The sequence below is a fragment of the Chelon labrosus genome (genome assembly GCF_963514085.1).
Source record: "Chelon labrosus genome assembly, chromosome: 2".
Lineage (NCBI taxonomy): Eukaryota > Metazoa > Chordata > Actinopteri > Mugiliformes > Mugilidae > Chelon > Chelon labrosus.
In genome coordinates this window covers 18498959-18565469 of record NC_140338.1, presented here as the reverse complement: position 1 = coordinate 18565469, position 66511 = coordinate 18498959, and the positions used below count along the sequence as shown (strand labels likewise).

General features: G+C 42.5%; 3 protein-coding genes across 4 annotated transcripts; all 3 read right to left on the bottom strand.

Annotated features, from left to right (window-relative positions):
- Positions 1-28613: 28613 nt before the first annotated feature.
- On the bottom strand, positions 28614-30420 carry LOC311497903 (uncharacterized protein; the record flags this gene model as incomplete). Its single annotated transcript, XM_084558281.1, has 2 exons — positions 30205-30420; positions 28614-29938 (listed from the first exon to the last, which is right to left on the bottom strand). The coding sequence occupies exons 1-2, from the start codon at positions 30359-30361 to the stop codon at positions 28614-28616; spliced, it is 1482 nt and encodes a 493-aa protein (XP_084414407.1). The 5' UTR covers positions 30362-30420.
- A 10366-nt stretch (positions 30421-40786) lies between these two features.
- Positions 40787-48801, bottom strand: mogs (mannosyl-oligosaccharide glucosidase). 2 transcript variants are annotated; one of them, XM_084568709.1, is made up of 5 exons: positions 48558-48801; positions 46652-47015; positions 44994-45217; positions 44675-44868; positions 40787-43348 (listed from the first exon to the last, which is right to left on the bottom strand). In XM_084568709.1, exons 2-5 carry the CDS (start codon positions 46998-47000, stop codon positions 41578-41580), a joined length of 2538 nt encoding a protein of 845 aa, XP_084424835.1. In that variant the 5' UTR covers positions 47001-47015; positions 48558-48801; the 3' UTR covers positions 40787-41577. The 2 variants fall into 2 exon arrangements, with proteins under 2 accessions (XP_084424835.1, XP_084424836.1); XM_084568710.1 differs by lacking the exon at positions 48558-48801 and having other exon boundaries at positions 46652-47414.
- A 719-nt stretch (positions 48802-49520) lies between these two features.
- pdcd4a (programmed cell death 4a) lies at positions 49521-65679 on the bottom strand. The gene is made up of 11 exons (XM_084561155.1): positions 65246-65679; positions 59119-59421; positions 58793-58890; positions 55784-55897; positions 55430-55651; positions 54983-55080; positions 53976-54090; positions 52229-52336; positions 51493-51603; positions 51255-51394; positions 49521-50666 (listed from the first exon to the last, which is right to left on the bottom strand). Exons 1-11 carry the CDS (start codon positions 65289-65291, stop codon positions 50615-50617), a joined length of 1407 nt encoding a protein of 468 aa, XP_084417281.1. The 5' UTR covers positions 65292-65679; the 3' UTR covers positions 49521-50614.
- Positions 65680-66511: the final 832 nt, after the last annotated feature.

Here is a 66511-nt window from a genome sequence, read left to right as displayed (position 1 = left end):
AATGGGGTCCTAACAATGATCCCACAGAGCAGCCACCTGGTGAAACTGAAAAATATCACACTATGGAGCATATCCACTATGTTTAGTTGTCCCGCATTGATATTTGTAAAGGGCCAACAAAAATACACACAGTACTAGTAATGAGTCAAACTGCAGATGATACACCATCAGAAATGTCATCCCGAAAGGCTGTTTTATTTTTATTTTCTCGTTGGTAATCCTACTCTTTTGACGGCTATTTGCTGGGAAACAGTGACAATCTCATTTCCGTTGTCTGTCAAACCCGTTACAAGCTTTCAGGTGGTCAAACGAATCATAGAAATGTGTCCAGTGAAAGCACATATAGACGTAAAGGAAGCAGACTGAACGCTCCACTTTGACCGTGGTTCTCTTCAACAAGGTCATGAGTGAAAGTGATGGTATCGGGGCTAAATGGCTCTTTATCTTTAGCTGTTTACATCAGGGCACTAACCTGAAGTCAGAGGGGCATTTAAACATAAAGTCAGGAGTCAAAGATGAATAATCTCAAACAGAAAGAGATAATAAAAAGAGAAAGATAATGACAACATGAATGGAAGGATACTGTATTGCAAAAGGTTTTCACGTTGTTAAGAAGTAGATAGTAAAGATGTGACGACCTCGAAACAACAAGACAGCAGCGTCAGTATTTCTACTACTACAGTGAGTTTTTAGCTGCTGATCAGAAGATGGGAGCTCTACAAAGACTCTCTGGAGCCGATGCTAACAGTAGCATGACAGTGCCGCTTTATTATTGTAACTATGACAACACAGTTTGTTTGTTTCAGCACAAATCCATCCCTAACCGGGTAGTTTCTGTGCCTACGCCTCACCAAACAGATGTGGAAAAAAAATTATGTCGTGACATTTCACGGGTTGTAGGACAAGCACTAATAAGGTCGGTTATGTTTGTACTTTTAATTGGAAGATATAGGAGACTCCTTTAAAGCACCTAAGCATATAGGCACTCTGACTTGTCTCGCTGCGTCTAGCACAGCACCATTTTGTCTACTAAATAGCAGACGACAGAGGCCGAGATCAATAACATCTGGCTTTGCATGTCCACAAAACTAAATATTTTAATATCTGGTTAGTTGTTAGTTGGCTTTTTAAGTCTCTTTCATGCAGTGTTTCATTCTACAGGCTCCAATGTGGCATTTAGTGACTCGTGGTTCATAAAGTTATTGAATTTAAGCATGTTTTTCATTCACATTATAAGCTCTAGAGGCATATTGATTTAAAAAGACCATATAAGTCAATAACATAATAGACAAAATGATCTGCTCAGACAAAACTGTAAAGTTTCTCTTTGATGTTTTGCTTCTGTTTCCCAAAGTATTGATGATCACATGTCGTTACGTCACTGTCACAAAGTTCAGACCCAAGGAAATTAATGGCGTCAGCTGCTTCATTCATGTTTCACAATAAGTGCCTTATCCACAGCTGTGCAGCTATCATCAGCTGACTGATAACATGGAGCAGATGTACAATGCAATGGTTTTCACTGTTATATACACCTCCTCATTATGTACTTTTTTTTTGTATTGATGATTGGTCCAAGATTTGAGGCCTATTCGTGTGTTTATGTGCTGTATATCCACTGTCTGTAACTGTCCATTAAGGTCTCTATGAGTTGTTTTAAGCGTCTGTTTGAATATACTGCAGCCTCTGCTTCTGCCACTGCAACAGAACTGTTAAACTCTGCACCATGTGCATAAAACATCAGCTGGCCCTCAGCCTACATTAATGATGTGAACGTTTAAGGTTCAACAGCATTAACACCGAATGATCAAATTGGTCTGAACGTCTGTACATATAAAGACAGACTCACGCAATCTTTGTTCAGCACACTGTCTCCAGCATCGAGCTCTAACTGCGCGTCAGGTGAGATTTATTTCTGTGCTCCCGTGCGCTCTGATAAAGATTTGTTTTGCCTGGAGGTGTGAGGAGGAAAGTGACTCGAGGTGCATCACAGTCACCGCACCAGTCCCCTGCAAAGCTTCACCCAGAGATGCTGCGGCACTGAACTCGAACTGGCAGGCAGCAGTTCACTACAGTATCTAGGACTGGAGGTGCCGAGCCTTTACAAGAGGTGTGACACGAGCATCATCCCACGCTTCGACAACGGAGCTGTTATCCCAGGCTGGTATTTCTCATGTCAGAAATGTTCCCCAGCCCACTCCTACATTATTATTTTCACAGTGAATATTACCTGAATATACAAGTAAATCAGTGTGATCCACATTGATCATCCCCAGTCTGTTCCGAATGCAGTCATTAGCATCAATGCTACAGAAGATCTATAGCACTTTCCCTGGACAGGTTACCTTACAGTATATGGACTCCTTCATAAACTGACTGAGGGGTTTAGTGAAAGCTCCTGATGCCTTCTAGGCCACATGACCATGTCGAAGTGTGTTACACCTGAATAAGCAATGGGACTCCAGTGACAGGACCATCTCACAGCTGTGGGCCCACTCACCTGATAGCCAAGGGCAAACCTAACAACTAATGGTGAAAAACGGTTATTGCACAAGGAGACGCTCTTTTGAAGATCAGAACAAACGTTTCACCTCGTGCGACAGAATTAGTAAGGAATCTGTTTCCTTTCCAACGTCTGTTTGAAGAAAAGTGGCATCCATACAACAACAACATCTACGTAGAATCAAAATTAGTTGAAAGATAACACGTCGACCTGTCTTTAAAAAATAAGAGGGAACCAGTGGATAAGCTCTGAGCTGACTGACACAGCTTTGTTTCAGACTGACATGCTGCTGTAGAGCAGTGCTAGCCACGGCGCTGCCAGCTTTTTGTTAAAGCTGAGACAATCTATTGTGATGCACTTCCTAATTTCATTTTAGAGAATTATCACCTGAACCTACAGCTCCCATCACATTTACAGAGCTTTAAAGTAAGCAGACTGTTCTGGTTCAGCTCAGTCACTCCTAATAGTGTTAACAGATAAGTGTCTTCAGCAAACATGCTTCAAATTGAAAGATATTGCACACAACTCGCTTAGCCACCGGAGAAGCTGCTCTAGATACTGCATTTAAGTTCCCCAGACGGACAAAAAAAAACCTTACTCCAAACAAGGTGTAATCATTTGACAAAGAGTTCACCGCAGCAACCACATGGACAAATGGTTTGTGGCTCTAAAGAAATTTGATGGTTTCTGGGTGAAATCGAACTGTAACCGCATCAGCTACACAAGAAAACAAGAATGAATGCAGTTGTGCAAAAGTCTGGACAGCTGATATAACCACATATCAACATGATCCGTGTCTGTTGGAGCAGGTGTACAAGTGCTGACTGACGTAAGATGTAGACTACTTCCTGTTTCATTAAAGGACAACACGGCCGTTGATAACTTGTTGCACATTATTTTTTTAAGTCACATTAGTAGAAAGAAGTCAATAAAATAGAATGAAACCAAAAAAAGAAAAGTTTATCCAAATTTTTCCAATGATAATAAATTCAAAATACTGGGAACTGTGGTCCAGACAAAAAAAAAAAAAAACAAACAACTACAAAACAAGAGTAGGCGTCCAGACATTTTTTATTTTATTTTGATTTTTTTTTAATAGTATTTTATGCCATTTTATTCACTAGTCACTAGAAGGAAAAATAATAGTCAGATGTGTTAGCCCTTGCAGTTCTCGTGTGACGGAATTATACCTAATGGTTTCAGTGTGTTAATCACTGGCTAAATAAATCAAATATAAACACTCAACTTTACCCAAATAAGCTCAATTTACACCAAAATAATTGAGGCCTTAAAGAAGTCTTAAATCTTGAAGATTTTCATTTAAAAAGATGTAAATCACTGTCACTGTCCATAGACAGCGGCCGGCGACAAGTACGTCAGTGAGCCCAGATTGAATGACCTGGAGGCTAGCTGTCATCATGCCGCCTCGGGGTACCAGAAAAAGAAAGAGCAGAAAGAAAAGGAAAAAAAGGTAGAATGAGGGGAAGCAACTGTTAACTGCTTTCTTTACGAAAGGTGAACCGAGTTTACTTGTTGTCTAACTGCATCCAATTAACGTTAACGTTGTAATAGTCCAGAGTCAGTAAATCACATCCTTACATCTCGTGTAAGGCTTTAGCAAGGCTTTATTTCTTTTTCTGCAAGCTGAAGAACAATTTTATTGAAAAATTTGATAGTTTATTTGATTTGATTCTCTGTGTACAGTTGTTGGCTCCTGTTCAAGAATAAATGTTTTTAAATCAAAATGTGTCATGGATCAAAACGTTAGTACACAAACCAGATGTAGCCTAATGTTTATTGGTGTTTGAGCACAAGTAGTCCAAATGCATCAATTCAGGTTGTGAATGAAAGAGCCAATCAGTATAATCTGATCTGATTTTAGCTTAAAACCCGATTTATGCTTGTTTATTTATAAATAAATGCCCCCAATTTTTATTTTTTTTTACTCGCGCGCTTCATGCACTGGCATGGATAGGGGCCCACTGACATTAAGAGTGTACAGGGCCTAGAATTTGGTGCTACGACCCTGGCGACTAAGCCTATGGGCCACTGATACTTCTATGTTTGTATTAAGCATCTGTTTATTGTACATGCACACATATTTGTATGAACTGGGTGCCTGTGATGACATGCCTGGAAAAAACAAAAATGTCCTCAGACAAAAGTCAGTGGGTTCAGAAACTGCTGCCAACACAAACTGGACGGTTCCTACTGCTGCAGCTTCCAACGAAAAGCTTCTAACGGGCAAGAGGTGAGTTAACTTTTATTATGAAGCAGTCACAGGAAGTAGAATGAGACTAGAAGGTTGGAAGTGTGAGTATACTACTTGGTACTATCACTTATCAAAAATGAAACCATAAAACAAGACGTGGGGACAAAGATTGTTTTGAGGAAGCAGTAGTGAGCTGTTAGGTTAAGAGCTGTAGACCTCCAGCTTCTCAGTGAGGTAAACAACTCTTTACAATGTGCCCTGCTGTTCACAGACTCGTGCCATGTGCAGCATACAATCTCATCAAGGTCGCTCACAGAATGATTGTTAAAGGACAACTATTAAACTTTATAGCATTATAGTAGCGGTAGTAAACCAGCTTTGGTTGTTACCACCAGTAGCTGCAGGTGATGCCAAATCAAATAGGGCCGAAATGTTAACTTAGAATCTAAAATTAGATTTGGAAACACGCGGTCACGACATGGATTAAATCTCACCTTTAGGATCCGTGACTCTGAACGACCGCCGAGTTTGGCAAATTGGGCCTTGAGCTCAGGACGGGGGAATAGGAAATGAGATGGAAATACTTTCACAAATGTAAGCTGGAGGACAAACTCAATTTCCGGGCTGTCTACTATTGATTCAGACCGCCGTGTGCTGAAACAATTACGTTCAAGTGTACATAGATCAGCAATGCATGCCAGTCAGTGTGTTGTTAAACACCGGTCCCTGCTGTGATCATATATACTATATATGAGGACAAGCTCGGTGTGTAGGTTTCCTGCTGACTGGGAATATGCGAGAACTGCAGATCTCTTTCTGTTCAGCTTGTTTTTTTCCACAGAACATGGAGAGAAATTAAATAGAAACAGAAAAATTTAATTGGTCTTCCGGTTTCCTCAACACGTAATAAGATCTATCGATATGTCAGAGTGTTTAACATTTAAGCAGCATTAATCTAAGTCTCTGCAACCTATGCAGATAAGGATGCTTCCACATTTGTCACCTCCAATGAGGAGTGTGGATAACATAATGAACGTTCTCACTATCTCCTCTAAAGAACACGAGTAAACTTCTCACTGTATATATATATATTTATACACTAAGGTCTCTGTGCTAGCTAACAGTGGACAAAGCTTGTATAGAGGACGTCTGTGGGAAATGATGCAGAAAATGGCCTCTATGATTTGTGGCCGCATTTTGACTGTCTCTGAGGTCCTTTTATGCTCATTAATCCTGAGCCTGTGGTAGCATAACATTGAAGCAGCTACTAGAGGAGTGAAAAATTCACTGAAGATTGAATATTCCCTGTTTCAACAGGGCCGGCGTAAGATTTGATAACGTGCACACACCATCTCGTGGTTTAAAAACGCAGGAAAGTAACTGAAACCACATCCGTATCAGTGTCACACATGCGGTCTTTGGCGCTCACGAGTTGTGTGAGAAAACTTGAAACGCTCTGCAGGCCAAAATCTTGAGCCTGATTCTTGACCTCTGAGTGATGGTTGGACGAACGCCACTTTACACGCAGGTGCAACAACAGAACAGCCGGGAGATGACGGCTCTGCACAAACACGATATTGTTATAAATGAAGTAAAACCTGAGTCATAAATGAGCTAAACAGAATGAATACAGACACCAGTGAAATAGCATGCAGAGCTGTGCAAGCTAGTCTGGAACATTTTGCTAACAAACGCCATGAAAACACATAAAGCCCCAACGCACGTCTCAAAACTTTCTTCCAAAGCCCGTCTATGCCGCTACACTAAACCTAAACTGTCAGTGTCCCTTACTGAAGACACAGTGTCCAAAATATTTAAAGGATATCAAAAAATCCTCTAAATACACTGATCAGGTATATGAGCTTTGGGTCCTATGGGTTGAGGGGAGGGGCCTCTGTGGATCAGGCTTGTTCCAGTGCATCCCACAAATGCTTGACCAGTTTGGGATCTGGTGAATTTGGAGGCCAGGTCAACACCTTGTGTAAACCGTTTTTGTGTGTATGCCTGTGTCACTGTCATTGCTATGGGGTGGGGGTGCCTGGTCTGGTCTAGGTGGGTGCTACATGTCTAAGTAACATCCACATGAATGCCAGGTCCAAAAGTTTCCCAGTGGAACATTGTATTATAACAAGATGATCAATGTCATTCATTTCTCCTGTCAGTGGTTTTAATGTTGTGGCTGATCGGGGTATGTGTCAAACATCAGAGTCATTTAAATACCTGTGGGATATCTCAGTGTGAACGACGGACGACAGCTGTGTGCATGAAGTGACTCTCAGCATATTATACTCTGGTTATATCTTACCAGTCTGATCTATGAACCCCACATCCAGAGAGGAAACTGTCAGCCAGCCCTCAGATAGATAGATAGATAGATAGATATAGATAGAATGCATGACTGTCATTGTCCAAACTATCCAAGTTGAGTACTCAGGATTAAAAAGAAGTTTTTCTATAAAAGTTTGCTACAGTTGCTGATGGAAACATGATCTGAGCTGTGATTGCAGGTGAATAGGCATCAATACCTTCCTTGTTGTCTAGTTTTACCTCTTCTAGGACTTGGGGGATCCATTTATTCACGTCTTGTCTTTTAGGGGTAGGTGAAGACACCTTTAACACCACCACAGAGCACAAGTTAATGTACTAATACAACAACATGAACATCAACTGTTTGGATAGATAGATAGATAGATAGATAGATAGATAGATAGATAGATAGATAGGTGACATGGGCTCTGTACACTGACACATATGAATGCATGTTGTACACTGCTGCAGTGCACACACAAACCACCACTCTCTCTTGAGTAAAACAGTCTAAAAAGTCTGATCTTGTTTGTTCTCTGCTTTAATCTTGCAGCTACCCCCCTCCTATTTTCAGCGTGACTGCTCCAACATTCGTCACATCTGATTTCTACAAACACAGCAGCACAGAGGCTAAGGCCCACTGACTCGGAGATTTCTCATGCACCGTAGTCTTATGACAGTTTCCCAAACTCCAGCAGCCTGGCTGTTTGTCACTTCAGCAGTGTGCTGCTGCCTCCAGAGCCGAGGAGGAGACCCGGAGAGTTTTTAGGGGTCCCGTAGGAGTATTATTATTAGAGCGGGAATATTACAGAGTCATGATTTTCTTTGACAATCTCCCCTTAAATCCAAGTGTGCTCAGAGGAGCATTACAAATCCATTCTGTTTGGTGTGTGACTGCAAGAAGATGGATCTAGTTTCTGATACAACTGCCTCTATGCAACGTTCACACAGCATAACGACCAAGCTGTGTGTGCGCACACGCAGTTAATAGACCACTTGTATTACACATGTTAATATTTCTAAATACAGCAAGATCAGGTCCAGTTTGCACACATTCAGGCCACACAGGCCGGCACAAGTCCCCTATATTGCTATGAAAAGCTGACAATCGCTAAGGAAAACATGGAACGATCGGGGGAAAAAAATAAAAATCATTGATCCTCATATCTGCACCGCACATGGATCAATGCAGGCAGCGTTATCATGTGGGTGTGGACGAGCGGCATCACTCGACTGTCATCTTAAAGCCAAGAACGCCACCGTGGTGCCTTAAGAGCACGAACAACTACAGGCCTGGACTCAGGTTAATTCACAGCCACGCCGAAAGGCAGCAGCTGTGCGCTCTCGGAGGACAGGGCGACAAACTGGCATGTACCCCGATTTTCTCCTGTGTGTTTTTTTTTTATTTTTTATTTTTTTTCCACCGGCGGCACGCTGTGGCTCACTGCTGGACCGGACCGGACTCCCGACGTTGCACAAAAATCGTTGCACGGGAAACGGCAGCGGCAGCAGCGGCAGCGGCGGAGGAGGCGTCAATGGAGCGACAGTTGACAACATGCACAGCAAACACACATGCACACCGAATGTGATCGGGAGAGGGGGGTTAAAAAAAGAGGAAAGAAAGAAATGTGCGTCTCACTCACCTCGCAATCTTCTCCTCATTTTTTCGGCTCCAATCAAGGCACCGCTCCAGCCTCCAGTGACGTCACGCAGCCCCGTCTCTGCAGCAGAGAGAGAGGAGGCCTGCAGAGGAGAGAGAGAGAGAGAGAGAGAGAGAGAGAGAGAGAGAGAGAGAGAGAGAGAGATGCAAACACATGAATCATAAAAAACAACACCTCCTCAGTCTTCTGATCAGAGAGAGCCTAGTGTCCCTGCGCCTACTTAGACTGTAGGGTTTGCAGATGCAGACTGAGCCACGCACAGGAGGGGACAGAAGACATGCTCGAGAGGACATGCAGACACCCCCATTCATCCAGCTCTGCATTACGAGCTGTTTAGACAGTTTGGTCCAGCTGCCTGTGTTTGCTCTGTAATAAAATCAGTTTGCATCAAGTACAAAGGGAGACTGGGTAACATCCATCACGTCCCGCACGTGTTACAGTGGAGTATCGGTGTCAGTCATCCAATCAATACGTCTCTCTGTCAGTCTTACGTGTCTTCAGTCATAATATTGCAGACAAGCAGAGTCGTACAGTTCAGACACTTCCTCCGTACGGCTAGTTGTGTAACGATAAAAGCTACAGTGTTATAGTAGCACAAAATAAAGAAGAATAAAGTCTTCAAATCAGCTTCACGCCTCAGTAACATATGAGGGTATTAAACTGGGCAGTGGTTTGACTCAGGGACACAACTTCTGATGTGTTAGTTCGATGATGACACAGTTCATGCATGTTCCTGATCTGTGGTTCAGGCACCACCAGCAGAGTTCATCACTTACAGTTTTCTATTTTTACCTAAATATTATGCAGACCTCTCCAATGCTTATGATACTTCTTGTATTTGTACATTGTGCCAGCCAAATCACCTATAATAAGATTGAATTTACAGGTGTAAAATGAACCCATCCAGACTGAACAGCAGTTTTATTGTGAAACCTTTTGGTATTTGGACCCTGTGTCACGCACAGTCCACGATTTTCATGGGCTCAAACGTAACTGAACCGTTCGTTGGACACATGTTGTGGGTTTACAGCGACAGTTTCCAAAGGCAAATGCCACACTAATCATGTCCAGATTGTTTACATGGTTTATCAGTGAAACAGCTTTCTGGTAAACTATCCGATAACTTTTGGTCTCTTGAAATAAAGGGGGCTACAGTTCTGTTAAGCACAAATTAATTAAATAACTATCACCTAAATATGTTTTTGTAAACATCTAAAATAATGTCTAGATATACGGTATGCACCTATGGACCTAATCTTCTTTGTCTTTCAAAAGCTAAACAGCATCAATTCAACCAGAGCACCTGTACAGATATAATATAAATAAAAGAGCACAATTACGTTAATAATGCTCTGGTTTTGCTGAACTAAAACAATGTATTTATGCGATCGTATTTACGTGATATTAGAGGAAGAGGAAGATGCCACTGATGTCAAGACCTGTCTACCACAGCAGAGAGGACCCAAGGTGCAGATTGTGCAAAGATGCCCCCGAGACAGTCCAGCACATGGTAACAAGGTGCAAGATGCAGACTGAAACAGTGTCCACTGAAAGGGATTATCCAGGTCGGTGGAATAGTGCACAGGAACATCCATGCAGAGTAGGGCCTGGATGTCCCCAAGTGGCACACCACCTAAAGACAACAGCAGGACTAAGATCCTGTGGGACATGGAGCAGAAGAAGGCAGCTGACAGTGATCGATGTGACAACCCCTGCTGACTGCAACATCAAGAAAAAGGAGCATGGTTGTAATGTGATTACTTATGTGAGTAGTCACGTTTTGACAATTGGATTACCTGAAAATTTGTTTGTTCCTTTGCACAATGAAAGTACACTGCCTGGCCAAAAAAAATAAAAAGTTGCCGCCTGGATTTAACTAAGCAAATAGGTACGAGCCTCCTATTGGATAATTACTGCATGGGTGATTATGTTTCAGCTGGCAACAAGTTATTTAACCCCAACTGATGCAATGAGTAGCTTCTCATTTCTTAAACAACCATGCTGAAAGACACATCCTGTGGTCGTGGAAAAGATGTTAGTCTGTTTGAGAAGGGTCAAATCATTGGCATGCATGGAAGGACAGTGGAGAACCATCGTCTTCGAGGAAGAAATGTGGTCAGAAACAAATCCTGATTGATCGTGATCGGTGATCACTTAAACGTTTGGTGGAATCAAATCAAAGAAAATGCTATGTTTAATAGTGACAGTAAGAGCATTACCACATGTACAATGTGAAGGGAACTCAAAGGATTGGGACTGAACAGCTGTGTAGCCTTAAGAAAACCACTAATCAGTGAAGCTAACTGGAAAAAAAAGGCTTCAATTTGCTAGGGAGCATAAAGATTGGACTCTGGAGCAATGGAAGAAGGTCATGTGGTCTGATGAGTCCAGATTTACCCTGTTCCAGAGTGATGGGGGCATCAGGGTAAGAAGAGAGGCAGATGAAGTGATGCACCCATCATGCCTAGTGTCTACTGTACAAGCCTGTGGGGGCAGTGCTATGATCTGGGGTTGCTGCAGTTGCTCAGGTCTAGGTTCAGCAACATTATGTGCCCAAAGAATGAGGTCAGCTGACTACCTGAATATACTGAATGACCAGGTTATTCCATCAATGGATTTTTTTCTTCCCTGATGGCACGGGCATATTCCAAGATGACAATGCCAGGATTCATGGGGCTCAAATTGTGAAAGAGTGGTTCAGGGAGCATGAGACATCATTTTCACACATGGATTGGCCACCACAGAGTCCAGACCTTAACCCAAAGAGAAAAGAGATTGGTGGAAAATTAATGCAACACTGGATGGAAATAAATCGTGTGACACTGCAGAAGCTTATCAAAACAATGCCACAGCAAATGCGTGCTGTAATCAAAGCTAAAGTCGGTCCAACGACCTTTTTTTTTTTTGGTTGCTACTATTTTTTGTCCAGGCTGTGTATAATATCAACTATGACATTAAAGACATGTCTCATTCCTTAGCAGAAAATGTCAGTTTAATAAGATTACCACAAATTTATTGACATGTACAAAACCTGCAGGCAAGGCATAGGAGCATTTGTTGGTTGTCAGTGAAAAACAAAATGAAGCTGCCATCTATAAGTGTGTCATGTGCTCTGTACGTGAAGGAATAACTTGGAGGCAGAACCTCTGACCTCAATTTTCTTTTGCCATGTAGCTCCATTAATGATTTCCTAGTAATGTAAAGTGCATGTCATTGGATTCTGGGAAGTGATCATATGTTCGTCATGTTACAGGGAATATGCAGTGTTTATTAATATTCAGAAGTTATTGACAATTTCAGTAAAATGGGTTTTTAAAGACAAAACTTGATATACTTTCAAAGCAAATGATTAAATGTTACTATTGTAGGCCAAAATTATAAATCAAAATCAATGATTGTGTTGTAATGGATTAACTGTTGTCATAGTGGTGTTAAATCAGCATGCACTGAATAGGATTGGGTGTTATATAAGATTAAATTAAAGGTAATCACATACTTACGGTAATCTTACGATCTGATTTCTTCTTACAATTAATTGCAATATGTTTTTATCTACAGTGTGTACTTCAGCATGTTGTTTGTGAATCCTTGATAACTCTGGCTCTTTGTACGCAGGGTGTTCATGTGTGTTATGGTTAAGGTCATAACTCGTGCTGCTAATCATACAGTAGTTTGCCATGTGGTGACAGATATGAGAAGAAAATAGAAAAAAAAAAGAAAAGCCTACAGAAGTAGAAATGAGCTCCCAGTGATTCGTTCGCCAGCTGATGTTTCGGTCCCATGCGTCATGGCCCGGGGTGGTTTTCTGTACCAGAGACTTAAAAATAGCTGCTTATTTACAGAAACTTGCATTTGCCTTTATCTCCCACATTAAATCATGTATTACTTTAAAAAACAAAAAACAAAACCAAATTTTTGATTTTAACTACACGGATCTCCTGCATGTAACAACACAAAGAACTAAACATGCAACTGGCCTCAGTGACATCTGAGCCGTCACTGGACAGATTTACTGTAAGTCTGCGTAACCAATAATATTATTCTGTGGTGAATGATTCATCTTTGGCTGTGAAATCTTAAATGTCAATGGTTTGCACTTATTAAACCTGTGGCGTTCCCCAAGGATTGATTTTAGAGCCACTAAATTTTTCATCTGTTTGCACTGTGGTGATAAAACTTATTTCAGATTCCTGGATGACAACTTTTTTTATAGCTCAACCAAGATGAAACCTGTATTTTAGTCAAAGGTCTGGAGGCTTTGAGAGGAAAACCGGTCGCAAAATGAAATTCTTTTGGACGAACCAACTGACAAAACAGAAAGTTGGGTTTGTATGCCTTTCATCACATTAAAAACATTCCTCTCTGAGTTACACAGAAAGACTGGGAGGCCTTTACATCAAACAAGCTTGACCACGGGAATGCTCTACTATCTGGTGCACTCACAACATTTACAAATCATTCACAGATGATTCAGAAATCTGAAGCCAAAGAGCGGACTAGGACAAGAAGGAGAGAACACGTTTCACCTGTTTTGAAATCCTTACATTGGTTGCCTGTCAGTTTCAATTTTGACCTAAAGTACCGTAAGTTTTTGTACTAGTTTTAAAGCACTGTGTGGTTGCACAGGATCCACAAGTCTATGAACCAGTACAGTCATTTTGATCCGAGGCCTTGAATCTGTCAGTGGTTCCAAAGGTCAGGGCCTTAGGTTCAGCTGCAGCTAAAGACTTTATAATTTTTTTCATTATTACCATTATAATTATAGCTCTTGACTTGGTTTTATTTGACTTATCATTAGTTTATCAGTCATCTGTGAAGAACCTTTCACTGCACTAACCTGCATGAAATTGCACTGAAGTGATGCATTTAAGTAAAGGACGTCATTAAAGCTTTAGTGAATTAATATACTTTGGCGTGGAAGCTGTTGAAAGCCTCTTTAGGTGTTAAAAAAATGCTCGGTTTGACAAGACGAAAGCTGCAGACCTCAGAGTGAATATTCTGCATCCTGTTTGATTTTGTTGCAGCTTAAAAATAAATACAGGCACAACCAGAAAGTGTGTGTTTGCCCTGAGAAACAGAGAGGGAGAGAGAGAGAGAGACTCATGACTGCCAGAACTTGTATTTAAGAGCTTAAGCACCACTTCCTGGTGAAATAAGAGAAGTACATCAAGTATGGGCTGCCATTTAAAATAGTACTCTTAAAACAGTACAGTTTGTGCTTTTTCTTTTCATGTGCATGTGTCCAAATTAGAATATAACAAGTTGATTTTATTCATTATCCTGTTTACACCAGATTTATGTTCCTGGTGATCAGTAGACAGTCTGTCAAAACAATATTTATTTTGCCGTGTGCCCCTCCATTATTCAAAAGTCAGGTTTAGTTTGGTCTATGTGTTGTAACTATTCCCTTTTAAACACACAGCTGCTCGTTTAAGAGCATTGTTCAGTTTCCTTTTTTTGATTTTGCCTACGTAAACACGGACATTAATTGTCAAAGGAGACAATCTCTAAGCCGCCATCGATTGTGTCAAAGATCAGAGGAAGCAAAACCCTCTTTGCGTCCTTATACAGCAGCACATGATATAAAAACAGATATTAGCCCTTTCCACTACAATTTCAGGATGCCAAATTACCTGATCAAAATCCGTTAAATGAACATAATGTTTCTTGAACGCAATCCTCCGTCCTTATTACACTGATGTCTGTCATGCATACTCCTTGGATTAATGTTGAAGGTAAAACTAAGCCTCAAACCCTTGACGTCTCTCTGTGTTTCTGCTGAATTCATTTAGTCCACTCAACTTTAGATTATTCTGAGGGGAACATTAAGGTGTCAAAAGAGCCATAATTCAGCTGTCAAATTATTCATGCCAAATGTTAACATTTTTGTCACTAATTTCCTCTGTAAAAACTTGTGGGTGATCAGAGTGTTCAGCGCGTTCTTCTGCACCTGATGAGAATTCATTTTAAAGCTATAACCTAATGAAGTTATAACATAAGATTTTAAATGATTTGGCTCTGACGTTATTCTCTATAAACAGAATTATGCAACACACATGTTGACATGATGTCTCGTTCATTTCATTTTATATGTCCTGATCCTGAATTCGCTGTGAGAAATGATAGTGACCCTCAAACTTAAAGTGACAAAACACACAAAACTGTCTTCAGGGACAAAAAGAACGAGCAGCAGATGGCGAAGCCCCCACAGAGCTCAGATCCCAACACCACGGAGTCGGTCTGGGATCACATGAAGACGCAGAAGAACCGCGGCGAGTTCTTCAAGACGTTTGGAACGACCCTTAGAACGTAGCTTGAAAAGCTGTGTGCCAGTGTGGCGAGGAGAACTGAATCTGATCAAAATTATAACTGTAGTTAAACCGAATATTGATTTGAGTGGGGTTTGCATAATTCTGTAAACAAATGCATGCTAATTGCTGGGTACAAAACCAAACTGCTCACAGCATCGTACACAGAGCATAACACCACCTCTGAGCTGCTCTGTGATCACTGTATAGCCATGACTTGCTCTATTAAGTAACAAGGATCAATTGGTCTGATGAGGCAGAATTAATACAGATTAATTGATTATTATGGTTTCTGATGGTAAAATAATATTCCATTTTATTGTCAATTTGAAGTGATCACATCTACTTTAATGGCACTGTGCTCTAAATGAGAATATGCAGCAGTGTATGTGCAGACTTTAATATAGTCTGTCCGAATTTAAATGAACCATAAGTTAAAATGTCAGATGTGTGTTTGAATATTATTTGCTGCACTGTCTGCTGTCCCCTTTCCTGCATTTCACGGTAACAGCTGACACATTCAGGCTGTTTCTAAACCATGTATAGACCTTTTTTTTTTCCTAATTAAAAAAAAAAAAGAAAGAAAGAAAAAAGTAAAAACCCAAACCTGTTACATCAATCTCTACCCTTCTACGCCCTCTACATGCCGCACTCATCCAGTCATGACAGGGAAAGACTGACACACAAAAGCCTAAAAACTCTCTCCCTCGGGAGATTTTGATAGGATGAATGTGATGCCGGGCCGTTTTCTCGCTCTCACGTCAAAAACCGTGGCAAATTTAGACCGAACACCTTTATCCATCCCCCCTTATTCATATTTATGAGAAGTGACTGACAAACTCATTGTCGGGTAATTACAGTGTGGTGAACCTTCATTGTCTTTAGATTGGTGGAGACTGAGACATGCTGTGCTTTGGCTTGCTGCACTAATGCAAACCTCTTCCATGTAGATATTATTAGTCACTGTTTGCTTAGCAACCACAACACATGTCTGACATTTTTGTACAATGAAAACGTTTTGCCTGGAGTTTATTTTATTTTGGCTGTGAAGATGCAAAAAAAAAAAAAGAAAAGAAAGGGGGGATAACAGAGAAGAAGGCAGGCTCTGTTGTTACTATTATTATTGTTGTTGTTGTTTTTGTTGTTATGAAGTAAGATTAAGATTAAGTATGTTAAAGTTATTCATGTTTTTAACTAATGCAGAGATCAAATGTGACATAAATATAAGACGTCTAGACTCAGCTGACTTATCTGGTAATATATATATATATTTTTATATATGTTATTTTTATATATTGCTTAAATTAAATTAGACTCTCTCTATCTGACCCTAAGACTGACTGATTGACTGATTTCTGCATGTTCCTTTAGATTAAATGTGTCCCACTTAAACCCATCAACAGGACAACACTGTCTCTTCAGCATGAGGGATAGGACGCAGTTTAATCTTCCAACAGCAGGGGGCACCAGCAATATGCAAGGATTAACTGATCAAGAGCAGGAAGGGAAATATTATTTTAGTCCTCTGGACAAGAGCACATCAAATATTTAAAATGTCTGAAACTGAACTGAGTGCTGATACCGTGTCTTGATTGCGATTAATCACCTGTTATCAGACGTTTCTATTTCCAAACGCTTTAAAAATATAATAATATTGAATTTTGGAAAGATATGAATACTTTGAGTGTGAGTAAAAGCCTCGACTGCCACATCAATCCTCTTGACGTGCTGAGGAGATGTTTTACAAATTAGCACACTCGCTGATCAGAGACCAAACATAGTGCAAACTGACAGCGAGTCGGGCCTCCTCAAAGCGTGAGAAATCCATGCCACATCAACAAGTCAAAATGGGCTTTTTCTGTCTCTTAACAGTCAGGGTAACACAAGGGAACGACGCACAGGCTTGCAGGAGCTCGGCCAGTATCGGTATATCACCTCAAGTGGCAGTTATACTCATAAAAGGGATAAAATGTGATGAAACTGCAGGCAAACAGCTTGAAAATCATTATTATTACGTCCTCTGCACAACAATGCATCTCCAATGCAAGTGCACAGTTTATTAGGGAGCTATGAAAATGAAGAAACAGCTAAATGCAAAAAAACCTGGAAATTAATAGAGTAATTTGGGCAAACAGTGCCACAACATCGGCTCCGATATTGCTACAGTTCATTAATGAGAAATTATAATCTCAGTTTCCACTAAGACAAGTGGGTTTTGATTTTTCGCAGTGGCTGTTTGGTGCAAGAGACATTAAATAATAACTGGGGGGGAAAAAAGGTGCTGAACACATTTCACTTATTTTTTATAATACACTGTTAATTACAAGAGTGGAAAGAGATGTTTTGGCTCGGCTGTCACATTAAAATGCAAGATAAGTTTGCACCGTGGAGATCTGTGACTTGCATGCACTTAGAGCACATAATAACACACGGAAGTACAGTAAATGCTCCTGCAGGATGACGCTGGGAAAATGCTGCATTTGTTTCGGCAGGGAATGTGGCTGAACGAGTCAAACTGCCACAATAAAGTCATTTGAATCGGTGAATCGAGCGTGAAGCCCGTATCTGTGCAAGAAGGAGTGTATCCGTGATAGTGTGTGAGTCTTGAGGAGGCAGAGTCCAGGCATGGGGCTTTTGTGTCGCAGGCTGCTGAGTCTACACCTGTATAGCCACAGCTGAAATGATTTCTGAATGGAAAGTAGTGCTGCGGAGTGCAAACACATTAACATCCCGATACAGTAATACACGGGTCTTATGGCAAAAATCCATGTATTACAATGACAATGATTATCCAGATCCCTGCATTCTTAGCTTGAGCCACGGATGTTGCCATAGTAACACGAGTATTTCTTATCAAGTACAGCCCTTGTGATTTTTTTTTTTTTTTTTTTTTTTCACTGCAACTTATTTAGGCTGTTCACTGTAGGTATGACAACAGGCTATTGAGTTGTTGCATTCATTTCCATGTTAATAGAGTTAACAGCCATTGTGTGTTAGCTTAACCTTTGATCTCGCCTTGTCAAATTGTTGTCAGCTAATATTAAATTAGACCGGTAATAGGGGCTTTTTATGTAAATGATGTGAAATGCTTTAAAACTATAAATAGGCATAATTCAGCCGAGAGCTGATACGATGGGTCTCTGTGGTATCACAACATTTTCGCTGCACTTTAATGATCAGATTTTGAAAAGCCATTTATGATGCAGGATATTCAGAGGTGCTCAGGTCGAACGTTGAACCGTGCTCAGCGTGGCCATGGCGTGTTTTGGACGCAGCACTGTGACCGATCGCCACGCGCAAAGCAGATTTCAGCAGTTTTATTCCCTAAGAAGCTAAAATGACTCGTTATGGCGTTAAACGTCCTGATTTCACATAATTTCCTTTGTAAATGAGAGAGATTTAAAGCCCAAATTCACCCGTCTGGAGACACACTGTGCTTTAATCTCAGCGGCATTTTGCTTGCATAGTATAAGCACAAAGTGCAGATTTTATTTGAACTTGGAAGTCACTTTGTAGCTCCAACTCGTCACACACTTGCGCTTCCTCCCTCGTTGAAAATAATGAGGCTGTTTGATGTGAGACCACTATGCGCCGTAATGAGAGGAGTAGACTGTTCAGGACACATGAAAGCTCTTCAGTCCATTTGGACCATGAGCGGCCATTATGGGTTGGGACCGAGACACCGTGGAGGTCTGCTGACTTTTATGAAGGGGTGCAGGATTTAATGATCGAGGCAACAGCTAAATCTGTCACCCTTTTAACATCTCGTGCAAGAAAATATCTCGGAGGTGTCAAACACAGGGGGACCTGCAGGATTCGAGGGCACGGTGAATGGGCCATATGAGCAGAGACGTGGTCACATTAAATAAAAAAAAATAAAAAAATAAAAAAACGACTGTGTGCTGCTCAGCTACTGTAGGAGATCACAAATGAAGAGAATCTGCTACATAAATTAAAGTCCTTGATTGTGGCAGCACTGCGACTGTTTAAGTGATTGTTCAACTTCAATCATACTTCTGTATTCGTTTGTAATGATAATTTCTTTGAGGGTTATTCTTTGTTTAAAAAAAACTCATTTTCACGACCTGCAAAGTGATGAGTCCATAAATTATCTTCTTTCTCGTCCAGAGGCAGGAAGCAGCACATCTACCTCTAATCATATCAATCTCTTCCTCCTTTACAAGACGCCACCGTCAGTAGGGCCAGAAGAGACACGAACACAGTGAGTGGATGAGTAGGAGGAAGGAGAGGCCGATGGTGATGGAAGGATCAGCATCTCTTCATTTATCCGCAGGACGACAGAGGAAGAGCCCCAGCTGAGTCGGGTTAATGTTTCTCCAGCCTAAGTTCTGGTGGACACTGGGATTTGTCACGTCAGTAGCGAGCTGCAGTGTCAAGAATATAGTTAATGGTTAGACACAGCATCCTGCCACCTCCTAACAAAGGAAGGCCTGCCTCAGCCTCAGAGTACTTTGGAGGACCGGGGACCCTGTCACTATCTGTCTCCCCAAAGATGGCAGTTCCTGATCCGTTAATGGTTAACAGACGTGTGGACGCATCAATCTTGAGGAGTGACAAGGAGTGTAAAAGCACAAATACACAGACGGTGGGAGCCCAATGCTGATGCTGTAAACATATCTTGTTAACAGGAAGCAGACCCTATGCCGCAACAGCATTGAGTGACAGGATCACGGATGACTAACAAACAACAACAGCGCTCACTCCCTTTTTTCCCTTCTTCTGTTTTCTAAGCATTTGTGCTGTTAATTCTGCAAAAGCGTAAATTGGAGTTATTCTCTGCGTCGAGAGTTTTCATTGTCAAAAAAAAAAAAAGGGTTAAACAAAAAATATTTAAATAAAAAAAGCTAAACGTACTTTTTTAACATACATTACGACGGTGATGAATTGCCCGGTTTCTCTGTTTCCAGTCTTACCTAGCCTCATAGTCTCCAAAGTAACAAATTCAGCTACAAAAACTACTAAATCCCATTATTAATTCACACAGTGATTGCTTACAGCTCAAGACAAAGGTATTTGGGGACCTACAGAGAAGGAAAGTGTTTTGATTTTTAAATGCGTACCGCTGATCTGACTCATACATATGAAAGCCCCCATTTAAAGCACCAAGAATCACAGGAGAGGGACAAAACAAGCCTCTTTAGGCTTCCAGCACCCTACAGGTTTGAGATCAGAGACAGCTCCTGTCTGATATATGCCCGCTTGTATTTTTTCTTTTTTTTTCTTTTTTAACATACTGTATCGTATACGCCCCTGTGTGACCCCAGCATGGCTCCTATACACTCAGACGGGGAGAGACATCTTTCTCTGTGTGCTCCCCCCTGGTGAAAGTGACAGTCAATCACTGGCTAAAAGCCAGCGGGGATGGGGGGGGCAGAGGTGACCATTATGCACTGCTGGGGTGGTGAGGGGGTGCTGTGAGAAATAAGAAGGGGAGGGGGGGGGGGGCTGTGGGATGATGCAGCTCTGCTATGCGGCCGAGCAAAAGGGCAGCGCGGTGGCCTCCGCCTGAGGCTGCAGAGTGAGTACACTTAGATTTTACTACATTTGGGTAGAAAATGTTAAATCTTTTACTCCACTACGTTTGGTTTATAGCTGTAATTACTACTCATGCTGCAAATTCCCATTTTGGCCTTTGTCTTTTAATCGTCTATAACTTTTACATGTGGCTGAGTTTTACTTACCTGCTTGAAGGAAATTATACTTTTATACAGCAAAAAAAATACATGACTCAAGACTGATTTTGCAGTTAAACAGATTAGGGTTACAGAAGTTGAATGTCAGCCCCAAGGTGAGAGTAGTAAGATTCAAAATCTAGGTGGGAAATAAATACAATTTCACGGACAGGTATATAAGAGAGAGTAACTAGTGCATTCTGATATAACAGTAATAATTTTAAGTCCATGTTGAAAGGTGGTAATACACCTGTGTGATCATTTTGTTGGGGTGCAGTTTGTGGTGCCGTTGAACTCTACTGAATTAAACACAAAGGTGTATTTATAGTGGCCCACTGACTAAAATGAAGTCCTTAAAATGATAGAAACAACGCGGCACAACTCAGCACACACAACAAACCACAGCCTCCAAAATGAGAGCACGGCTAGATCTGCAGCTCTCTCAGTTATTTTAAACAAATGATGATACCTCCCCAGTGAAATGGCAAGTGAGCGCGCAACGGATCGGAGAACATAAACGGAAGGAAAGGAAAAGCTCAACCTAATTCTGAAAAAAATAAATAAATAAATAAATAAAAAAACTTAAACACCTACAACTGGTCCATGATTTAAGCCACTCACGTAGCCGCACCAGAAAGTAATGACCCTCTCTGTTATTCTTTGCTAATGGCTCCAATCCACAACTGTCAGAATTCGGGCGGATATTAAAACAACAATTTTAAAGCAAGCAGCCATTGCTGAAGTAGCTACGTTTTGCATACATTTCACGGAGCTGCGAAGAGGCGTGCTTGATTTCTCCGGTTAATTTAGATGCAGAATACATACTCTAGCCGGCGTTGCGGCTGGTGTGCACATGCAAATCGTCGCCCTGCTTGACGTGAGGGTGCAGTGTATGAGCGCGTTCAGCCCACTCATTTTTTTTTTTTTTTTTTTACGCTACTAGTCTTTATGTCCCAGCCCGGCCTCCTCTCCCAGTCTCTGATTCCATCTTGGCAGTGACAGACACGTATGCACACACACACACACACACACACACACACAGATACACTGCACATGCACGCTCTCAGTAGGCCTCACTTCTTTCTTTTGCTGGAAACACACATGCGCACAGTTTCCCCAGACTTCGACACGTTCTCTCCGCTTCTCTATGGGTGAGCCATCATTATCTAGAAAGAGTGCCAGTGTTTGGCCACAGTATGCCTCCTTCCCCAGCGTTGAACTGAACAGCTGAGACATAGGCTGCTGGTAGTGACACGGCTGTCAGAGACATGCCTCATTACTGCTGTTGCAAATGTCAAAGCACTAAAGTAATCACTCACAGCTCCACCGGACACATGGTCATATAGTAATTTATTTTACGGTGACAGGGGTTAACAGCTGTGTGTGTATATGATGATGTTATATAGATAAGTGGATTTTACACGTTTCTTGTTTGAGACGGTTTGCCAGATGGCTGCATGCTAATGTGACAGCAGATTTCTAGATATTTGCAACAAGTAATAGCGTGGAAGATTTTTTTTTAGGCGAGCACAAACTTCCTTCAGAGTTATTACTGTCAATCCTGGATGCTTTCAGCTATATATGCACTTTAAGTTGATGTCCTCCACATATGTCTAAGTATGTGTGCTGGGCAGTTCATATTCCCAGCTTTGTTGGGGTGTCCCTAAGGCAAAAGTTATTTTTTTTCTTCTTCTTCTTCTTCTCCTTTTTTTTTTTGGTGCTCATCATTTCTGACACGCAGCATATCATGACTGATTTAAGTGGTAATGGCGCTAGAGGAGGCTGTCTCTGCCACCAGCTGATCAGGTTAATGGTTAACATTTCATCCTGTTGTCACTACAAGTCCCTGTCACAGCCGTCCACAACGGGCCGGACCACAGCCGGTGGGGCATTGTTTTACGGGAGGAGTGGGGAAAGGCTAATCAGGTCCGCGTTGTCGTAAGGACATGATGGAAAACATCCGACGGCATTTCCTGCTTTCTGTTAAAGTACTCTAAATGTTCAATTAGTTTTGTGCTAATTTGTCTTGAACCTGACCGAAAACGTTAAAATTCCTCAACTGACATGCCGCTGCAGTGATGCGAATAAAAGCATATTTGACGGATGCGTGATGCGTCTCTTTTCTTGTAAAGATTTTCTCTATTAAAACCCAACTTAAAGTCAATCATCTATAATAATATCCTATGAATGAGACGGCCACTCAAGGTCGTTTAAAAACAAAAGGTCATTTAAACAAAAATTCCTGAACCAAGCTTTGGTTGAGGTGGATGTTCGGTTTGTGGATTTATCTCTTAATGAAAAGTCCAGGGAATAACATTTGTTTCCAAATAGCTTGAAACAAAAACCCAAGATGCCGCTCACCGTTCTTCTTCTTCGTCATATGGGCCTGATCCATCTTAACGTATGTCAGACAGTTTAGCCTAATCACTCCACTCAACTGACAACAGGTCAACTAGTATGATTGTTTTTTTGTGAGGGATCTGAGCAGGTGTGGTGTTCTTGTTAAAGCCTGTGTAGATACTTTTTCTTCCTGCAGGTCTTTGGCAGTCGCACTGCGCTTTTTCCTACCTGTTGTTTTCAAGTGTTTCATTCTCCCCCCAGAAAAGTTTACTGCTGTACCATAAATTACAATACTTTCATATGATGATGCTGTCTGCTGGAACTCAAACTTTCTTAATCTATGCCAAAATTCATGAATCATTAACCGTACATAACGATAACTATTATTTTTGCATCTGCTATTAATAAAAGTAATATCACAGATTCCATTATCTATTTATTTATGTCATTTAATTAACACGTAAGTAATTGCAAATGCGACCTGTCCAGGGTGTACCCCGCCTCTCGCCCGATGACAGCTGGGATAGGCTCCAGCAGACCCCGCGACCCTTCACAGGAACAAGTGGTTACAGAAGATGAAGATAATTACAAATGCTAGATTATCAGAAAACTGTAGGTGTGGAGCACCAGGTTTTCTCGTCCTTCCTCCTTTTTTGCTCTACTTTTGGTCTCCACCACCTCTTGACGGAGCTGTTAAATCGTCTACTTATTATTACTCACTAGCTGCGTCTCGCTGTCTGCTAGCTGACGATGCTAGCGATACGAGAGCCAGTTGAGTGAATATAGCATTGGCCTGCAAACAAAATCTGCGAGCTGAAAGACGCCAGGACGGTTCTCTTTTGGCGCCTCACTCCAAGTACTACCCCTTCACACTGCACGCATCCGTCGCTAGTGCAGAAAAATATTGACATATCAACGCCATTTTTAAATAAATGTTGTAAACATGTTGCAAAGAAGACCTTATGTTCACATGCTGATCCGGAGCAGAAAGCATCCTAACACACAAGGAAATGAACATATAGGGATTTGTATGCACTGAATTCAACTACAGTGGCAACTGCTGTGCTGCAATGCAGCAGCGGTATTGTAAGGCCTCAATCCCGGAACGTTCCAAGGGCAGCTGTAAATTTTCCTGAATAATGGAATTTCTATGAAGTCATTCATCTGGCTGACGTATGTTCACCGGTTTCCATTCAATCCCTACCTTTGACAGAAATATGTTGTGCACAGGATGAAAGTGGCGGACTGGACTCCATGATCCCAGAGATGACTTGTAATCTCTAAAGGAGCGAGTTATTTTCTCAGTCTTGTGCTCTGGCTGGCCAGCAACGCAAGCGAGGAATTTTAGAAAGTTAGAGCGAAGGAAAGAATTAGGCACTTTAAAATGTTTGCATAACGAGCACCTTCTCACCGCAACGGTTCTCTTCTTTTTAATCACCCGCACTCTCCAGACCACCTACACCCTTCTTCACGATCAGATACAGGACCGACGGGCTGATGCATGATCCGAGGAATTAATCTGCTAAGCCTGATTGCCATTACCGCTATGCGATTATGCACCTTGATTACCGAGTCCACCCCAAGGACCATGACGTGCCCTGGTTCACATTTTAAAGGTGCGCATAAAATTATGTGGTGATTACCCCACAATAGATCAATCCACAAGCGAATGAGACTGTGTGGCCATATGGACCGTCTCAAGTGGGACTGTGATTATTAATAGGTACTTGAGGTGACCTGATACCTGAAGCTTAAACCACTGAAACTGCCTCTGATCCTTCATATAAGCAAATAAATTCATTTTTATACATTCTGAAAGCCATTATTGGATTATTGTTGTAGAGGTGGAATTGTTTGGAGCATGGATAAAAGGGATGTTGGGCTCTTCAGAGATGACTGGAGCCCCACTTGTCTCTCTTAAGACAGACTTCAGGCATTAAATGGCAGCACATTTACGGAGGGGCTTGACACCACGGAGGGCGGTATAGCTTTGGTTATTATCGCGTATCTTACAGAACTACTGGACGTCAGACATGTTCGTGAGCCAAAAGAACATTTTAACAAATTAAAATTTAAGAACAAAGATAATGCTTAAACTCAACCATCTGCGTGCCAGTGAGAAGAAAGAGAAATCTTGTGCTGACGAGAAATGAAACATTTACGTCCAGACCATTCTGCGGTGACACTCATCCTCAACATCTGGGCCCATTTAATCCCTCACTGTCACGTTAAAGATTTTACATTTTTTTATTATTATTTTATCCCGAGCCAAAGTACTCATTTGCCACAGCAGATAAATAGTCCCATTGACTTATCCAGAAGCAATCCTACATCAAGCGATTAATTGGATGAGACAATAAAGAAAGTGAAATCACATCGCGGCTTTCTCTCTGCTTACATATGGAATATGTTAGTCACACAGACACACTACTTTGGATTAAACCAATAGTGCAACAGCTCTAATGTTAACGTGTTTTACATTAGTAATCCTCTGGCAAGGACTTAATGGACTGGATGTGCTACCATTCACAGTGGTCCACATTCTTAGAAAGCATGGTTCTCAGTGGTGGCCATGTGCCCTCCGTGCACAATTACTTAATGGCTCCAGCAATTATGCATGTCTGCAGGAGTAAAAAAAAAAAAAAAAAAAAAAACTAAAACTGGAAAAAACGTAAATGTCAATCGGTAGAAATCTTTTGTCTTTATCAAAGCATGAGACGGGAAGGCTTTGGATGCTATAAATGCATCCAATAAAGGCAATGTGGCTGAGACCGAACTCACATGCTGTAGATACATCAAGGACCATTTACAGTATGCAAATGTGAATGTGAGCTCACGAATGAACAATTGCAGAAATTCCATCACTGGCCAGAGTTCAATAACTCTTCAGTCTTCAAGTGTCTGGATAATGGTCACTGTGACTGCACATCGCTGCAATTCAAAACCTCAACTATCCATCACCGGACAATGTTTGCTGCTAAAACAACACGGATAAAGGGAGTGCGTGCTGATGCCGGTTGGGCCCTGTGCTATTGTAAGAGATGATGAGTGATAGACAGGAGAGGACGGGAACGCACTATTCACAGTGCTCCATGTGGCAGCTTGCATTTTCACGCTGGTGCAGTATGTTTGTCAGCTACAGACAACGCAGGCACTTACGCACTGCCGTGGGCAAGCAGGAGTAGTGTTCTGCCAGCCGACTGCGTCATGGGCACATGCATGTCCTACGTACCACCGCGGAGTCCCTCTTGTACATGCCTGCATGGTCTGCGGTGACAAATGTTACGATCTTGGCATCACAGAGAGATGCAAGGAGCACAAAGCATCTTGACATCCCACTTCAAGTGTAAAACTAATGCTCAATTTGTTTCACCACTTCACATGATAAAGCAGCGCCATTTAGTTCTGTTCTTTATGTGGTGGTGCACCAGTTTTGCTGCTTTGAAAAAAAAATGCTCTCACCAACACAAAAAGAAACAATGGCTTGTACTACAGATTTTTTTTTTTTTTAGTCTTGTAGAGAGGTTTGGAGCCACAGGGATCAGTAAATGCGTTTACAAGAATACACAGTTAGTTTTGACAAGAGGGGACCTCAGTTCCAATAGTCTCTGAAAGCAAAAAAAAAAATACATGATAATAGACCATAATCGTGTTCAGCAATTGAGGGGAGATTAATATCCTTTTATAGCAGAAAATGGTTGACTGGGCGAACAAAGGAATGAATGAAACCAGGAGCTTCAGATCATCTCATTGACATGGCATGAAAATGTCCTGTTTAACAAGATCACCATGGCACTCTCGCACTCGTCTCCGCATTTACATCACGCGAACATCTTTAAAGTCGAAGGGGACTCAGACTGTTCCCTCTGATGTGTTCGAGTCTTGTGAGTCACAGGGCAGAACTGTGATGTCTAATGTTAGGGCCGCGCCGCGGTGCCACAGGTGGCCTGCTACAATGCATATTTTGGGAAGAGACACACTCATCCGAACGCTCCGATGGGGGGTCTCAACGCATTTGACACAGCTTGGGCAGAGAGCGAGATGGGGGGGGGGGGGTGAAAAAGAAATCTGATCCAAACCAAACCACACACGAGAGAGAAACGTGCTGCTTGCAGAAAATGTTTATTTTGTTCATAAACTTTTCATAAAAATAACAACATCAATATTAATTTAAAGTATTGTAGAAACTGTGTATGTACAAAATCTTTACTTGAACAGTTAATATAACTTAAGGCGAGTTAGATTACTTTTTGCAGTACCCTGTTGGTGGCAGTCACCAAACTCTCAACATTGTGTGTATGTTCTTGTTGTTTTTTGTTTTATTTTCATTTTAGTTTTTTTTTTTTTTTTTTTTTTTGCTAAAGTGAACATTTCGGCATATAGTCTCCCCAGCAAAAGATACTAGGAGTCAAAAACCTTTCATCACCAAGGTAAAGTCTACGGAAACTCGCAGCAATGTGTGCTACCTGATTACTTAAAAGCAATGTTTATATGATTTGCTAGTCATCTCTAGCTCGATTGAACATACTTCTACTAAACATACCGTAAAATCATTTCTGCCGAAAAGCCATACCACAACTAGTGTACACTCCCTTTTTTTAAATCAAAGTCAACAGTTCAATGAAATCATCATACCGACAATGGGATGAAGTGCGAAAATGACTCTGATATCAAATTGTAACATTTAAAATATTGTGTTACTAAACAATAGCCCTCGAAAAACCAAGACATTATTTATGATTTAGAATACATTTCACCTTAAAAAGGACGCTCAAATATGATAATTGTAAAATATACAGTTAGCTATAAAAATACAAAGAAGTACAGTAATACAAATATATTTATTTCCCATTTATGATATATCTTTCACAACTGTAATAATCCAAACAATTGTAACACAACACAAAGACCAATGACAAAAAACACTGACAGCAAAATGATAAGAAGTTAAACAAACACTAAATTTGATCAAAGATGGACAGCTTTATGGTCAAAGCCATAAATTTGTTAGCCTACATTCATGTCAATAACCTCCACTGTGTTCGTGAAGGAGTACCTTGACAGTGGTTGATATTCCGGATAAAGGAAAATAAACAGATAAACATGCATTTTAAGAAATATAGTCCAAACCATTGCTCTAAGAATGCTAAAAGCAGAAAATAAGAATCTTAAATGGAGATACTGATCATCTTATAAGTGCAATCCGTCCATGCTCTGAGGCGAATGGAGGCTGGAGCTGTCCAGATGAAGAGGTGCTGAACAGCAGTCATGCAATGCAGAGCAGAGAGGTTTGGCTCCAGTAACAGCAACAAGTCACTGTTGATCTGTTCACCGACTTTTAGAACTAATGCATCTCTGCATATAGTCAGCAGCAGCATCAGCAGCAGCATCAGCAGCAGGCAGTAAGGCCGTAGCAGTCCTCTTCCCACCTCCCTCCTCATTAAAAACGCGAATATTCGAACAAAACCTCTCAAGTTAGGCATTGACTTGCCAGTCAAACCCACTCAGACATCAACTTGTAGTCAGCTGGCTCATCTTCCAAGACGGAAAGATCCTACTGTTGTATGTGTGCACGCACGGCCCTCGTCTTCAAATGCCCTCGGGAAGAGTGAATGGCCATGCGCCCGTGCTCACCTGTGGCTTAATTTCCATTTTCTCCTTCTGTTTCAGGTGTACGCGTCCGTGCCGCTTTCTCTCGTCGCTGCGGGCGAACCGTTTGCCGCACACGTCGCAGGAGAACGGCTTCTCCCCGGTGTGAGTCCTGGTGTGGGTGGTGAGGTGGTCGCTACGGCTGAAACTGCGCAAACATATGCGGCACTGGAAAGGTTTGTGGCCCGTGTGGATGCGGATGTGCCGGTTGAGCTCGTCCGAGCGAGAGAAGCGCCGGTCGCAGCTCTCCATGGGGCAGGTGAAGGGTTTCTCTTTGGCTGTGCCGTGGGAGGCGGCGGGGCTCTTCCTGGCCCTGGTGGGCTTCGTCGGACGGGCGGTGTAACTTTGGGCAAAAGAATCTGGCAACAAGGAAGAATACAGGATGGAGTCTATGGTGCTCGGTAAAGCTGTTGAGGTGTATAAGGAGTCGCACTGATTAGACGGCTGAGGAGGCTCGGGGAAGGGTTTCAGGTTATTGGAGAGGCCCATCGGCGGTGGTGGGAGGTAATTATTGTACAGGGGGCTGGAGTAGCTCTGGGAACAGGTGTCAGAGAAGCACGGCTCCTGTTTGATACCGCCCTCCACTTTAAACTCAATCTCTGGGTTGGGACAAATTGGGGGGAACGTGTCTAAAAGTTCCTTTACATCCATTTGCTGGTCGGGGGGGAAATCACTTGACATCGGGAACGTCTCAGTCTGGAAACTCGACTCCAAACAGTCAGACTTATTAAATGTTCCCCACTCGTAGCAGCTGCTTTCGAATTCATTTTTGACCACAACGGGGAAAGAGGCGGCCTCTGACTTTGGTTCAGCCTTCTTCTGGTTTGGAGCTCGGGAGGAGCCGAAGCTGAGCTGGGAAGTGGACGGGTCTTGGGCCTGGCTGCCGGCCTGATCATCAGAATACCTTTGGCACGACTCATCTGGAGAATACACGGGAGGAGTGGGTCCGGAGCAGGTGTAGGGTTGCCTCTTGACGTCTCCAAAATTACCACTGCTGCTGTCCAGGGGCGCAGGGGATGGATAAGTTCCCCGACTGCCGCCGCTCTGTTGCACTTCAGAAAGTGGCAGTGTGGATATGCCCACGATCTCGGTGATCATATTGAGAAGTGTTTCGGTGCTGCACGGCGCTCCCTGAGATGCCTCAACATAGAAACTGCCGGAGTAGGCGAGCGAGGAGGGGGTGTAGGTGTCTTTTGGGCACTCGCAGGGGTTAAAAGCAAATTCCGAGTTGGAAGCTTCGGTTTTGAGGGTGGCTGGGGTTCCTTCTGTTGAATCAGAAAGGGGGAAAACTTTTGTCATCGCCAGTATTTTATATCCGCGGAACACCAGTGCAATTTAAACGATGAAGAGAATCTGCGTTACATAAACATTCATGCGTATTTTGGCACAGAGGTGGCTTGACAAGAAGCCTTGATTTAAATTACTCAACGAAATAAGAGTGGCACCTCTTTCCTGTAATATTCCTTTTCGACGTATAATTATTAATTGCCATGCATGTAGGTTTACCGACTGTGCAAACATGCGAACTCACCGTGGCCAAACTGGGCAGGTACCCCCCGCTCTGCATCGACATACACCTCCTGGTTATCTTTCCGCACGCTGTTTTCCATCCCCAAGGAAGAACTGTTGCAATTGTCAAATTGAGGGTAAAAGGAATCTTTCGAATTCAAATCCATATTGTTCAACATAATGATGCACTTAGAAGTCCGTCTCTCCCAGGGAAAAAGGTGGAAGGGGAAAGCAAATTATGGAGATGACTGTTTTCTTTCAACGCCCCCTTAGATGGCTTTAAACAAATGATCCAAAGTGGTGTGTGTCAAAAGGAGTAAAAAAAAAAAGGCAATTAAAGGTATTCCTTTTCGTCTCTGCTCCTCGGTAGGTATTTGCTTGCTGTGGATTTCAAATCAGCGACTTCCCCTCTCTCTCCTTATATACACTTTGGCAGCTCCCTCGGCCCTCCTCCCCATTCATCAGCTCCAGTGAGAGGATTCCCCGCTGCGTGTAAACTTCATGCCCATATATGGGCAGAGGATGTGACGGAGTCCCCACCCCCCCCCCTTCAAATCCTCCCTCCTCCCATCCTGGAGAGATGGAGTCTGACGTTGCAACAAGTGGCGAGCGGTACAATAATGGTATTTCTTTTTATCTCAGCTAAGACATAATGAAAGGGAACCTCATCTAAAAAAAAAAAAAAAAAACGAGGCTTTTCTTTTAGGGCATCCCCAGCCCGTCCACGTCTCAAATGATCACCCCCACCCCCCTGCCCACCCCCAGACGGGGTAGGTACACTACCTCGACCATCCGCCTATTACTTTTAGATTTACCTCCTCAAAAGAGAGGACAATGGACGTCGCATGACTGATCACTCACTCCAGTGTGTAGTGCTAAGAAGCATGCAGCCACCAGTTGTGTGTGTGGATGTGAAAGTATATGGGGGACTGTAAAGCTGACAGAGGGTATACATGAGTCTGACTCAGCATACAGCCTCGGGCCATCCCACACACACACACACACCCACACACACACACACAAAAAAAGGTTTCTCCTAGTTTTGTTCCACCAATTGGGCTTTAGGAATCTAAAATGCATTATTGTGTGCCATGAAAACAAATCAAATCTTCTTTAAAGAGACACAACAGACCTAGATATTTACAGGAAATGTAAACACAACATGCCCTACAATGATAAAGTATAGAAATGAGCAGGAATATTAGGATACTACAAACATGCCTGTGTATAGGCTTGGTATGGAATCATTACATAGTCTTAGTAGGAGTTTGAGGTTATAATAGTTTGTGCTCCTTCGAGGCCTGTGTTCATTCAGGGCTTCATACCACTTGTCCAATGTCCACTTCAGGTTCAAAATCAATAAACTGAATCCGCACATGACACCAAATAAAGAACTGTAGTAAAGATTTCAAAGAAAACCCATTTAAAGAAATGGAAAGGATACAAGATGTCATAAATTGTGGGAAATAACGCTATAAATACAAAAATATATACAAAATCACTGAAACAAATAAGTTTAATATAGTACGAGGCAAATAGTTTGTGTTCGTTTAAGGCCTGTGTTAACGTCCATTTGAAATTCCTTTACATCAGGAATTAGATTGATTTAGATATAGTTTAGTTGCAGCTACGTACGAAGGATATGTAATAGCTAAATGAAGCCAGTGTGATGTAAGTCAAAAGTTACTCTCATAAGCCGCAGTTTGCCTTTTCTTTTTTCCTCAATATAAATGAACACGAATAAATATGTGATTTCAAAGACAAACATAAGAATGATCCGCAGTCCAGTCTAGTTAATGTCTCCCGCTGATGCTTCCCCCTTCCATCACATCTGAGCCAGACTGCATGCTCTAGATATTTTCAGATGTCACACTGGACCCCTCATCCAGACAGTCCACTGCTCACATTTATTTTCACAAATTCACTTCCTCTGGAGGTGCCGCTGGAAATTGTGGTCGCTCACACTATCAGGGAGAATAACTGCAAAGCCCAGTCTGAACGAACCCTTGGCCTTTAAAAGCATTGAAGGGAGTCGATAACACCCCTGAGGTGTTCAGTGGTTGAACCCAACTGTTCACATGACATTTCAACCCCCAAAGCATTTTTTTTTTTTCTGTTTCGCATCTGTTGCCGGGTGCACTCCGTGGTCACACTTCCTATTACAAAAAGTCGATACTCTTTCATAGGACGTTGCAGTCTGCAGCAGACCTCTGGCACCGAATGGAGGTTCAGGACCACGGATAGCGACGGTGCAGCATTCAGCCGTGTAATCACACATGAACCAGCAGGACACAAACCCTGTGCTTTTTACTTTACTCTGAATGCTTCCTGTCGCCCTGTATTCATGTGAACTGCTTTTCTTTTTTTTTTTTGCATGAAATCAATCCAATCACACCCCAGAAGACCATATGAAATTATATTTACCGCAAACATTATGATTTTGCCCATAATCCTGTGGAGTTTTTCTTTCTTCAGAATAGAAGTGGTAAACAAAATCACAATGTTTCTGTTTATATAACGCGGGAGGGGGGCCCTGTTGTTTGAGCATTATTCTTCATTAGCAATATGCTGAAGCTCCACACAATCTTAATATTTATAGGAAGATATGAGTCTTTTAGCTGATGCTATTTCTATTGTTGTAAAGATACAAGCTTCAAGCTGTTGATCATTGTGTGGCAGTTCATATTTTAAAAAAAAAATACTTTTTATATTGTGGATTTACACAAAAACATAAGCATTTTATAAAATATTCTTGATATATTTCAAAACCCAGGGATCTATAAAAATATGTTAAAATGAGTATATCATATATATCTAATATCATGATCAAATAATATAGTACTGGAAAATCAACATTTACTTTTGAAACATTTCATAGTACATCTGTATTTTTGCTTTAATTTGGAAAGTTCTTATGGTATGATACTTTTACTTTTATCTCAGTAAATTACCTGAATACTACTACTACTGCTGGTGGTGAGCAACCTGTTGAATACCTTCACAGAGGTCACCAAATGAATTTAAGGGTCACTGGATAATTGTTCACAAAATCCTATTTATATTTCATTTTCTAATGGCAACATTTGTGTAATCTATCTATTTATAACTGATGTGATACTCGTCACCTGTGGTCCATGCCACACTTAAAAGTGTTTTGAATTTATTTTTTGTCCAACTCACATACTGTACCATGAGATAAATATTAGACACCGTTGTATTTAAAATGCATAGCAGCTAATAACTCACAGTTAAAACAGATAATTGCATCAATACTGGTAGAAGACTGTCAATAAAAATAAAAAATTATAGAAAACATGAGTATTATTTATTGGATCAAATAGTGTGTGTGTACGTAATGAAGTGGACAGACTATATTGGTTATTTTTCGATTTTAGTAAAGGGAATATCCTGCCCAAACGATACCAGAAACATAATCATTAAGCAACCATGGGCTCTCTAAAACAATATATTCCCCTAATCTTACATTTTTCATTCAATCCTGCATACTTTTACCTCTTTAGGCCTAAAAATGATTCAGATGAAACAATCTAAAAGGGAGAAATCACTCTTCAAATGGGCGTCTCACAACAGAAACAGTGGGTCACAAGTGCTCATGCAAACATATAAGTGAACCAAAACCAGAAAGTCACTTCTTTGACAACATTTCACAACTAACCAGGGTATTCCTTCGCATTTTAATGAAAAGGCTCCTGTGAGCTCAGATCTCAGACTACTTGAATATTATCTGAGTATGTTTTGTTATAGACGTGGTAGGAAAGATTGTAGGATATGCGGACTAACAGATACAGTGTCCACTGCACCATGAATGCTAAAAGACTGTCAGACATAATAAACAGGCTGCTCACACTAGACTACTCAAATTTTATGCTATCTCCATCAATACTGAGTGGTGGAAAATGTATCAAAGGATCTCTAAGTCGCAACCCTGTCATCTTTTTAAGGCAGGGTATGATAATGGCGTATAAGCTCTTTCATTGCAGCGGTGACATTCTCCGGAACAAATCGTTTTCACCTCAGCTATGCACTCTAATTCTAGGCCCAGAGATGTTTAGCTTTGAGGAACTGCCTCCAAGTAATCCAGAGTCTATTAAAACCAATCTGATCACACAGAGTTCAGATCACGGGATGCTGTTATGATAACTGCAGTGTGGCTAACCTCTCTCCTTCAGAAAATGCCACAGCACCGGGACTAAGTAATGGATTTACGTAATGTTAGCACTTACTGACATTATAGCACTGGGGTAACTCCATATGAAAGTTAAATGAAAGCCTTTGTTTCATTCCCTCACATCTGAGCACTGCAAGACAAGATGCACCTGTTTCTGAGGGAACAGCCTGGCAGGGTGTTAAAGAATGTAGAGCAACACAAAGTTGCTTGGTTTTAACAAGACATTGATTTAAAAAGAGGTTCAAAGTGTTGGCTATGGAAAGGAAAGTGTTTCACTTTAATATAATCCTACCTACCTATCCACCTACCTATCAATCTCTCTATATATATCTCAGATACACAAATGTTATCTATTACAGTGACAGTCTTCAGCCATGCTAAAAACAGTATGAGGCTTTTAGCTAAATGCTAATGTTAGCATGCTAACCCACTCACAATGTCAACGCTGATAAGTGATGTTCACTTCTTCACGTCTAATTTAGCATGTTAGCATGTCTACGTTAGATTTAGCTAAGAAACAATTAATACATTTTCTGCCGTTGTCACTGTACCAGTAAAGTGGCCACATAGTAATAACAGCATCCTTTCACCTATGAATATACGTATAAAAGATGGCAAAAATATCTGACAGGATCAGTCATGGGATAACCAAAGTCAGTAGGATTCATCCTCTGAGGACCATGAATGTGAAGTCTGGTTTAATCTAATTAAATATTAGTTAAATATTTCATTCTAGGCCAAAGAGGTACATAATCTGACCCACTGATTATCTTGACTGTTCCTAGGGTCATGTTCCTAACATGTCTGGCAAATATCTTGACCAGGCCTAGACTAACTTGCATTTAAACGGTGTGTGTGTGTACGTGATGCCTGTACTTTCAGAACTAAAGTGATCTTTTCACCACAGAGAAAGGTAAACCCTTTTCTTTTTTACTGTATATGTAACCTCCCGGTCGTGTTATTTTCAGGTTCAGTCCTGGACAGGGAGTGGGAGGTTCTCCTGCAGGTGGGTGCCTGTTAGAGTTGAAGAGGCAGTAAGGAGTGACTGCCCTCTGAGATCACCGCCTGCTAGATGAGGGACAGTAATGTGTGGCGTATATTTCCTTCTTTTCACTTCAAAACGCATTCATTAGTTCAAAGAAATAGCTGCTACACAGTGATGTGCTGATAATACCCAGCTAGACTAAACCGGTAACTGCACCTTGATGAAATAGAATAATAAACAACATATAAAAATAAACGCAGATACATTATAGGATGAAACGTACATTCTGATTTTGCAAAACTGTGCGGCGGCCCAGCTACTCACACAAACTGCACATAAAGCAGATCCTGTTCCACCCCTAAATTTCTGTCTGTGTTCATTTAACATTTTAATCTGCGTGACCTAGGCGACCAGAGGCAGAACCACTGTTATAATTGTCCACTCTTATTGATATATTTTATTGCTTTTGTTCTGAGGAGCACATCATAATTGTGGTTAAAGCCAAAACAAATAAGTAGATGGCTTTCACTTGTTATTGAAAATCAGTAGCCAGCTTCTTTCCATCCATGGATTTGCAATGGGAATTCTAAATTTAGCAGACTGTGCAGCTCCACAGCTCTTCCCAGACGTTAACAATTTGAAAGCCTGGCTAACTTCTAGACCATGAGAATTTAAGTGTCGGCTGTTTCTAGCGTCACTTCGCACCTTGCGACTCGTCAGGATAAGACATCCACTTTGTCCTTGTAGATGCTTCTTCAAAATGAATTTGATGCACTGTGGCTCCCGAAAAAAAAATCACAATGCTTTGGCATTCTGTCAGGCAACTATACGGCCCACACTGTTTGAGAGTAAATAATAGAAGAACCTGAACCATACCAGGAAATCCACTGAGATGCAGAGGCTGTCGTTGCTGTTTGAAATAAAAAAGCACTTCAAACCCACCATGATCTGAGGAGGTTATGCAGGAAAATGTACCAGCTCTACAAGACCAATGCATGAAAGAGGGGGGATTTAAAAAAAAAAAGAAAAAAAAGAAGGTAGGTTATAGTATTGCCTGCATCCATGTTGTAATTAAATGCATATATATACAGTTCGTACATACATTTACATTTAGCCTCTAGTGCTGTGTTGTACTTTGGACTAATGTCTTCTTAAGTTTGTGCATGCACAGTACATTTTTTTTTGTGCAATCCTACGAAAGCCAGGCTTGAAGAGAGCCAAAGAAATCCATCTGCCTCCCCCAAATCACATTCTGACATGTCTCACGGTCAAATCTCCCCCCCAAGGCGTCAGATCAGGGAACATCTTCAATCTGAACCTGAATACAATAGGGCCCCGTAAGACACCGCAAAAATGGATTGGGAGTGCTAAAACCACAGAAACCTCTGCCGGAAACACGACTTTCTATAAATATGAGATACTCGCCTCAGCTGCCAAATTCGTTATTTTCTCTCCCTCTCTCCCTCCCTCCCTCCCGCTCTCTCTTTCTCTCTCTTTTTCTCTCTCTCTCTATGTTGCGCTCTGCATAGTTATATATACTACATCATCATTCAAACACTGGGCAATTCAAAGAAAAATAGCACAAATATGAAAAATAAAAGCAGCGGAAGCGTGGTTCATCTTTTGAAGGAACATCTCTCTCCTGCCCTTCCTCTGAGAGTGGGAGTGGGTTAGGGAAGCCCGGTACCAGGCCCCGATGCTGCCGCTGCTGCTGCTGCTGCTGCTGCTGCTGCTGCTGCTGTTGGTGTGGCAGGTTTCCCGTGCGATCCAAAAATACTTTCACACTCGCCCACTTTGGTCCCCAGCCGCCTGTACTCTTTGGTTCTACAACGGGGATGGGTGAGACTCATGCTCAGCTCTCCATATCGTGATTGCGGAATGTCCCGGTGTTTCTTTAACCGTGCCCCCAGACTCCTCCACACACACACACACACACACACACACACACACACACACACACACACACACACACCGCACTCGCATGGCTCCCACCTTGCCCTCCTCTCTGTTGGATCCAGGCTCGCAGCACTCTGACAGTCCACTTCTTGGGCCTGATCCAGCTACTGCACCTGCTGTTACCTAACCGCTCACAAATGAAATCCACACAGAAAAATAACACTAACATATGACATTATTCTGGTTTGAACTACAGCATCCTCGCAGTTCATTACAAACCGGAGAATTCCTTCACTCGCAGATAACCGATAAGAGCTGATAACGAGTCAAAATGCACATATCTACGTTATTTATTTTAACAGATGCATCAACAACACCCCTTAGAATGAAGCTCAATAACATCCACTACACAAAATCATTATCATCCAACATGGGACTAATTGCATGTACTCTTGACCAACAGAAGTTAATAGGTCCACATATTCTAGTCTCTGACTCATCTGCACCCACACTGATTTCTATTTTGTTGCTCTTTCTCTTTTCCAGTGACACCGCAGCGTGTATGAAAAGATGCGAACGTTAATAATTAGAAAGCATTGTTTTCTCCGCGGCTTTACTGATGCACGTCCAGTCATTACGGGGACATGCGATGCAAACAGATTCAAACAAATAGCTAACAGCAGACATGTGAGGAAACAGATGAAGAATGTTAAGAGCTTGCAGCTAACAAAAGTAACTATGGAAACGGCCAGCTCTACATTGCACTAGCTTCCACAGCTCTCTCCAGAAATAAAAACTGTTGGGCTAAGAGCGAATCAGGTAAAGACAAAAGATCCCGGGTGAACCTATTTATAGTGGGCCTTACATAACATACATAGACCTATGCTGGCTGAGGCAAGTTTGGCACTAAACAGTGAGCTTCTGGGGGCCAAAGGCAGGGTGCGTAGAACTAGATGTTGGATCTTAGTACAGTGTGGATAATGCTGCTCATGGCAACTGAATCAAATAGAGAGAGAGAGAGAGAGGAAGACTTGGTGTTGTGATGTCAGGGAGAACAAACACTGCTGCACTCTCCTGCGAGGTCAGCTCACAAACAACATTAACATGCGGTACGCTAATAAAAATTGACCCGTTAAACCGTTCATGGCTGCACAGGGATAGAAAAAAAATAAATACATACGTCACATAGTTCATAGCTTATTGGCCCAGGAGCCAAAAAAAAAAAAAAAAAAAAAAAAAAAAAAAAGTTGTGTCAGAGGAGAGAGCACACTCACACACATTTCATTGTGTGGCCTCGGGACGAAACATCTGACATCTGCAGCGAGATAATGTGAACATGCAAGCCCACATACGCACAGAACCTGTGTGAGTGCCGCCGCAACGCTGGAAATACAGCCTGCCACCATATCTTAAATCCAAATTGAGCCATTAGCATAATTATCCACTTATACTGCTTTAATTCTAAGTAGCCCTCCATTGTAAGTAAAATGATAGCTAAGCTGTATTCAAAAAGCCACTTTTCCACTCACAAATGCCTTATTAATTAGCTCCCTCTAGCATACGCTCCCAGTAATTACATTCAATACAGCAGTCAATGCTATTGGGAGGGGGGCACATGATTAGACAACTTTATCATTACTCTGCACATGTATAATGACTTCCATCATAAAAGTAAATCCCTATTCCAACACTGAGCAGCGGTACTTTGGACACTGCTCTCCCCCAGTCAGTTCGCGAGTACCAGGCAATCACAAAATATTCCCTCCATAGAAGCTCTGATAGTGTTGGGATGATATGCAAATGAATACTCCCTGACTCATCTGTTTATTATGCAGTCACATTAGTTAGCTCTGATGCTGTTTGGCTATTATCCCATCTCAGTGTGAAAAAAGGGTCTTGGGTGAGGGGGATGGATTGCGCAGTGAGTGCTTTAGTCACACAGATTGTCCGCACTCTTCAAAGAAATAAATGCATTTTCCAGTGTAGTTGCATTGAGGGGATGTGGAATCCATTTCCTCTGAGAGAAGCGGCAAAAGGCAGAGGATATGGCTCATCCGTGTCCGAAATCCCCCGGTACCGTGCATTGCGTTAACGGGTCAAAGGGTCAAACGATGAGCTTGCGTCTCCCACGACTGAGCCCAGAGGCGCTCGTTTCACACCGATACATCATAGTCACTTTTTGGGGCTTTGACTCAGTGTTAATACGTGTTGTTAATTACAGTATCTGCGGTTTACATGGATAGCAGAAAAACAAACTGTAGCTTATAATACATTTGGCAAAATCTGCAGCTTCACAGCTTGTCTGCTGTTCCCTGCTAGCTGATAGAGGCCCTATTTTTAGCCGTGCAACCTTAAAGCACCACGCTAAGGCTTCGACTATACAACCGCACATCTCGTCCATTCAAAGGATTCATAAAGGTGTACAGGTTGGAACCCAGCGGCCATGCTCACACACTGAGAGCCAGTATCAGTGCTCTCAGAACCAGCGTTTTATATTTGGTGTCAAAGTATTAATAGGAACATTGCCACTGTATGCCCCCATGTGCGAATGTATGCCAGCGTATGTCAAGGAGTGAAAAGAATTTGTCATCCATGTACCGTCCATATCCTTTGATGTTGGCTAATTAAGCAACAAGCCCTAACAACAACTGCACTCCATGGAAACCATGCAAGGGAAAAAAAAATATTGACGTCAGCTAGAGGCCTTCAAATGTGCCATCTGACAAAAGAAAGAGCACCGGGCTGCTGTACTTAAGGTCATCATGTGTTGAAGCTTTCTGCTTTCACTGACTGACAATTTCAGTACTTTGCATTACCTGGAAAACAGCCGGTTTACGTCTATAGCTGGAAGTGGATGAGGAAACAATTCTCTACTAGAGAAATTGAGAGAATGAGATTCAAACAGGCTGGCTGTCCACTGGACTGCGTAATATGTACAAATTATAAGCACTTAGATTTAGATAATATCCACTCCTGGATAGCAGAAAACATGCCGTCCTGAAAATTTTAAGAATAAATGATAAAATGGCCACGGTGGAATTTCATCTGCACAGCTTTACTAATTCAAAAATTCCTCATGGACTGCTTCAGTTTACTATGCAGCTTAGCACAGAGCCACAAACAAGTTACTGATAAACCACAAGCATATTTTGTTCATAAGTCATCTATCATGTCATGTAATAAGTCATCTTAAACCTCAAATCACGACTGTTTTACCTACACAGATTAAATGAATTCTGTTTGCAAAGAAAGACTACCGCGTTGTCGGCTTTATTTTTGAGGTAGTGACGTGATGCTAACATCCACAACTTGTAATTACTGACGGACTGTTGTATTCAGAGATCTCTGATTAAAAGCGCCCAGTGCGAAGGAGTACCTGAGTCATAACAACCAAGATCAAATTATAAGTAAAGACGGAGCGAGAATTTAACGTTCGTTTTGCTGAATTTAAAGCAGAATACTGGACAAAAGATTGCTTCCAATAGAGGCAACAAATCAACATCACCAAAGAAGTAGCCAGACAGAAGAAACATATATATTTAAAACCATTTATTGTTTTTGACAAAACAAAACCAATGTCACAGTCAAAGTTGTATTCCCTGCCTGTCAAACCTCAGACTATGTATAGAAAATATGGCTGCGTTTAGAAGCAGTGGTTTTAGAAATGATGACAGAATTGAACACGTTTCTGAAAGACTGTGATTAAACAATTAAATATCAAAACGATCACTCATTAAGGGAGAGAATCGGGAGACATGTGGTCGATTAAAGAGAAAATGGCACAATTACAGATAATGGCCCTTATTTGTCAAGTGACAACACAGCATATAGCTTCTCCTGGAAACGTGTACCAAACCGTTCATAAAGAAACTGTTCACCTATCTCATGTGAATGAATAATCCAACCTTAGTAAAGCAGACCTGGAGCTTAAAGAAAGATGCATGTCTGTCTTCATTTTCCATGATAAAAGCCGAAGCAGTACATGTGTAGGCAAGTGAAGTTGTCAGGAATATAATTTCATTAAGTAAAATGCATCTTAAGGATCCGTCTGAAACACTAGACAGTTCTTCACAGGCTTCAAAGGCTCCACATCCAGCAGAGACGGAGAAGCTGCACTTACACCTGCCCTTCAGGAAATATGCGCAAGAAACCTGTTATTTTAATTAAAGGGCGAATGAGAAAATGTGATCACGAACGCCATTTTCTCAGCTGGATCTTATTAGTTTAGTCAATCAGACTATATATTTTTATACCTTAACACTTGGCATTGTTTCAGTCACATCCAGAGAAATGAAGGCCAGTATCTTGAGATGAAACGTACATTATTAATACTGTTCAGCCATCATTAATACAGTCAGGGCTGACCAGCCAGTGAAGGGATGGCTTCCTTGACCCCTGCCAGTGCCGTCATTGTACTGTTCCCAGATATACCCTGTTTCAACATACTGTTTATAAACGTTATTGATAATGTTAGTCCTGAGTTCCTCATAAAGAACGGCTGCCTTCTCTTGGTATGGCCCCTCTGTGTTGCTGTAGTGGTGGAGGGCCCTGACTGCCAAGTAGTTGAGGTTAATCCATATCGGGCCCCTCCAGTAGGGGGCATCATGTTCTGTGTTTCGCTTCATATACAAGGGATCGGCTTTAGACAGAGAACGCAGGCCGTAGGGTGTCCACAGCTTATTGGAGTCTCTCATGTCACGGAAGATGTGCTCCAGTTTGGGTGAGTCAGGCTGGAGGATGTGGAGTAGGAAGGGGAACAGGCTAACATAACCCAGAGCATTCACATACTGCAGCTTGGGGGCCCGGCGGACAGAGCGCACAAGGCGTGCCACGGGGAACTGATGACGAGGTTGCCCAGGTGGAACGTACACCTTCTCCTGCTGCAAGGACACGGCCTGTGTGTGGTTGCCAAAGTCACTGAAAGTACGAAGTTGTTCTGACCAGTGGAGCTCGCCGAGCAGGTTGTTGTCACTGAGCACGTCGTGTGTGAGTCTGTAGTCCTGATGGGGCTCACCTAGAAGCTCTGCAATGCTTGCCATGATGCCCGAGGACAAGGCCATCCAGCAGTGTAAATCCACATGCCGCTCTTCTGCTGAGGGGTGTGAGGCTCGGGGGTAGTCGTCCAACCCAGACGTCAGGGTCTTGGGATTGAGGAACAGATTGGTGTCCTTGTCACGTCCACGCCAACGGTAAGAATTGGGGAGGGGGCCCGTCTGAGTGGTGTTGTACCATTCAAACCAGGTTTTCAGCCTGGGGAAAAGCCGTCGGAGGAAAACCAAGGTTTGCTGAGATGATGCCTTGTCTGGATTTGAAGTGAGCTGTTCAATAAGTTCCTGAAGAGCTAAGAAGAGCGTAGGTGGATTAGCATTCTCGTTCCTCTGGACAACAAATTCAGCTGGGACTTTACTGCGAGCCTCGTCTCCAAGAATCTGCTCACGGGGGATCCAGCCCTCAATATTCATCAGGTCTATCCAGTGGGCAATAGCCTCCCTGGTCACCTGGGGATCCCATTTACTCAGCAACAGCTGGTGAAACCCCTCATCCCAAAGGAATCCTCGGGGAAAGAAAGAGCGTGACGGGACAGCAGTGAATAGAGCACCTTCAGGGTACAGCAGTGGGTATTCGTTGTAGACTGACTGTACGACTGACTGGCCGTAGAAGTAACCCATTCCACCCAACATGTTGCTGAGCGCTGCCTTGCCAAATTTAATATGCGCCTGGCTAAAACCTTTGCTCTCAAGTCCAAAAGTTTTCTCAAACTTTGCGTCAAACTCAGCTTTCCTCTTCTCCAGCGCCTGAGTCATGATGGAGCCCACCAGTTGGTTGGGACGATTGTGGAAGCTTCCAGACTCGAACAGGACTTCGATCTGGAACGGGGTCTGAACGGTCACCTGGTGGACCACAAAGTCACTTTCTTTCCTTGTGTCCTCGGGTTTCTGTTGGCTTTGGTGGTGGGGGGGATTGTAAGTGTCTACAGCTATATAATGCCTCTTCTCACCAGAAGGAGGGCTGTAGACAAATCTGCGGTTCAGACTGTGCTTCACAATGTCAGTCAGCTTCTCCAAGCCAGGAGACACAGTCTGAAGGTAGTTGTAACTAAAAAGATAAGACACTAGAGTCAGCTATCCTGGGTTTTCAAATCAATGTAACAAAAGCAGTCACACAAAATTTGTAATCAATTACTGCCATATAAGTGATCTGAACGGGCACTTTAACATACATTAACACATGTAGCTTAGCTTATTACTGTTCTCACAGTAAAATTAAAGCTCCATCTTACACAACATCATCTACCTTTCTGCAATAAATCAGAATAATAATTTATACAGTTGTTCTCACATCCATCAGTTCCTGCTGTACCTTTCTATTTTGCTATGTTGGTCTTGTCTGGCCCTCTTGAGCATGAGAAACATTGGTTACTCACCAAGAGCAAGCATAGCAGCCCTTATCCACTCATTATAAAAATAAAAATAAAAATAAATAAATGATGAAGGTTCTTTGTAAATGCAGACGAACACCTTCACATCTTGACATCTGCGCTGTTTCAGAAGGACCGAACCGTTACGGAAACCTTCAAGTTTTCTTCGGCTTTTCAAAAGATTTACACATGCTCTGCTATAATAAATTTCACGATGAAAGCATTGTGAAGGACGTTTAACATCCAGTTCCACCCTTAAATTTCCCATGATGAAACTTTAGGAGTGGGAACACTAATCTCTTTCCACACTGTCTGACAGCACCTGTAGGCATTCACAGTTCATTTAAAGGCTGAAAAGCTTCTTCTGCTGCCATCTAGTGTTTCTTTTATTTATTTATTTTGTACCTTAGAAGTGATGGAGAACCACGAGAGTACACCATCTACAGTATAGTACCGCATATTTACATGCAAAGTGCATTTAAATAGGGCTTTTCTGCTACAAATGATTTGGTGTTTCATGACATTTAGATTTAACATTATTATTTTATACAAGAATATTGCACTTGTGTTTAAATGACTACTGTCTGCTGAGGAGAGCCCATCTTTCAAGGAAGTTAAACCTTTATGTTTTTGGTCCAGCACAGCAAAATGTCATTACATCAAGTTTACAAAAATAATTTTGTTAACCAAACTATTTTGGGACAGTTGCTGCAGTCATTTTTTGTCATTTTCTTTCGTTTGAAAGGCTGGGTGATGGTATGATATGCAGGTAAGGACGCATGCTGAAATCAAACCAGCACCACTGCAGTGAGGACTGTAGCCTCAGTTTATGGTCTGTCTGCTCAACTATAGATGATCTATCAGGGAGACCTCCTTTGCTTCATATATTTAACCCTGATGAAACTGAGCACTAGCAGATAATCTACAGTATATTCCCTCTAATTTCCCTCTCTTTGAACATGGACTGCTGTTCTTCCCATTCACTCCTGTGTTCACACACTTACCTGGCATATTTAGCACCTGATAACTCTCCAGTAACAGGCTTTCGGAAAGTTATCTTAAAGTTTCCAAGCTCCTCCGAGGACCCAGTGATGGAAGCGAGGCGGTTTCTCTCCTCCACGTGAGCCTGAAGTGAGCCCTGTGTGTCTGCGGCTGCATAAAACATCAGGGAGATAACTGGTGCCTGGGGTGCAGAGCTCTGGTGGGTAAAGACAAAAAAATATCAGCATCCTATGAATATTTATACCCTACCACACAAAATAAAATTAATTTTAATCATGTGAGGGAAAATCTGCACGTGCATAAAACACAGCTGCTACTCACATGCTGCTTGGCTGTGATCCTCCAGGTCCAGTCTCCTCCATTACCACCTCCCATCCTCTTGACAAACTCTGTGGTTAGCGTGAAGTCATTGTCTCGAATTTCTTGGACTCCAAAGTTGATTCCATCATGCATCAGCCAGCCGTAGCCTTGCAAATGATCGCCCTGCTCGCAAGTGTGCCTTAGATTCATGTCCAAGTCTGAAAACTGACGCATCCACATCATGCCTGAGGAGATATAATGAAAGAAAACAAATGAAGTTGCAAACATGGAACAAGAAACACAAAGAGAATCACCGACAAAATTATGCTCCAAATATTGTGGCAAAATTACTTGTCAACAGTTTTTTGAAAAAGGGAATATCCCAAACCCCTGTGCTACAAGGCAACTGTGTTTTCAGCACAGCAGTGAGTATTGGCACGAACTCAGCACTGCAAAATCGAGGCTACACAGCGTTAGCAGAAGAAGCTTTAATTGACTTAAATTTGTCAAATGCCTGGACTATTTTCCCACCCTGTCACTGTTCTAGGGGAAGTATTCGTAAAAGTAAATCAATAAATACTAAAGGGGACAAAAACAGATACAGACAATTCAATGTATTTCCAATTTTTGTAACTGATGCTTTAAGACTAATTTCTGATTTACTGTGAATATAAAACTTCCAAAATAATTTTATTTCTTTTCTATATTATGGTTACCGCTCCACATCATGTGTACCAAATAAACATAAAGCTAATGTTGTGATATAGGTGAGAATTGTAGCAAACTAGTTTGACCCCATAACATCAGCTCCATCAAACTTTCAGATTAAAAATAATCGCCTTAAACCTGAAGCCCAAATTATGCTTCCGCGTTGACACAGCGCGTCCGTGCGTACGGACCTATTACGGACCTATTACGGACCTATTGCGTCCTTGCGGACCCCCGTGCGTCCTACGCAAGGGCCAGACGTGCACCTCCCAAAAATCCTCGACGCGCGTCAAGGCGACGCAACAGCAACGCAGCAGCAACGCAGCGGCATTGGCTGTGATTGGTCCGCTAACTACATCCGCTGGAGACCGCTTTTCCGGTTTCCACTCATAAACATCATTGTCTCCTTTGTCGTGCCCTAATTTGCAATAGAAGTATTTCTTCCTCTGCTTGAATAATTTGGAGCTCCAACGCCAGTCTCTCTGTCTCGGTGTCCATCGTACACTGTGACTACGACAAAAGCCGGAAGGTAAATAACTATACGAGGCGAGATAGTCACAAGAGTCTCGGTCGGTCGGTCACAAAAAATCATAGCGCCCTCTACCGGTGTGGCATGCATTTCGACACGTAAACCCCACGCAGAACCATCACGGTCTCACGACTGCGTCCGAGCAACTGCGTGGCCATTGCGTGACCATTGCGTGATCACTACGCGGAAGCATAATCTAGCCTTTACTGTCTGATATTACCATATGATACATAAATCTGCGACGGTTGTGTGTGCCTCTAAAAAGTCATTAACACATTACAACATTTTATAGATATTCAGGTTTTCAGTCATAACGATTGTGGTGTGTTTAATTCTGTCCAAAATCACATGTTAACTCCCATTGGTATAGTACTGTAGAACATGTCAGTGTCACCCATTAGACGACAAATGTGTTTCTCTTGACTCTGAACGTCTAACCTACCTGTCACAATTGACCTGGGACTTTTTGTTTTCATCCCAAAGTAGACCTGAGGCCTGTACGAGCCCCAGAACCTCTCTGGGGAAACCTTGGCACTGCTGCTATTGGCATCGAGGACAGGAGGTGACGGGTGCAGAGTCGCCACCCGCTTGGCCAGGCTGGATCGCATGTAGATGGCATAAAAGAACCAGATGAGGCTGAATATGCAAAGGCCGATGGAGATGTTGATGAACACTTTCCCAATATCCATTTTCTTTTTCTTCTCCTTGCGGTGAAACGCAGAGGGCTTCTCATCTTTCCTCGGAGGGGGAGCAGCTTCGCCCGTCACCACCCTCTTCCTCTGCCTGCCCATCCTACCCTTCTGAAGCTGGGAAGAAGAGGAGGAAGATGAATAATGATTTGTGAAAATTATTTATTCTTGGGCAAAGGACAAGGGGCATATTGACTTACAACTCTGGATTTGGTGTGGCCTTTTTTGGGGTTAGGGTTAGGGCAAATAGCTCAACCTTTGTGCAGAATATAATGCAAAATTGAGTGCAGTTATAAGTAAGTACTTGTTATTTTTAAAGCCAACACCTCTTTGTACACGTCTGAGATCTGATACTTGAAACTAGACAGGATGTCACCCTGAAAGATAATGAACCAACAGCGACAAATCACCTTGCCGAGGGTGGAATGCATCGTAGTTACATTGCGATTTTAGTGATTTAGAGATATAGCCTCTTGGCTTTATGACTGGTAAGAAAAACATCTCAACTCCACACCGTTGGACAGAACCGTGTAGCCTGAACGATCCTAGATTTTTGAGGGTGGCACAGATATTGATACAGTGCACATTTTACCGTGGAGAAATCAACTCGTCCTCACTTTCTGGTGGACAAAGTAAATTCAACTGCAAGTTCATTAGGTACACTAGTGAAAACAAACACACGGCCCTGCACTAAATCTTAGCTTTGTGAAGGTCACGGTATTCAGCACTTTAAAATAACTGAGAAAGCTGGTGTTGTTGTTGTTGTTGTAAAGAGATGTGAAAGCTCTTTATTTTGGAGGATGTGGTTTGTAGTGCTATTTAATTGTATTGTACCGACACGAGTTTCTAATATTTGGACAACCCCATTTTTGTCAGTGGGCTTGGCTAAATAACAGAAACACATTTGTGTTTCACAAACTAGATCCTGAATTAGCACATTTCAACATAAACTGGACGTTATAAGGAGGGATTTAGTGCAGGACTGTTATATTAAAATGTATTAGTTTTCACTAGTGTGCCTAATGTTTTGGCAAGTGAGTGAATTTAATGGTGACACTGATCCTAAATTATTTCAGACGTAGTGTAACTTAAAAGGTAAGTGTATTGACATGTTATCTGACTTAATGAATTTGAATGTCTCTAATAAAGTACTAAAGATGCAACTGTGAGTGCTTTAAATAGCTAAATTGCAACATATAATTTGGATTTGGATTAAGTGCAGTAGCAAGTGTTTAATTAAATCCGTCCCTCGTGTAATTGCCTAGTTCTTCAGCAGCCTTGTAACTTACGTTAAGTTCACGTCACATCAGGCTAAAAAAAAGCCCTCGAGCTAACGTTAACCTCGCTTGGTCTGTGATGACAGCAGAGGTGTTATTACGTCCGAACTGAACAGCTCACATGCAGCGGTTCTCCAGTTTAATCAGTTTATCACTTGCACCTGTTTAACACAATGAACTGGTCGCTCGCCCCTACAACCAAATCAATGCAGCGTAGCCTGGCAGGTTGCACGCTACTCCTCGCTAGTGCCGTAACGCTAACGTTAGTTTTGACGAGAACAACCGGCTGTGGCGACATGAGGTGGCGTTAATACGTCAACGGCTAATAAAATACGGATCCTGTTCGCAGTTCTAGCTTAATGTTCATTGAACAAATGCTTACCGACGTGTCGAAAAACCGGGCTCTCAGCTGCTCATTATACGTTGCTGGCTAAGCTTACTAGCCACTTCCTGGTTCCTACCCGCTCGCGCTGACGTGTACACGGCTCCATCGTGAACGGCGGTGATGTCACTAACGGCCTTATCGCGTGTCTCAAATTTTTTTAAATAAACGTTAAAATTAGACAACGCGAAGCGAAATATGTTATTTATGATATAAAATGAGATAGTTGTGAAGGGCAGCGGATCAAAAAAATTAAAATTAAAACCATAGCACAAAGATGCTTGCATAAAAAAAAAATAATAATAATAAAATATTTGCAAATATATATATATATATATATATATATTTTGATAGTGGACAGCTCTATCCAAAAAAGGTTAACTGGACTTGTAGAGTTTTTTTGAGACGACGTTTCACCACTCATCCAAGTAGCTTCTTCAGTTAGGGTTAGAACCGAAGCAGCTACTCGGATGAGTGGTGAAACGTCTTCTCAAAAAACTCTACCAGTCCAGTTGCCTTTTCTTTTTCTTTTTCTTAACCTTTTTTGGATATACCATGACCTGGACGACTGAGAACCTTCACAGACATAGTGGACAGTTGCATTCATAAATGTATCCTTTGAATGAGTTTACAATTGTAAACCATTTAACATAATTTTCCCTCGCCAAGTTATTTACATTGCAGACATAACAAAGAGCCTTTTTTTTCGCCAAAAAAAAAAAAAACAGAGCCTTGAGCGAGAAACATTTCCAACTTTGGCCTCCAACTGCTCCACTGCATTGCTCTAATGAATCATTTAATGACTGTAAATGAGACAAACTGATAGATCCGAGTGGAACGATCACAACTGATGGTTAAGTACAAACTGCGGTTAATGTATGCTCTTCCTGCCCTGCCTGCCACTTCCTACTGGTTACCATCCACACAGCTATAATAAACAACAACAAAAGAAAATACAGAAACTTGAATTCGTTGCCTTTTTAATGAATGAAATATATTTATTATAACTTTGGTCAACATGTAAAACTGTTACACTGGAGCAGAATAACAAACTTGTCTTCCAAGAGAAACGGAGGTTGCCTTGTCACAAACATAAGAATTTCCAGATGCTCTCTACAGCAGGTTTGGCTTCGTTTTTAAAGGTCATCTGTCCAGAAATCACCTGCCGACCATGTGTAGTCTCATTCGCAAGACTGTTCAAAATATTGCTCGTTTGATTACCATTATACACAACTCCCCTTAATTCATTCAGATTTTTTATTTTTTAGAAATGGCTCCCCAAGAATGTAGGCCCTAATGCATATCCCAAATAAACACCCAAACAGTTCCCTAGCACCTCTTGCCTTGACTGCTGCTTTACAAAGTAAACATTCGGCCTCAGTGACCAATATTCAAAGAAAAAAAAAAACAATAAGCGCCATTTATAAATTTGAACCACTTGAATCGAAAGTTACAAAGCATGAATCAAATCCTTTGCAGCAGAAGATAAAGCGGTTTAGATCCTTGTTGTCGAGCTACATTGACAAGTGCTCCCTGGGTGCAGAGTATGCTCCATCATTTAAGTGCTTTTTGCCCCCAAAAGAAAGAGACATGTAAACGGGTGAAACAAAGCAAGAGACAAAAAGAAATAAACAAAACAATTTATCTCCCACAAAACCCATCCTGTCCACTTGTCTTTCTGCCACTCTCTGACTTTCTGAAATAATCTCGACACACAGGTTGCAATGACTGAGGCAAGAGGGTCGCATGAACCCCAGAAATACACAATATTCTTCTCAAAAAAAAAAGAAAAAAAAAGAAGACAACAATTGTCAAAGACAGTGACTAACAAGATGAAGGTAACTGAACGCCGAGGCCACCCCTCAGTTTGCTTTCACCGAACGTCAACGCTGGTTTGTGTGATGACAACATTATCAGGAGAGGGACAAGGAAACTTTAGACTGCAGGCATGCCCAGTTTCAGAGAGACATGCTGAAGCAGAAACAGGGTGCGAAAACCAGTGGACACCCTCCTCCTCCTCCTCCTTCCCCTCCTCTTGATCCTCTTCCTCTTGTGGATTAGTTCTTGATCATCCCTCCGTCTCCTTCACTTACAAAACGCTTCCGCCCTCTAGTGGAGAAAGTTTAAGACATGTTAGAATAAATAGTGTGCAGCTCACAATACTAAGGCTAGTTATATTTCATATATTTTAATATATAAAGAGTATGGGAAAAGATAAAGTCCAACAATGAATTAATTTGACCAATTAGTATTCTAAACGCTCAAACAGAGGCCACCTGAAAGTCTGATTTGTACCTAGATCAAATATTTGCAACTGAACACACGGTAGTTGCAATGCCGTGAACTGGTTTGCTAAGCTCAACAGCCAATTAAAGTAATCTCTCATAAGCAGGCACCGTAAGAAGGTAAACATGCTTAAAAGGATGAAAAGCTTGAAGAGCCACAGACGGCAGCCGTGTTAGTGCCAACGGCGCGGGGCCACAGATGCTCAACTATGACCGTACGCTAGGGCTGGGCGACATGGAGCAAAAATCATGAATCAAATGTACGATATATATCTCGATATATTCTTTTGAGACAATTTTTAAACAGACTGCTTTAGATTTATATGAATAAATGCTATAAAAATTACATAACAGATGTCTAGTTGCCATCTGCAAAAAATAACAAACAAAAAGCGGTTAACTCCCAACTAACCTGGAGGGACAGGCGTCTCTCAGCTGTTTGGTGATGACAGACTCCTGGTAGCAGAGGTCCACAAAGGTCTCCATGATGGAGTGAGCATGCGGCACATCAAGGCTGATCTCAGGGAGTTCGTCATAGACACGCTGGAAACCCTGCATGAAAACGACATATAAACATGAGCAGTGTTATGAGATGATGTTCGTCAGTGAGTTTTTAATATTTGCTTTAGCGTGAAAAAAAAGGGGCTAACCCTGTTCATCTGGTCCACAGTGATGAGGCCTGTTTTCCAGAAGGACTGCAGCAGCTTCATCATCATGTGACTGGCAGTGTCCCCCTTCGACTCCAGCACCATCACTATAGCCTGAGAGACAACGTGATGGGTAAGGATGAGAAACATGCCCTCCTCGCTCAAATGCCATCGTTTAGTCAACAAGTCAAATATGAGCAGAATTAATGTAGAGACATGTAAGCTGAGCATTTAACCACATGATGGCAGTGTTGAGGTAATTACCACCAGTTGGGCTTACAACATGAAATGAGTGCAACACTTAAATATAAAAAAATAAAGATTTGCCTTTTCCTTTGTGGTTATGTGTGTTCAGTGGAATAAAACAAGTGCACAACGTACAAATTTATCACTTCATATTAATATAATCAGTTTTAACTGCAACATGTTTGTCCCCAGTCTAATTTCAAACAGAAAACCCACGATAACAAATCTGACTTTGTTAAATGCGTGTGAATTGGAAACCTGCGAACCAATCATCTGTATATAATTACACAACGGGCAGATTGATTTGGACCGAGCTTTGCAAATACATGTACTGCAACTGTGAGAGTCGCTGCCAAACGCACATTGTCCTTGGCAGAAAACACAAGTGGCTCTGCACAGTCACTGCAGAGATTTATTTCACTTTTTTGCTCATCAGTTTACTTTGCCCAGAGGCCAGGGAGAGAAAACAATTAAAACATTAAATCTTTGATACCTCATAGACCAGCTCATGGTGGAAGTGAGGGACTTCCAGGTCCCGCAGGCAGTGCTCCGCCTCCGACACGTCTCCTGATATCAGGTACTCCTTGAGCAGAAGGTTCATCTGGAACAACAAACACAAATGTACAGTTGCCGCTTGAGTGGATTGATGATTTCCCGGTATCTTTGTCTCCAATATGAGCTGGAGATGCAACAGTGCATTAAGGTTTATTAACCTGCATTTGACAAACTAAATTTGGAGGAAGTCAAAGCAACCACGCATATTGATGCATACATCAATAATAAACAGAGCAGTATAGTATGGGCTTCATTAGGGTCCATACGAGTTTATTGTGAAAACGTTCCACCTACTTTCCTGGAAGGCTTTTGCCAGAAAATGTGCATGTACACTGAAGTTATAAATAGTCTTAATTACTCTGAAAACCTTTTCCGAGTGTGGAACATTTATTGATGGAAAAACCCCAAAGAAGGTCTTGATTGTGCTGATACTACCTTGTAATACAAGCTGCGGCGCTCGTAGCCAGACCAACCGGCCTTCTGTGAGAAACTAAACCGGCTGGTGTGACGGCAGCAAGGAGCGACTGTTCATCAGAGCAACAATGGCTGAAGACAGCCCGTGATAGAGGGCGATGGACGTGTGGTTCCCCTGCCAAACCTTTTTTGAAAGTGTTTGCCTCTTTCCAAACAGAAGAACAACTTCTCCAATGAGTCTGTAACAAACCGTCTAGGACAATCGGTTCTGCTTTAAATCAGAAACAAGTCTTTTATTTCTGTCATAATCTAGAATAGACCACTCAATACCACCTCTCTGAATTATTTTAATCAAGCTACAGTATATTAATCCAGTAATGACATGACCTGATCAGGAAATAAAACCTGACACACACATGTCTGACGTACCAGTGATAAGCCACTGGTAATTGTGCTTTGTTTGTTTTTTGTTTTTTTAAAATCAGACATGGTTGTGTCACTCTCACTTCTAAGCTGCACGTACATCAACAAGCACTGTTTTACTTTATCCTATTTACGGACCAATTAGTCATACCACTTGAGATCTGGAAGAGCGTGATTGATGTAAGATGCTCAAAAAACACTGCGTGAGCCGGACCGACGCTTCTGACTCAGCTCTGGGCCCAATTCACTTAGCCTGGGGGGGGGGGTGCGGAGGGAGACGTGTGATATGGACAAGTACGGTCGTGAGGGAGATGAAGAAAATGAAAGGATGAAAAGAGGTTCCAACTATAGAGACAAGAGAGGGAGAGGTGTGTGGACTTCCACCTCCTTTAGGAGACTATACTACTCTCTTAATCTCTGCACAATCAGGCAGGAAATGTACTGTAACTGAGCCCACGCTGACACTCCTTTTAAAGATCACAAATGTAACTTGCATACTAGTCCGCACCCATAAACACAGCCAGTGTTTGGTCCGTATTTCAGTTGAAAGCTGTCGTGTGTATTTGCGTTGGCCCCTCCTGTGCACTTGTTTTTTTTTTTTTTTTGCAATTCCCACTTCTCAGGGGAGAAAGAGGCTCTGCTGACAAAGCAACATAGCAGAGGTCTGGCCCGCGGCTCTTTACCCAGCATGCATTTTTGCCTTCTGTTTATATTACGTAATCTCAAGCTGACAGAGCTTGTCAATACAAACTGCCTATCACTTGCTTATTAGAAGCGTTTGAAATCATTGTGAAACAGATGAACGGCTCCTCTGATGTATTCCACCCGTTCGGTCCCTCTTTGCGTACCTCTTTGACGAGATGTTTGACAGGTCTCAGACCTCCACCAACCCCCCACACGTTATCCAGACGAACCATCTCCCTCTTCATGGTGAGCAGAACCTCGGCACGGTCTAAAGCCACTCTGAAAGAAAAAAATACAAGCTCAATTAATATTACCGACATTTTGAACAAAACACACAATCCTGTCTTTAGCCTGCCTTGTGATGCATTAGAGATGCCCTGCTCAAGTTTTTCTTTTTTAGCCCCGATTTAATACTAAACACCTGCAGGTACTACGTCCTGGTCTGGTCCGTCCATTTACTGGCGTCTTCATTAATATTATTAAATCAATTCATGCATGTGTTTGACAATAATAGCTCTGCAAGGTTGTCTTGCAGAGCTATTATTGTGTGTGTTGCTTCACTGCAGCGCTGGAGCAACCGGAGTAAACTAAATGTATTCAAGTTGAGCGTTTCCAACGGAATTAGATTCTATCTGTGGTGATAGCTGGCTGGCCTGGCCTGTCCTCCTCCTTCTCCTCCTCCTCCTCCTCCTCCTCCTCCACGTCTCTCTCTCTTCATTAGCTACAGCTATATCACACCGACACTGTCGTGCTGCTTCGGCTCCAGCAGCGCCGGTTGAAGCATTTCTCTTTGTGCACACTACTTTGCAAAACAAACAGGTAAAGGAGGTAAAGGGCGAAGTAGTTAACTGTTTGTGGATGGCGTCATTCCATCAGATGGATTAAGGTACGTGTAAATAATTCACACAGAGAGAAAAAAAAGCTAAAATATGTTTAGTGCATCCGCGTGATCCTCCCAAGTAAAGTCAATATCAAATCGTATTGCACGCAGCTCTGTTACTCCACTCATAAATTGCTCACACTGCATGGTAAATGGATGCTTTTGTTTTCCAATTTTAAATAGTTCCATGCTGCAGAAATTTTTAGCACAAACAAAAGATTACGTAGAGCAAAGTATGAGACTTCAGATCGAGGCATCCCCCAATGTTAATTTCAGCTCTGCTCGTCTCACCTGGCATGCTCACAGTCCACTTTGCCCTTGTAACAGTCCAGGAAGGACATGGGGAGGACGTGGTCGGCTATGGCTCTGGCAATGAACTGACCCAACATCTGAAAGAAAAGAAGAAAAAAAAAAAAAAAAAAAAAAACATCTTTTAACACGTGACAGCGTCTTCATAAATGGAATTTTTCGAGACCCCCACATCACTGTGTGGCATCACAGACTTGAAAAACTCAAATGTTTTCTTTGAGCAATTACAAAAATGAACCCCACTAAATTGATAAAATCTCATTTATTAGATTGGCACAGCGGTTGTCGGGCTTCACAAAGGCAAAAAGAAAAGAAAAACAAATGAATCTTTTATGCGAGTCAAGCTCTGTCGTGCCTCTCCACCCTCTTGGGCACACACTGTAATTACAGAGCCACAGCTCTGACTGCTACTTTCCCCTCCCACTCTACCTGTGGAGCCTCCGGTGTGTCCAAGATGAGGTCTGGCAGCTCTTTGAGCGTCTTGTCGAAAGCCCGGGCCATGTCACTTTGTGACAGCATCTTGCCCGACAGATCAGACAGCAGGCGGGAGGTCAGCTCTCTGTGGCTGGCCTTGCCTTCGAGGGACAGGGACACGGCAAAAGAGGAGAACTCGTACTTGTGTGGGCCCAGGTTGAGGCCCTTCAGCAGCATCTGACAGGAGGAGGGAAAATGTGCCGTTACTGATCTAATGATCCGTGGGTGTGAGGGCCCCGTTATGATTCCTGGTCAGCATACGCGGAGCTAAAGGAAGATGTTGCGGTTTATGTTAATTAAACGCTTTACCTGGACTTCCTTTGTGTCTCCATGTTCGAAGTACTCCTGTACAATTGGGTTGACCATTTTTTCTAGTTCCCTCTCGTCTACCTCTGGCACGACAGTTGCATAAACCGTGTCCCCCTGCGGAAAGACACAGACACATTGTCAGAATATTTTTAGGTTTACATAAAATCAGCTTCACACTTTTTAGCATTTAACATTTCTCATTGTCTTCCTTCCACAACAACACGTTGAAATTTAAACAACTCATTTAGGGCCATCACCTATTATTAAAACATCTGATCTAAAATATGCAAGGTAAAGGCTTTTAATTGACACGAAACTGCAGTCTAGTGACTTTAACACTTCCATTCGTTAATGCCAGTTAAAACATACAAGTAAAAGTACAACGAACATCCAGGTAAGGCTTAATCAATATTAGCACAGAGTGAATCAACAAATAAAATCCTGAGAAAAGTATGAGTAACTGTATTAAAAAATGAAAAAAGAAATGAACCTAAATAATAGGCTTTGACAAAGAGGAGGACAAAGGAGTCATTCAAGTACGCTGCAGTTCACCCAGCAGAGATACTATCTGACATTTTGTCACTCTCCCCAGAACGGGTTGACCCGTATCATTCAGAAATCCCCAGAAATCAGGTGATCCACTGGGTCTGACTCAAAGTCTACACATGCACCGTCTATTTTTCCTGTATCGCTCTGCCCCAGTTCCCGAAAACGCTAAACATCTTTCCACTAACAGCCAAGGCCAAATCACACTGCCATCTCTGAGCCAATCCCAAGTTCTTATCAGCCTTTCACTGACAGAAGCGCCGTTCCCACTCGGCATTCAGCCGTGACCACAGTTTAACGGGGTTAAAGATTGAAAACTCTGATGGGACGGGGCCATCTGGACCGAACGATCATGTGAGTATTGGCGTTTTAAGATTGTGATTCATCATGTTCGTGATCAGCAGGCAACTCTCGCCACGTGTATGTGTCAAAGCGCTCACCTCTACAATGAAGAACAGCTTTGACCTGCCTCAGATCTGTGTCAGGACGCTCCAAAAAGAACATTAGAGCAAAACTAGCAACGCACTTTGCAAATGTATGTAAAGAAAAATACGAGGTATTTTGGAACAATGTGTTCTGCGAGGATTAATAGAAGATAAACCACCTACTAACTGAAGCATGGTGGAGGAGGAAATGTTAGGGATTGGAGTTGATTCGCTGCCTCAGGGACAGGACAGCTGTGTCTGTGACGGAATCTGTGTGAAAGCTGAAGATGAACCACAAGTGGACATTGGTTAAAAAAGAAGAAATGAAGGGGTACGGAAAGGGCTTCCTTAAGGTTCCCCCCAGACATCAATTGCCGTTTTTGTTCAATTGTGCGAGTGTTCCAGTACATCATGTGTATCTGTAGGGGCCTGGTCTTACGTTGATCATATGTTTGTCCAAATGTCAAACAAATCCCAAACTTCCTGTACTTATTGTTCCAAATGACTGTTTGTACTATTCCACTGCTGGGTCCTTGAGTATTCAAGAGTACTCAAATTCCGTATTTTTAAAGCCCTTTTTTACATTAATTGTACACTGATCAGCCACAACATTATGACCAAGTGAATTAACAGAGCATCTGGTCTCGGTGGTCTCAGTGTCAAAGTTTTTGCAAGGATGGTTTCTGTCAATTTAGGTAGTTAATATATTACTGATTCATACTCAAGCGTCAAATTTATTTAATTTAGTTATCTGATGCTATAGAAACAGGATGTGACATCATGACGACTACAAGTTGCCATGACAACCACCATGCGAAGCAGTCCGGTAGGACTGTGAGAGTTGGGGAAAAATAAATAAGTGCAGTGTATAATCCAACATTTCTTTGTAACTGGTGGAGGTAGCGCAGCGGGCAGAACTAATTAAACAAAAACGCGAGTGAGTCTGGAGGACGCGTGGTCGGGTCATCGATAACTAAGCTCCATGTGGCTCCACTCTCAGACCGCAGACTCTGGCTCCAAACTCGAAAGATGGCGCTGCCCGTATCCCCCGGGAAAATAGCATCAGTTTGGCTAATGCAAGGAAGTGGGGACGCATTGTCCATATTTATGTACAGTCTATGGATCCAACAGAGGAGCTACTGTTGTTCAAAATGCTGAAATCGCAGATCATGCCGTTTCTGACAGAAAGCTGTCAGATCACAGAGTTCATCTCAGTTTTGTGTGAGGCTGCTCCAGACCAGTCAGAGTGCCAGTGTTATCCCCCAAAAGCTGTTGGGTGGGCTTGGTGTGCACCAGTGTCCAGGTGGAGGCACATATCAAATAAACATCCACATAAATGCAAGGTTTCCCAGAAGAAAATTACATCGTAATGAGATAATCAATGTTATTCACTTCACCAGTTAGTGGTTTTAATATCTTGGCTGAGTGACGCAAGTCTGTAAGTTTGGCACGAACTGACCCCAGGGGTACAAATAAATGATTGTCTAGGAGGTAATCCAATACTTTGTGTATATTTATACACCACGCCGTATTCAACACTAGAGAGCAAAACACTGTGATAGTAGAGTGTATATATCCGTGTTGTCTGAATGAGCACAAACATCATCTTGTTCCAAAGCTTCTTTTATGGACAGTGTTTCATCAGCATGTTTGCGCGACACAGGGCATAAAAGGTACCATCCCATTCAGCCCACAGCTTTGATCAGCGGGCCTCTTTGGAACAAAAAAAACTGCTCCACACAACAGGTCTGCCGCTTCACCGACAACACCGCTGACCTAACCTCTGCTGGTGACGCTCGCTCGTCACTGGGGGGAAAAAAAACTGTTTGTGTTCAGGCTGCCAAAATCTGAAACTTCCACCCAGGCTAAGAAATAAAACAATTCTTTTAAATGAGAAAATTAAACCGTTTATTCATCTATAGGTGTCCTTCCTCAAAGTTGGATATTTTCTTTTTTATAACTTGTCAAGATCAGCTTGCATCTTGCATCCGTGTACCAACTGTCCAAACTCCAGAGAGACAGCGTTGGACTCACTCACCTGAGAAGATTCATCGTAGTTTGGATCCCGTACATCAGGTTCTTCATCTTCATAAACCATTCCAGCAGCCCCCCAAACTCCTTTACCGCCTGCCCCACCTGAAGACAGGCAGCAACAAAAATGTAAGAGCAGCTCACCAGAAGCATTCCTGAAAGAGCCATTCCTCCGAACATAGTTTGTGCAGCTAATAATAGAAAAAAAATAAAATAAAACACTATATACAGCATATACAAATGAGCAGTTTCATGTCCTGCGTCCAGGAACCCGCTAAACACTTTTTCTGTTTGACTTATGGAAGTTTAACATAAACCTCCACAAAGCTTTACCTTTTTTTGGCAGGCCTCTGCCTTTGCCCGTCCTCGACTTGCGGTCGTTGGTGTTGACTTTGCCCTTCGGGCTGTGCGGGTCGCCTCCCGCCACATCTCCCGACTCGGAGAAGGACTCGCTGGTGGAGTTGCGGGACGAGGACTTGCGCAGGCGGCGCTTGGCTTTGGCTTTGAGACGCGCCTCGTGGAGCGCCTTCTCCTGGGGCGTCCAGTTGCCGTTCACCTCGGCCTCGTTCAGGCCGTCTTCGTCGTCGCTGTAGGGGTGGGGAGCCTCCGCCAGGTTGTTCTCGAGGGAAAACATCCCTGCGAGAGGAGAGGAGAGGCGAGTCGGGAGAGTTTACAGATCGAACTGCGCCAGAGGAGCACAATAACAAAACACTGCAGATCACGTTTGCTGCGCACAAATCACTTGAGATGTCAAATGGCCAAAAGTATGTGGACAACCCTGTCTGTGCTCTTTTTTTTTTTGGCTTGATCTGGGCTGTTGAATTCCAGATGCGATGATGATTCAACAATATCTAACGCAACAGTGCACTTTAAAGATTGCGGGAAGACTTTTTAAAATTATCTTCCACTGCAGGGAAGTCAGGCCGTATTACTCTGGAACATGTGTGCACATAGTTTCATGCATGTAGTTTGAGTGCTCATCTTGTGTGAGTACACTCCTACACACAACGCAGATAAGTGATTTAGTCTGAGCAGCTGAATGTTTATTAAAAGGGAGGAAAAAAACGTATTGCCGCAGCCCTGATACAAAACTAAGGCAGGCATGTTCTCTGCAAAACACATTCTGGTACGAAGTTAATATTCAACCAACCAGTGTTCCAGGATTTACTTCACACCCACCAGATTTTATTGGCACATTACGTAGTTTGGACTCATTTTACGATTTTTTTTGCAAATAGATCCAAACACCTCTCCACTACTGAGAGCACACCAGCTCAGGCATGAAAACAATGCTCTCTGACAACGTGCATTACACCCGCCTCCGTGTGCCACGGCGGTGTTTTGCACAGCAGGCCAAAGGTCGCACAACACCCAAAACATAACACGGGACGATGGCAGCGCGAATTCACACCCCACGACACTCACCAGCTCTGCCGGCAGACACAAGGTGGGAGTACAGAAACGCTGTCGTGTTTGGGGGGACCTAAACTCAGGTTGCCTCTTGCAAGTGTGGAGAGAAAGAGACACAACAAAACAACAAGTTGGACCGGAGCGCCGCTGCAGGCGTGGGAGGAGCGAGGGGGAACACATGCTGGAGAAATGCTGACACAAGTGTTTTTTTTTTTTTTTTTTTTTTTTTAATTCCGTCTTCTCGCGATCTGTGCGCCCCGCAGCTAGACTGGACCTGACTACATATGGCATGGTTGGGTCCGGGAGCGGTCACATGACGGGGCTGTAGGAGAGACGGAAAGCAGGAGGAGGAATGTGTGAGGGTGTAATGAATACTTAGATCCCTCAAGCGTGGCTCCAAATGGCAGTCTGAGGGCCTATAGATCAGAGGACATGTAGGAAATATGCAGAGGGAGGAGAGAGGACATATGGCCGCGGGTAAAACTTACAGTCTACAAAGCAAAACCAAAGGGCTGCTCCAAGTATCAGCTACTTATTACAGATGCACACTAGTGCAACACAATTAACATGCCGATTTAAAAGCTGCGCAAACAGTAGAGCTCAGTCAGCTCAATGCAAAACAACAAAGGAAAGGAAGCACCTTTGAGCTAAAAGCAGGACACCTCCCTGAATTAACCTGTTGTAGTCGGAGCAGCACCACACCCTTGGCCTTCAAAAGTCTGTAAACAGCCCACCATGTGTCATCTCCTCCTTCGGCTCCACCTCCTTCCCCAAAGTAGGCCACGGGGCCTGCCAGGGCAGTAAATTAGGAACTAACCAATGGCAGCGTGCCAAACGCACAACTGGCCAACTGGAAGAGAGCAGAGAAACGAAAAGGCAGAATGTGCAGTTTGCCAAGACGTTGCAAAACAAGCTCAACGAAGTGCAGCCGCGCTTGACTGACTTCTCGAACACGAACGAGACCATGTGGCCCCGCAACGCCAGCGCTCGGCCCCAATTACCGAGAGCGCTCCTTTAAAGGGTTTACTTTACCAACAGTAGGTCTGTGTGTCACGGGCCCCATAAAGCAGCGTCAACAGGCTCGCACTGTTGTGTTTAACGCTGCACGCCTACCAGAGCTGCCATGACGGTTCTCAAAACCGCCCCCGCAGTTAACCAGCTAGCACAGAGAGAGCCAGGCGCGGGACCTGGACCCTGCGTGCTGTGTGGGAGGTTTACACAGCCAGCGAATGTGAACAGGCGACGTTGAGGTGTTTAGTTTTGGGTATCCGTACAGTAGCAGTGTTTATGAATGAGAAGGAGGTCAGAGGTTTACTCGCCAGGGACAGAACTAGTTCTTAAAGGCGTACGTGTCAATACGCAGCACTGAGATTCCTTTAGCAATATGTCTGAAGAGGAACATGTTGCACAGCACTAGAATGTAAATCACATTTGTGCATGCAAAGCAGCGCCTCTCCAGACGTCTTAATAACGTCTGCAGGGAATTTTCTAAGCCACTTTTAAGCCGATAGCACAGATTTGTTTCACATTTCCCGTCTCAAAACCTCCACTTACTTGCCAGCAGGCCTTTAATTTAGACCGACTGATAAATCACTGTGCACAAGAGACAGTGACAAATCCGAGACTGCGAGCAAACTGCACAGTACAATAACCTTTGAGGATACTCAAAAGTTAGTGTACTGTGCAAACTGTGCGTGGTCCAGTGTGCACACACACAAGGGCTGGACACGTGGAGGGACAAAAAAAAAAAAAAAAAAGTGAATTTGTTCCTTAAATGTGGTCTAAATACTGGAAATCTGTATTTTTCACAAGCAGTCACAGCTGCACGGTCTTGAATGAGATGTCCTCTTAGTTCAAATAACCATCCGCGGCATACAGTCCATGATGTGCACCAGGATAAAGGGAGCAAGTGGAGAACAGCCCATCTGCATATCGTACCGTTGTGGTTATCAACGACAGGAGAAAAGGGCGTGGGCCTGTTTGGGGTTTAACTGTCAATTCATTTAATGAAAAGGAGACTTGGACAGACTCTTACTTAAAAACACGTCTCAAATATAAGGTCTAAACAGCAGCAACAGAAGCTCGGGAACTGTCAGCACATGCACCACAAATAAAATACACAAGTTGTCAAACGGGATCATTCAAAATGTCACTATTTTTGGATATGACATTATTCCTGCCTTGATAAGGGTCCTGCAAATGAAGCACTTTAAGCTGAAGACATGGATTGTTATTAGTCATGAGAACGGTGCGTCTCTGCTGGGGTTTTTACTGCCACATGTGGCTTCTTTGCAAATTTACAGCCAGCTCTGCACGTTGTACACGTACCAGCTAGCCACCAGTTCACAGTTCACGAGGCTGGAGTACAGATTTACGCCCAAAACCCAAACTTCAGATCAGACGGAGAAACACACCTTCTTTTGAACATTACAGGTGCTTTCCCCACCAAAAAGTTCTGGGCATTTTTTTTTTTCAGGGTAACTACGCACCGGGGAGCTTCCAGAGAACCGCATGCCATCACTGGCATTTTGTCCCGTTTGCACTTTCACCGTCCAACGTCAGGAACGTCGAACAGCACTGCTGCACAAGGCCGGACTTACCTGTTAAAACCATTTCTCTGTATTTGGTTCCATTTTTAAAAGGGCAGTGACGACTTTTCCAGCGTATGTCGGTGCCACGTTTGACTGATCTCTAAAGGTTCCTCTTGTGCCAGGAAAGTACCCACACTGATGCAGGAGCTAAAACATCCCTTCTCAGTTCCTGCCACGACGAGGCAAAGGCAAGGGGGTACTTTCTCTGATAATTATAGGAGCCATGAACAGCCCCTGTAGTCAGAAAGAACCTAGCGAAATTGTCGCTATACCGACCTTTTCAAGAAGGCGGAGGGAAGAAAGTAGGGGGTTTTCTGCAGTCAACAGGTCCACCATGCAAACCCCTTAGTTGGAATATTGTTATTTTGACATGAATATTTTTGTGAATTCACTTAATGGAAGTTGCCGACTGCGCTTTCTGAATTGCTCCAACTGCAGCCCAATAACAACACAGATAAAAAAAAAAGTGCATGCAAAAGATAAGAGAGGTACTCGGTGAACAGTCTGATAACACGTTTTTTAAATCACCAGCCAATCACCTCCGCTCGTAAATTACAACTCTGCAGGGGCGGCTTGTTCGGTTTGTAAACCGAGGGACTTGATGCAAAGGGACGGTGTGCGCAAACACATTTTCACGAATGCGTGTGTGCGGGGTCAAGGGTCAACGAAAGAAGAACGTGCACTCGGCGGGCCACGAACAGATCTGGCTTGACATTTACAGCAGCGGGTTTTCCTCCGTGATGCTCTTAACGCTTATTTGTCCGAGGAGTTATGTAAATGTTCTCACAGGTGGAGCTCTTCTCAGCCTGAGGGCCCTTGACCGGATCACTTTTTTTCCCCCCAATTTAAAACGCATCTATTTACATGCTCACGCAGAGCAGAGACTGGCACCGTACTTTCACTGAATGCCAGAAATATGGAGCCGAGTAGAGGACTGAAGCCTTAACATTAAAAGTGTGAGCACGATGCGTGTGCATGAAAAGTAAAGTTGAAGAATGTTAAGTTCCCAACATAGCTTTAAATCTGAAATACTAATAATAATAATAATAATGAGATATATGCCTTTTACATACATTTAAGACTTTAAAATCAAATAACTTGGGAGTAAACTGTGTCGGGTGTGAATCGTGATTCGAAATAGTCTCCTTTACAGTCCGATCGTTTGCAAAGACCCATGTTTTGAATGGTCTTTGCATGCCTTTTCTGCTCTTGTGTGAGCTCTGCGTCCAAGCTGACCTACTATTTATCAGTTCAGACAATGGGCTCTTGTGACGGTGTGTGTCAACAGCTCATCAGCACAGGCTGCTGCCCCATCAAGCGTGGTCTGACCCCTCCTTGAGAAAAGAAAAATACAGAGAGAGCAGCCAAGTTCATGCAGAAGAGCCCATCTGTGCAGAGAAAGCTGCCATAACATAACCAGTAGCGCACCACGTGGTGCGTCAAACGTTGATCACACATGGACAAATGCTAAATGTGACCCACGAATAGTGCAACAATACGTTTCTTATGTAAGGTTTTAATACACAGAGGCGCAGAGATTATATAAGGCTTTGCTATTGGCTCATATGGGAGGCTATACATGTCGACGTCAGCGCCAGACTGAGGGAGGAAAGCACGGAACCCAGTGTGCCATGAGCTCTGCCATCATCCAAAATAAAAGAAACGCACACACAGAGTGCAGTGATCAAAGCCGTCACCATGAAAGTGCACGTCTTTAACACGAGGATGTGGAGAAGGCGCAGGAAATGAAATGATCCTTGGTGGTTATTTCTTTCTTTCTGCAAGGATTTTTTTTTTTTTTTTTATTGTTGCAACATCTGATTTCACACAGGAAAGAGACGCTTATCCGTGCAGCGTCTCAGTCTGAATAAAGGTTTAAACAGCCAGAAAACGTGTCGCACCGCACGCGTTAAGATTGCGGAACTAAAGTCAAATAAATCAGGTGACGAGCAGCTCTCCAGTTTATGTGGCGACGACTCGTTTGGCGTCGAAGAAATGCCTGCAAAGAAAAGTACATAAAGCCAGCTGCGCACGACGACTTGTCAAAGCGGAAGTGAGCGCCGTGGCCTCGACCAATCACAAGCGTGAAAGGGTTAAATGTGAAAAGCAGACAAACAACCGCCGAGACGAGGAGTCTAAAACGGCGATAATAATGAAATGCACGCGGGGTTTGGTTCAAACGCAGCACCGATTGCGCAAAATCCGCGTCGAAGCGCAGTGATTGATGCACCCACCAGTGTGACATTATGGTTTGTGTGTGTGCGCCAGTGTGTGTGTGTGGTTTTAGCGGAGCACATGGTTGAGCATGGCTGGCGCTGCAGCCCATCCCATGCAATAGGGACAATAGATCGGGCAGAGCACGCCAGCAGGCCCAGCGGCGAACCCCTGACACCTTGCAGCCCTGCGCCAGCACACAACCACACAACCGAGAGGCTGAATTCATTCATTCACTCACTCACCGTCGGCTTTGGGAGCGGAGGACCACGTATCCACTTCGGTCGCCATGGCTCGATTAAAAAACAAAAATCTCCTCCTGTCGAGCTGCCTTCAACTGCAACAGATCCCCCCCTGAGTAAACAAATGCAGCTAAAAGCTCTGCACGGCGACAACCTCGTCTATTCTAGGTCTTTTTGATAAGCAGCACTAAATAAGAGGGAGAAGTGTTTGTTTTTGTTGTTCGTGCTGCAGAGCCTCAGCTGAGGAGAACCAAAAAAAAAAAAAAAGAAAAGGTGAAATTGCAAAGAGATTAGAAATGATTCAGTGAAGTGAAGGAGCGAGATGCAACGCTCTTCTCAGCGTCCGGGGCTGGGAAGAGCAAATAAAAAGAAAAATATACAACGACAGGGAAAGGAAGGCAGGTTGACTAGACGGAGAGCATTTCATCGAACGGCCCGCAAGATAAACAAAGTCTGTTTTTAACTTTGCAAGAGCGACAAGAGCGGAGTCACGTGGAGAGAACGCGGGCGGGGAGTGGTCAGTAGAGGGGGTGGGTGCTGGTCCGCGCTGGCCAATCAGAGAGCAGGAAACGGAATAAATTAAATAAATAAAATAATAAGAAATGTTTAAATCATTAAAGGGGGTCCATTTGGTCTATGTATTTCACTTATGTATTCATTATTGTCAGATTTTATATATATATATATATATATATATATATATTTTTTTTTTTTTTGAATGAGTTAATGAGATGTTTAATTACACTTTCTTTAGTTTCTATACAATAAAACTGGGTATCCCAACATAATTAGACACAAAGACATCATTACCTACCTACATTACATACAAATATTACACTTTCAGTTGTTAAATTTCACATGAATAAAGCAAGATTATCTAAATCTTTCCAAAATAAACTTTTTTTTGGATATAATTTAATATGTATGGTAATATCTAAGCTTTTCTGAAAAACAAAAAGGTGAATTTATCTGTGTATTATATTGTTTATTATATTTATTACGCCTAAAATCTTGCCTTGTTTGCTTTATTTAACTGCACATTTCCCCTTTTTTTTAACTAGCTGAATGTCTTTTCTGTGTATGCACACATTTTTCAGAAATGAAACCACTGCTTTAGGTAATTTTTCATACAAGTTTCATAACATGGAATCGTGTCAAGCTCATTTTGTGCACTATGTTTACTTTGTCCTTAAAAGGACGACTTTATAACTCGACTTCTGATTGCGTTTTTATTTAAGCACACAATACTCACAGTACTTGTGAGTACAA

Excerpts from the sequence above, each read along its gene's own strand:
- mogs (XM_084568709.1), bottom strand. The coding sequence starts at position 47,000 with ATGGGCAGGCAGAGGAAGAGGGTGGTGACGGGCGAAGCTGCTCCCCCT. Across the intron at positions 45,218-46,651 it reads TCCCAGGTCAATTGTGACAG|GCATGATGTGGATGCGTCAG; the intron begins GTAGGTTAGACG and ends ATATCTCCTCAG. Across the intron at positions 43,349-44,674 it reads TCAGGTGCTAAATATGCCAG|TTACAACTACCTTCAGACTG; the intron begins GTAAGTGTGTGA and ends TTATCTTTTTAG.
- pdcd4a (XM_084561155.1), bottom strand. The coding sequence starts at position 65,291 with ATGGCGACCGAAGTGGATACGTGGTCCTCCGCTCCCAAAGCCGACG. Across the intron at positions 59,422-65,245 it reads CTCCGCTCCCAAAGCCGACG|GGATGTTTTCCCTCGAGAAC; the intron begins GTGAGTGAGTGA and ends CTCCTCTCGCAG. Across the intron at positions 52,337-53,975 it reads TCAAACATCTCGTCAAAGAG|ATGAACCTTCTGCTCAAGGA; the intron begins GTACGCAAAGAG and ends TTGTTGTTCCAG.